This window comes from Nicotiana tomentosiformis, chromosome 1, assembly GCF_000390325.3.
Source record: "Nicotiana tomentosiformis chromosome 1, ASM39032v3, whole genome shotgun sequence".
NCBI classification, from domain to species: Eukaryota; Viridiplantae; Streptophyta; class Magnoliopsida; order Solanales; family Solanaceae; genus Nicotiana; species Nicotiana tomentosiformis.
Window position 1 is genome coordinate 56,085,800 of NC_090812.1, and position 72,089 is coordinate 56,157,888.

General features: G+C 37.7%; 2 protein-coding genes and 2 long non-coding RNA genes across 7 annotated transcripts; 2 read left to right on the top strand and 2 right to left on the bottom strand.

The window, feature by feature from the left end:
* The first annotated feature begins 26,931 nt into the window (after nt 1-26,931).
* LOC104095789 (uncharacterized) lies at nt 26,932-32,111 on the top strand. 4 transcript variants are annotated; one of them, XM_009601996.4, is made up of 6 exons: nt 26,932-27,474; nt 28,228-28,323; nt 28,497-28,691; nt 28,786-28,849; nt 29,052-29,173; nt 31,502-32,111. In XM_009601996.4, exons 1-6 carry the CDS (start codon nt 27,097-27,099, stop codon nt 31,571-31,573), a joined length of 927 nt encoding a protein of 308 aa, XP_009600291.1. In that variant the 5' UTR covers nt 26,932-27,096; the 3' UTR covers nt 31,574-32,111. The 4 variants fall into 4 exon arrangements, with proteins under 4 accessions (XP_009600291.1, XP_070039507.1, XP_009600292.1 ...); XM_070183406.1 differs by having other exon boundaries at nt 26,934-27,474; nt 29,049-29,173; XM_009601997.4 differs by having other exon boundaries at nt 26,934-27,474; nt 28,789-28,849.
* Nucleotides 29,885-30,870, bottom strand: LOC138897459 (uncharacterized). Its single transcript, XR_011410726.1, has 2 exons — nt 30,398-30,870; nt 29,885-30,319 (listed from the first exon to the last, which is right to left on the bottom strand). It is a non-coding gene; the product is annotated as an uncharacterized lncRNA (long non-coding RNA).
* An 818-nt stretch (nt 32,112-32,929) lies between the features above and the next one.
* LOC104095788 (vesicle-associated protein 1-2) lies at nt 32,930-47,777 on the bottom strand. Its single transcript, XM_009601993.4, has 8 exons — nt 47,475-47,777; nt 47,291-47,361; nt 47,138-47,219; nt 46,778-46,893; nt 40,082-40,231; nt 39,930-39,971; nt 37,271-37,348; nt 32,930-33,399 (listed from the first exon to the last, which is right to left on the bottom strand). Exons 1-8 carry the CDS (start codon nt 47,524-47,526, stop codon nt 33,289-33,291), a joined length of 702 nt encoding a protein of 233 aa, XP_009600288.1. The 5' UTR covers nt 47,527-47,777; the 3' UTR covers nt 32,930-33,288.
* Nucleotides 45,810-46,012, top strand: LOC117276670 (uncharacterized). Its single transcript, XR_004506940.2, has 2 exons — nt 45,810-45,862; nt 45,955-46,012. It is a non-coding gene; the product is annotated as an uncharacterized lncRNA (long non-coding RNA).
* Nucleotides 47,778-72,089: the final 24,312 nt, after the last annotated feature.

The following is a 72,089-nucleotide window of genomic DNA, read 5'->3' on the forward strand; positions in this document are numbered from 1 at the left end:
ATGAAAATGTTGAAGCAGCTATCATCCGGTGTAACCGCACCTACGAGGTTTTGGCCGCAGGTGCGGGCCGCAGAAGCGGCCCAGGGATCGCAGAAGCGGAGCAAGGCAGCCAGGGAAAGGACCACATGTGTGGAGTTTTGGCCGCATCTACGCAAGCACAGAAGCGAAGCGTTAGGCGCAGGAGCGGAATGGGGCTCGCACCTGCGATGTCGCAGAAGCGGGGAATGTTTCCGCAGGTGTGAGGCATCGTGTTTGGGTGATTTTACGCAGAAGAGGTGGCGTGGTCGCAGAAGCAACGCCGCAGGTACGGCTACTGCCCCGCAAGTGCGAAAAAATCGCTTGGTATAATCGTTTTAAAAGCGGGATTTGGCTCTTCTTCTCTTATTTTTTACTTGGTCGGGGCAATTTTGGAGAGCTTCAAGGAGAGATTTTCATCATCTATGTCAAGGTAAGTGATTCACACGTATTGTGAGTTAAATACAAGATTTATATATGAATCTAGACATGAAAATTTGTAGAAATTTGGGATTTTGTAGTAAAACCTAGAAATTTGTATTTTGGATTTTGACCACGAAATTGGACATGAAATTGGGAACAAATTATATATTTGAAAGTATTATGGGTAATGGTTATATTAGGAAATTTTTAAAATCCGGGCATGTGGGCCCGAGGGTGAGTTTATTAATTTTCCAAGCGGAGTTGAAAATTGTTACAAAATGATTTATTATGAGTATTAGAGTATATGTTCATGGAATTTCACATTTATTTACTAGTTTTGGAGCGATGGGTGTCGGTTTGAGTTGTTAGAAAAGCTTTGGAGCCGGTTATGGAATTTTGAAGCGAGGTAAGTCTCTTATCTAACCTTGTAAGAGGGAATTTACCCCATATGTGATTTAAATTAAATATTGCTATAATCTGTAGGGGCTACGTACGTACGAGGTGACGAGAGTCCGTGCGTAGCTACTAATTATGCTTATGTCTGGGTAGTTTTATGACCCAATGCATGAACTATTTGGATTTTTTGCACCATACTTGTTAATTTAAAATGCCTAAATTATATTAGGATTTATTAGAAAAATTGTGAAAGATCGATAATGAAATTCGTATTGTTTTAGTATAAATCCTTAATAAGGTTTAAGGCAAAATGTTTATAAAGTATCCTTCTCTTCTTGTGGAGCGAGCCGAATGCCTCGACAGTAGATAGATGTATCTATGGTTCGTGCCGCTCAACCCTCGGTAGTGTACATATTATTCCGGATCGGGTCGTACGACCTCGGCATAAATCGTGCTTAATAATAATACTTGATAGCTTGGTATTTTGTTGTGGCTCATAAGATTACAGCCTTTAAGAGGAATGACTTATTTGGAAATTATATAATTGTGAAAGAATTATTTGCTCCTGCTTGTTGAGGAGATTTGAATTTACTTACACACCTGGTATTTATTTAAGATTTTAACTCAATAATTATTGACCCATAGTGAGTGTCAAAGTCGACCTCTCGTCACTACTTCTTCGAGATTAGACTTGATACTTACTGGGTACACGTTGTTTATGTACTCATGCTACACTTGTTGCACTTTTGTGCATGTTCTGAAACAGGTGCATCAGGCGGTCCTACCGGTGTGCATCCCTGATATCCCGAGGCCTAGTAGTGAGCTGCTTTCTTGAGCCGTTCCGCAGCACCTAATGTCTCTCTTCGTATTCGTATTCGTATTCTGTCTATTTTATGTCCAGACAATATTTAGAATTTTGTATAATCTACTAGATGCTCGTACACTTGTGACACCAGGTCTTAGCATACACACTAGTAGAATTGTGGCTTTGAACTATTACTTGGTTTTATTTATTTAAACCTTTTATTTTCTTAAATCTTGCAAATAAGGAAAGTTTAATTACTCATAAACTTATTAAAAGAGGAATAACTTGTCTAATTCACTAATTGGCTTGCGTAGCGGTGATGATGGGCGCCATCACGACATATATATGAAGTCGGGTCCTAACATAAATAGTACTAAATATCTTTTCCTTTTGAAGAAACATTCTCTAGAATTTTGTATCTAATTACTAATTGATTTTTTTGTTAATGAATTGCTAGAGCTGTCACCGAGTTATATAAGAAAATAATATTAAATACCTTTTCCTTTTGAACATTCTCCATAATTGTGTATGTAATCTAATTAATAATTAAACAAACTTTATAAATTGCATATAGTGTTGTCACCGATTAATAGAAGAAAATATTACTAAATATCTTTTCCTTTTGAAGAAACATTCACTAGAATTTTTTCCTGATTAATAATTAAATACTTTTTATGAATGATATAGTAGAACTATGACTGATTATATAAGGAAATAATATTAACACCTTTTCCTTTTGAACATTCTCCAGAATTGTGTATCTACTTAATAATTGTTTTTTTTTTTATTAATTGCATATTAGAGATGTCGCTCATTTATCTAAGAAATTAGTATTAAATATTTTTTTCCTTTTGAAAATCCTCCAAAATTGTGTATCTACTTAATAATTAATTTGTTATATATTGCATATTAGAACTGGCATTGATCTATATAAGGAAATTGTAACGACCCGGCCGGTCGTTTCGGGAGTTATAACCCCGTTTTCCCCATTTCTGTTTCCTTTATGCTCTTAAGCTATATTATGATATACCGGGTTAGTTGGTTCAGGTCCAGAGTGGTTTCGGATTGGAAAGAGACACTCAGTCTCTTATTTAGAACCTTAAGTTGGAAAAGTCAACCAGATGTTGCCATATGCGTAAACGATCTCGGATTTGAATTCTGATGGTTCCGTTAGTTCTGTTAGCTCCGTTAGGTGATTTTTGGAGTTAGAAGTGCGTCCGGAATGTGATTTGGAAGTCTGTGGTAGAATTAGACTTGAATTGGCGAAATTGGAATTTGGCGATTTCGGTCGGCAGTGAAAAATTTGATATCGGGGTCGGAATGGAATTTCGGAAGTTGGAGTAGGTTCGTAGTGTCATTTGTGATGTGTGTGCAAAATTTGAGGTCATTCGGACGTGGTTTGGTTGATTTTGGCATCGGTTGCCGAATTTAGAAATTTAGAAGTTCTTAGGCTTGAATCCGAGGGTAATTTGATGATTTGATATTGTTTTGAGTGATTCGAAGGTTCGACTAAGTTTGTATGTTGATATATGACTTGTTGGTATTTTTGGTTGAGGTCTCGAGGGCCTCGGGGTGATTCCGGGTGGTTAACGGATTTGTCGAAGTTGGAAAATGCAGATGAAGTTGTTGTTACTGCTATTTTCGCACCTGCGGAAGAAAGAGTCGCTGGTGCGAGGCCGCTGGTGCGGGTTGGAGAATGCATCTGCGAGCCCGCAGGTGCGAACCCTGGGGTACAGATGCGAAAACGGATGCTGGACAGGCTTCGCAGAAGCGGAGTATGAGAGCGCAGGTGCGAGAATTTGCTGCGCAAATGCGAAAAATGTGAGGCCAAGGGTGGAGCGCAGACGCGAAGGATTTGGCCGCACCTGGAGCCAGCATGTGCGAGGCCTTGACCGCAAGTGCGGTCCCGCATGCGCGAAAAAAGAGCCCGCGGGTGCGAAAACCTGGACAGAAACCATAAATAGAACACTTTGCGAATTTTGGTACATTCTTCACCATTTCTATTTGATTTTAGAGCTTTCGGGAGAGATTTGAAGAGGGAATCAAGGGGGTTTTCATTGAGGTAAGTTACTTGAGCCATAATACTCGTATATATGGTGATTTCCCGTTGTTTAATCATGTAATTAGTGAAAATGAGGGGTTAGGGCTTGAGAATTTAAGAGTTTAATTTAAGGATTTGAAGAACCAAATGATGTCGGATTTTGATGAATTTGGTATGGTTAGACTTGTGAGTGAATGAGATTTCTAGTTTTGTAAATTTTGTCGGATTTCGAGACGTGGCACCGGGGGCCAGGTTTGAGCCAATTTCGGGTTTTGGTCTAATTTTATAGCTTTTCTTGTGAAATTCATTCTATTAGCGCGTATTGATTGTATTGTACTGATTGTGAATAGATTCGTAGTATTTGGAGGCCGAGTCCAGAGGCAAGAGCATTGCGGGATAGAGATTTGACTGGTTAGAGGTAAGTACCGATTGTAAAATTAGTCATGAGGGTACGAAACCCCGGATTTTGTATCATTCTACTATTTTTAGTGACGCACATGCTAGGTGACGGGCGTGTGGGCGTGCACTGTTGGGGATTATGACTTGATCCGTCCCGTAGCAACTGTAAAGTTGCATACTTTATTGAAACTATATGATACTTATATGTTTTAGAAAGAGTTTCTATAAATTGGGCTGAATGTCATGTTTGGGCCTTGTGCCAGTGTTGTTTGGACCCTTAAGGGCCTTTTTCTTACTACTCTCTCATTGTTTTCGATTGAAAATCTATACTCAGTCATGGTTATACTTATTTACTGCATAACTCAGTTTTATGACTCTATTTTGATACATATAAATGTTGTTTTGGGCTGAGCACCCTGTTTTACTGAAATGCCCGAGTGACTTGAGAGGTTTATGACTAAGTGATGCCGAGGGCCTGATTTGTGAGGATATTTATGGGATCGGGCTGCACGCCAAAGCATGTTGCATATTTATGGGATCGAGCTGCACGCCGCACGATTTGTGAGGATGAGTGTGGATCGAGGCTGCCCGCCTGCAGCATACTCTATTATTATAGCACGTGAGTTATCCGTGCAGATTATAGCGCTTGGGCTGAAGGAGCCCCTCCGAAGTCTGTACACCCCCCAGTGAGCGCAGGTTCCTACTGAGTGCGAGTGTCGAGTGCCAAGTGCTGAGTGACTGGGAGGCATGAGTGATTGTGAGGTATGCCCGAGTGGCAAGAGTGATTGTGAGGTATGCCCGAGTGGCACGAGTGACTGTGAAGTTTGCCCGAGGGGCTGTATATGAGTGATGTTTTGCCGGATGGGCTGTTTATGATTTCATCATTTTTGCTCACCTTTGCATTTTTCCTCTGTTGAAAACTGTTGAAAAATATCTTTAAATAATTTTTACTAGAACTGGGTTTAAACGAGATATTTTGATTCAAATCATGATTTTAAAAGCATGTGGTATTTTACTGAGATTTTCTGATATGAACGTTATATGCTTTATTGCTCATCACTACTGCTCAGTCTTTATTTATTGTTGTTACTTACTGAGTTGGCGTACTCACGTTACTTCCTGCACCTTGTGTGCAGAGGTGTAGCTGGACACAGTAGCGGTTATTGATTGTTCTGGTTACAGATTTTCTTGGAGATAGCAAGGTTGTTGTTTGGCGATCGCAGCCCCTGCTCTTCTCCCTCTTACCTTTCTCTAGTTGTATTTAGCTATTTTCCAGGCTGAGTTAGCCTTGATATCGTTAGACAGATTGTAGTAGATGCTCATGACTAGTGACACCCCGATGTCGGGCTTTTCCTTCCGCACTTTTGTTTTGATTTGAACTCCTTTGCGAAGGTTTTTATGTTAAATAACACTGAAATTATCTTTGAAATGAAAATATCAGTTTATTTTGGAAATGAGTCGGCTTGTCTAGTTCCACGATAGGCGCCATCACGCCAGGGTTTTTTTTGGGTCGTGACAGATTAGTATCAGAGCCTAAGTTACATAGGTCTCACGAGTCATGAGCGGGTTTAGTAGGGTTTTGTGGATCGGTATGGAGACGTCTGTACTTATCTTCAAGAGGCTGCATAACCCTTAGGAAAATTTTATTTTCTTGTATTCTATCATGCAAAATTGATTCAGCTTGAAATATAACTCTTTGAATTCCTTCCACGCATTCGTATGCGCACATGAGCGCTCGGTATCAGTTGTGCATCGCCGGCTTGTGATTCTATGAACGAGGTTCGAGGTGTGTATTATGTGTTTTGGTGATGAGTTAGTCTGGAGGACTTGAGGCCATATTTAAAACGTAATTTTGGCTCGGTAGCTTCAGTTGTAACCTGTACATTTAGACTCATATGACCGATAATGCTCCTACGAGTAGAATTTGTGGCTCGATGAGCGGTGGAATGGCTTTGTGATGAGTATGATGTAACTGCGGGATGTGTTAAGACGATTTGAATGTGACGAGAAGTGTTTCCTTGAAATGTAAAGGAAGACCATTGGGCGCTTGATTTTTGTTTTGATGTGACGTACGGTCTCGAGTGTGAATGTTTGAAGGATCTTTCACGTTGTTAAATTTTGGGGCAAATTAAATTCTCATGTCTTGTCAATGAGTTTGGACTCAAGAAGAGTAAGCGATTGTGTAGTAATTGTGGTTGCGAATGGGTATTTTTGATGTTGATGACTCGAGAAAGATGATATTCGAAGAGACTTAGAGTCGGTAACATTTTATTGGTTCAGGTACGATAGAGATACATTTCGATTTGATGCAGCAGTTGGGTAGCAAAGTATGAGAGAAGACATTACGGGAAGTGTTTCGCGGTGGTTGAAGTACTAGCAGGTCAAGTAGGAGAAGTAGAGGTTGAGAAGTTTCTTAAAGGAGATGATTTAACCCAAGTAAGAGTGGCAGATTAGCATATGAATTCACTAGTAGGGTAGTCGTGTGCCTTGAGAAAGTGTAGAATGGTTTGGAATCGTGTTAATATGTGAATCGGCCTGCAGACTCTATTTGGAGTGATGGTTAGTGTACAAAGAAAAAAATTGAATATGCCAGAAAGGAGTGTGTTTGAAATGAATATAGGCGTGAAGATCTAATTATCGTGTCAGGTGCAATATGACTTGAGTTCGGAAGGTATTGTTGACGTACAGTTGATGTCAATAGGGAAAGTGCAGACTTATACAAATGGCGGGCGAGCATGAACACAGGAGAATTTACGGATTTAGTGGTCGTTGCACTCAGTGCAGTGTCATTGGAAGATGTCGGTAAGGAATTCCACATGTGGGTTATCTCTTGTGTGCAGCTAGAGGTGGCGTGATATTGATGAAGCATTTGCGAGGAATATTACTCGCTACCCGGGTATGTTCACGGGAAAGTTACACAGTCATTTATTGGCTTTTGGAACAACTCTCGGCACGTTCGAGGAGGAACGTATGTTTAAGTGGGGGGGATGTAACACCCGATCGGTCATTTCGAGAGTTATAGCCCCGTTTTCCCCATTTCTATTTCCTTTATGCTCTTAAGCTATATTATGATATACCAGGTTAGTTGGTTCGGACCCAGAGTGGTTTCGGAGTAGAATGAGACACTTAGTCTCTTATTTAGAACCTTAAGTTGGAAAAGTCAACCGGATATTGACCTATGTATAAACGATCTCAGATTTGAATTCTGGTGGTTCTGTTAGCTCCGTTAGGTGGTTTTGGACTTAGGAGTGCGTCCGGAATGCGATTTGGAGGTCCGTGGTAGAATTAGACTTGAATTGGCGAAATTAGAATTTGGCGATTTCGGTCGGCAGTGGAAAATTTAATATCGGGGTCGGAATGGAATTCTGGAAGTTGGAGTAGGTTTGTAGTGTTATTTGTAATGTGTGTGCAAAATTTGAGGTCATTCGGACATGATTTGGTTGGTTTCGGCATCGATTGTCGAATTTGGAAATTTAGAAGTTATTAGGCTTGAATCCGAGGGTAATTTGATAATTTGATGTTGTTTTGAGTGATTCGAAGGTTCGACTAAGTTTGTATGTTGATATATGATTTTTTGGTATTTTTGGTTGAGGTCCCGAGGGTCTCGGGGTGATTCCGGGTGGTTAACGAATTTGTCAAAGTTGAAAAATGCAGCTGAAGCTGCTGCTACTGCTATTTTCGCACCTGCGGAAGAAAGAGTCGCAGGTGCGAGGCCGCTGGTGCGAGTTGGAGGTCGCATCTACGAGCCCGCAGATGCGAAAACGGATGCTGGGCAGGCTTCGCAGAAGCAGAGTATGAGAGCATAGGTGCGCTTGCACAGGCGCGAGAATTTGCTGCGCAGATGCGGAAAATGTGAGGCCAAGGCTGGAGCGCAGGTGCGAAGGATTTGGCCGCACCTGCGAGCCCGCATGTGCGAGGCCTGGAGCACAGGTGAGAAAGATAGGGAATTAAGTGGAGTTCGCGGATGCGGTGCCTTGACCGCATGTGCGGTCCCGCAGGCGCGGAAAAAGAGCCCGCAGGTGCGAAACCTGGACAGAAACCATAAATAGAATACTTCGCGAATTTTGGTGCATTCTTCACCATTTCTATTCGGTTTGGAGATTTTAGGAGAGATTTGAAGAGGGAATCAAGGGGGGTTTCATTGAGGTAAGTTACTTAAGCCCTAATACTCATATATATGATGATTTTCCGTTGTTTAATCATATAATTAGTGAAAATATGGGGTTAGGGCTTGAGATTTTAAGAGTTTAATTTAAGGATTTGAAGGACCAAACGATGTCGGATTTTGATGAATTTGGTATGGTTAGACTCGTGAGTGAATGAGCTTTCTAGTTTTATAAATTTTGTTGGATTTCTAGACGTGGGCCCGGGGGCGGGGTTTGAGCCAATTTCGGGTTTTGGTCTAATTTTATAGCTTTTCTTGTGGAATTCATTCCATTAGCGCGTATTGATGATATTGTACTGATTGTGAATAAATTCGGAGCATTTGGAGGCCGAGTACAGAGGCAAGAGCATTGCGGGATAGAGATTTGACTGGTTCGAGGTAAGTAACGATTGTAAATCTAGTCATGAGAGTACGAAACCTCGGATTTTGTATCATTCTACTATTTTTAGTGACACACATGCTAGGTGACGGGCGTGTGAGTGTGCACTGTTGGGGATTGTGACTTGGTCCGTCCCGTAGCAACTGTAAAATTGCATACTTTGTTGAAACTATATGATACTTATATGTTTTAGAAAGAGTTTCTGTAAATTGGGCTGAATGCCATGTTTGGGCCTTGTGCCAGTGTTGTTTGGACCCTTAGGGGCCTTTTTCTTACTATCATCTCATTGTTTTCGATTGAAAATCTATACTCAGTCATGGTTATGCTTGTTTACTGCATAACTCAGTTTTATGACTCTATTTTGATGCATATAAATATTGTTTTGGGCTGAGCACCCTGTTTTACTGAAATGCCCGAGTGGCTTGAGAAGTTTATGACTGAGTGAGGCCGAGGGCCTGATTTGTGAGGATATTTATGGGATCAGGCTGCACGCCGTAACATGTTATATATTTATGAGATCGGGCTGCACGCCGCAATATGTTTGATATCGGCCAAGGCCTGATTGTGAGGATGAGTGTGGATCGGGGCTGCCCGCCTGCAACATTCTCTATTATTATAGCACGTGAGTTATCCGTGCAGCATGTGAGTTGTCCATGCAGATTATAGCGCTTGGGCTGAAGGAGCCCCTCCGGAGTCCGTACACACCCCCAGTGAGCACAGGTACCTACTGAGTGCGAGTGTCGAGTGCTGAGTGACTAGGAGGCATGAGTTATTGTGAGGTATGTCCGAGTGGCAATAGTGATTGTGAGGTATGCCCGAGTGGCACGAGTGACTGTGAGGTTTGCCCGAGGGGCTGTATATGAGTGATGTTTTGCCCGAGGGGCTGTTTATGATTTCATTATTTTTGCTCACCTTTGCATTTTTCCTCTGTTAACAACTGTTGAAAAATATCTTTAAATGATTTTTACTGGAACTAGGTTTAAACGAGATATTTTAATTCAAATCATGATTTTAAAAGCATGTGGTTTTTTACTGAGATTTTCTGATATGAACGTTATATGCTTTATTGCTCGTCACTACTGCTCAGTCTTTATTTATTGTTGTTACTTACTGAGTTGGCTTACTCACGTTACTCCCTGCACCTTGTGTGCAGATTCAGGTGTAGCTAGACACGGTAGTGGTTATTGCTTGTTCTGGTTGCAGATTTTCTTGGAGATAGCAAGATAGTTGTTTGGCGATCGCAGCCCTTGCTCTTCTACCTCTTATCTTCCTCTAGTTGTATTTAGCTAATTTTCAGGCTGAGTTAGCCTTGATATCGTTAGACAGATTGTAGTAGATGATCATGACTAGTGACACCCTGATGTCGGGCTTTTTCTTCCGCACTTTTATTTTGATTTGAACTACTTTGCGAAGGTTTTTTATTAAATAGCACTAAAATTATCTTTGAAATGAAAATATCGGTTTGTTTTGGGAATGAGTCGGCTTGCCTAGTTCCACGATAGGCGCCATCACGACAGGGGTTTGTTTGGGTTATGACAGAAATACTATTAAGAATCTCTTTTAATTAGGGTTTTGCCGCTTATAGTTTTTAATATATTAATCATATGACCTACTACAAAATACCTTACGTACAATTCATTATAAACAAACCTACAATCAATTAGAAACTGTAAAATACGGTTGCAAAACATTAACTATATCAGTGAAAAATCGAGTATCAAAATGGGTTGGAATTGTTAGATATGGCACGCTCTAGATCGTGATAAATTAGACAGCCCTTTGAATTACTTATTCAGGATGAAAAGGTGCATACATTTTTAAGTGTTATTAATCTTTTCCATTACCAGGTAATGTGGATATTCGAATTGTTCTGTATTTTTTTCCACTTATGTGTATATTTAATCCATTTTAATTACGGTTTTGTTAGGGTCTAGATAGATATTTATTATGATTCCATTTACAATTTGAACTGGTGTTAGGCAATATAAATTTGTCATTGAAAATCTATTTTCCTTTATGATTTTATGTAAGAAATCTACATATGTGATTGAATATATAAACAACTCTAGATTTTAATTTACTGACAAGTTTTTTTGTATTTCTTTGCATATTCAATAAAATTTGTTGATTTTGTGAGTTTTTACTTTTATAGTTTGTCATTAAATATTGCTTTCTTATGTTAGTTTGTACAACTTTTACGCTTAATGCATAACAAATAAGGATTTTTTCTTCTTGGCATATTTTCAATTCAAACAGCTAAGCCATTAGTCAGAGAGTTATGATAAATTTTTGCCCATGCTGCCAAGATAAAAAAATCATTTCGTGTTGATGCATGTTTAGTAATACAATGTGTCATCCAGTTTATTATGATTATAAGCGATAGTTACTCGTGCCTACTGATGCATAAGTATGTTGTGGTTTTTTACCAACAAAATAATGAATAGTCTTTATATAACCATGACCTCCTACTAACTTAATTTTTTTTTATTTTTTTTTCATTTTTAGGGAGATCGAATTAATGCAACTGTTGGATGGTCCATTATACGTATCTTTAAAATAAAAATACAGAAAATGAGATTGCATGTTATGAAGAATTTTGTAGTAGGACCAAACGATATGAAATTTAAGATCAACAAGCATAAATTGAAACTGACGTTTTATCATAGGACGGGCGCGGTTGAAATCAATGTTCTGCAGTTTAGTTTGAAACTTTGAATATCATCAACTTTAGACCTTATGAGCATTTGATAAATCAACTTGATGTTGATAAGAATGATCTATTTGGTAATTGTTTTATCTTTCACTATTTCTTCTACCAGTGTTGATCCCACAAATGGCAGATGGAGCAGAATCGAAAATGAAGAAAATCAATCTTACTTTGCGTGATATACCGAATGGTCAGATCCAAACAAGTAATCTTTTTTCACTATAATTGTGCATACATAACTTACCTAAACTGATTATTGTTCATATACAATTCCCAGTCGAGATAGAAGAGGTTGTCTTTTAAGTATTGGTGTTAATGAAATGAGGATACAAAAGAATGTGATAAGCTCAAACATGTTAGTTAATACAATTGCATTAACAACATAGCAGCTATAAAATGGGGAAGGTAGATCCATAATTGCAAAGTGAATTTGCTCTCATTGATATGTATTTTAAATGTGGATAATTGAAGGAAGCTAAAATTTGTCTCAATAACTCCAAAAGAATAGTTGTAGCACCCCGAAAAATTTTGAAGTACTTAAACGCTATTAAAAAAATTGATGTATGCTAATTATATTATTTTGTGTGCAGATGAGGACTATTAATATGATGGATACTAATTGGATATAATAATAAGTGTACGAGTCATATTATAAGTGATGTGGGGTCTAAAGAGAGCCCTAAATCTAAGTCAAGTTGAAAATTACATGATAGGCTAAAGTTCCAAATGAGTACGCACAAGACCTAACTTTGGCCGAGCATATCTACATATATATATATATATATATATATATATATATATATATATATATATATATATATATATATAGTGTGTGTGTGTGTGTGTGTGATGGACAACATATCAAATGAAATATCTCCGAGTCTAGTTTCTAACGCTTCAAACCGTTTGTCATTTGGATACTCCTACAAGAAGTTAAGATCAAATTATCAAAGGCTGGCAGTGAAGTACTGCCATAGTATCCGGGTCCGCGTCCGAACTTCGAAGAAGAGTGAAGTGGGGATGCAAGGTATCCGGGGCCGCATCCAAAACCCAGAAATTTGGGTATATAAGTACAAGATCGGGTGATAGGGTATTTTGGAGCTAGAATTTTGTGCTTTCATGGTGGATTCGACCTTTGGGACAACTTAAGAATATAAGGTGTGTTTTTATGGATATTTTAAGTTAATAACATCCTATTAACACTAGTATTAATATTATTCAATCTTTGAAATCCCTAGAAATCTTTCAAGTTGTTCAAGAACACCAAATTTTCCAAACATTGGATTTTTTTAGGAAAAACTTCAAGAAGGTAATCCTAATGCTTCAAACTCATTTCTTATGGGTCGGTGAAAGTAGTTATAATATTGGTTTAAAGTTATTATGGTTGGATAATTGAATTCACAAACCCTAGATCATGGCATGAATAGTGTTTTTGAGAAAATGGAGAAGATGAAGAGTGTTCTTAGAAATGAAATTAAAGGATGCGATGAACCTATGGAATCATTTTCTAGCTAAATTGAAAGTGTTCAACTAAGTAATCACCAAATTGAATATTTTAGAAATGTTGGTTAATGAAGACGATGAGTAGTAATTTTACGGTATTGGAGAATTAATGTAGTATCATTGATGAATTCAAATGGGTATTAATTGATAAGAGTGGAGTTGAATATGCTAGTAAGTGAACCTATTCGGCGATTTAAGTTGCTGGAGGCTTGTAGTCAACTTATGAGCCATAAATAGATATTTGTAATGATCTGACCGGTCATTATGAGTATTTGCACTTCGCTCGGTAGTTTACGGGCATGAGTAGCTCTGTATGATGTACTATGACTTATGTAAATCGTCGGTTTTGATTTTCAGGTTATTCAGAATCGATTTGGAAGAATGAAGTTCATCGTTGAAGCTTTAAGTTGGAAGAGTTGACCAAGTTTGACTATTTTGTATTTGATCTCTAATTGGAGTTTTGAGGGTTCCATTAGGTTCGGATAGTGATTTTAGACTCGGGTGTATGTCCGGATTTGCACTTGGATGTTCCTACAAGGATTCGATACTAATTGGCGAAAGTTAGAAATTTGAAGAATTGAAAAGTTCATAAGTTTGACCGGAATTTGATTTCGATGGTATCGAATTCAGATTGTTGTTCCGGGAATTGGAATAGATTCGTTATGTCATTTGGGACTTGTGTGCATAATTTGAGTTCATTCCGGGTTGATTTGATATGTTTCGGCGCGAGTTTTGTAAGTTCAAAGTTCAAAGTTCATTTAAGTTTGATTTGAGGTGCGATTCATCATTTTGATATTGTTATGTGTGATTTTAGGCCTCGAGTAGGTCCGTTTTATGTTATGGGACTTGCTAGTATAGTCGGACGGGGTCCCGAGGGGCCCGAGTGAGTTTAGGACGAGGTTCGGATCATTTTCGTTTCATGTTGCATTGCTGAAGCATGTTGGTTCTGATTCTTCCGTATCTGCGGAAGAATGGATGAATATGTAAGTCCGCAGATGCGGACAGTTGGTCGCATAAGTGCAAAAGGACTTGGATGGAGAAGATCGCAGAAGCGGAAGAGTGGGGCGCATCTCCGCATCCGCAGAAGCATAAGTCCAGCCGCAGAAACGACAATTGACGCAAAAACGTGAGTTGGTTGTCGCACCTGCGTGTGCGTAGAAGCAGGAAAATTCCACATGTGAGAAAGGACTGGTCTTCTTAGGGATTCGCAGAAGCGAGATGTTTTTCGTAGAAGCGAAGGTCGCATATGCGACAATAGGACCGCATATGCGGAAATGCTGGGCAGAATGCTATAAATCGAGGTTTGGTTCTTTTATCATATTTTGAGATGTGAGACTCGGATTGAGGCGACTTTTGAAGTAATTTTCATCACAAGGATTGGGGTAAGTGTTCTACTCTTGGTTTTGATTTTATTTCATGAATCCATCTTCATTTTTGGCAATTGGTTGATGAATTTTAAAGACAAATTGGGGGTTTGGGGGGGTTTTGTCTAAAACTTCATAAAGCGAATTTTTGAGTTTTGAACGTCGATTCGGAGTCAGCTTTGAGCGAAACTAGTATGGATGGACTTGTAACTGAATGGGTTGTCAGATTTTATGAGTTTCATCGAGTTCCGAGGTACGGGACCGGGTTGGGCTTTTGGGTCGATTTTGGGCTTTTGATTAAAGATTCGACCTTTATCATTTGGAGTTGTTTCCTTAGGCATTAATTAATGTATTTGAGTTGCTTTTGGCTAGTTTCGAGTCGTTCAGAGGTCGGCACGCGGGGGATGTCATTTTTAGAGCATCGCTTGGCCTGCTCGGTATTCGATTTGGCTTGTTCTAGGTAAGTAACACTTCTAAACTTGGTGTTGAGGGTATGAAACCCCGAATTACGTGTTATGTGTTTGGTGTTGAGGTGACGCACATGCTAGGTGATGGGCGTGTGGACGTACACCATGTAAATTGTGACTCTATTACTTCTGTGATACTATGTAGTTACCTGATCTTATCTGTAACCATGAAATCTCTACGTACTAGTGTTGTTGAGTTGTGATCTATGTTAGAAACCATGTCTAGGATACATGTTTATTCTGTTGGGACCCACTGAAGTCATTCCTGATGTTGACTTATTTGTTTACATTGTAATTTCATACTCAGTCATATTCATTCATTTCATATCATATCCCAGTCTCTGTTGCTATATATTGACACATCATATCATCATTTTGGGCTAGTTTCATGGAATTGTGAGCCCGAGAAACTGGAGAGATTGATGATTGAGTGAGGCTGAGGGCCTGATTGTGAGTGATATTATGGGATCGGGCTGCACACCGCAGTATGTTATATTGATTTATGCCTGGATCTGGCTTATTATGGCGCTTGGGCTGAAGGAGCTCCGTTGGAGTCTGCACACACACCCAATGAGCACAGTTGATTTATATTGAGGGATGGACCTTCCCTAGACATGGATCTTGTCCGAATCTTTTATACCTGGGGATGGATCTTCCCCACGGGCTGGATTAGCCCTACCCAGTACTGAGTGACTGATTGTCAGTTGATGTATATATTCCGGGATGGATCTTCCCTGGGATAGATTGGCCATATACAATATTGAGTGATTGAGCATGATGAGTGGAAAATGTGATACAGTGAGATTGAGTACTCTGAGAGTGTGAGTAAGCGAGTTCATCTATAGGATACATTGCATTTGACATATAGGCATAGATATGTATTTTTTCTCATGATGTACGGCATTCATCCATGATTTCACCTGCATAGTGACATGTAGGCATAGAGATGTACTTTCCTCATGCTATCTGGAAAAAAATAAAACATCTTAAGTATTGTTGAAAAGTTTTGGGAAAAATCACAGTTTTACGAACCTACTCATATTTTGGTGATTTTGGTAAAGGATTTGAGTTTTACTATATACTTGAAAAGAAGCATTTATTTTTCGAAATTTTATACGAGCTGAGCATTTATTTATTGAGTTATTTCTTGCACCATATTTACTATATTGTTATGAACTATTGCTGGTTATTGGAGTTGGACCCTGATCCTTGTCCCACCTCGTCACTACTTTCAACCTAAGGTTAGGTTTGTTGCTTATTGAGTACAAGGTATCGGTTGTACTCATACTACACTTCTGCACCTTGCATGCATATGTTGGATGTTGATGTTGCTGTGATCGACGAGAGCTAGATTTGAAGACGTACATGCATTCCGGTTGTAGCTGTTTCTTGTTTATGGCAGCCTTAGATTTATAAAAATCTGTTTATGTACATTTTGGACGGATGATGTATTTATTTCATACTAACTTTGTAAATTCTAATCTTAAGCTCATGATTTGTACTACCAGTCCTTGGAAAATATATAAAATTCAGATATTTTCTTTTATTTATTTGTCTCATTAAATTTCATTGGAATTGGTTTATTGTCAGTTTGCTTACCTAGCGGGTTGGGTTAGGTACCATCACGACTAGTTGGATTTTGGGTCGTGACAAGGTGGTATCAGAGCTTTAGGTTCATAGGTTCTACAAGTCATAAGCAAGTGTCTAGTAGAGTCTTGCGGATCGATATGATGACGTCCATACCTATCTTTGAGAGGCTACATGGCATTTAGGATAAACTTGCCATCTTTCTTTCCTTATCGTGCGACATTGATTCATCTTGAAATGTAACTCTTTGAATTCCTTCCACATATTCGTATGCGCATGTGAGCGCTCGGTATCAACTGTACTGTACATCGACGACTTGTGATTCCATGGATGAGGTGTGAGACGTGATATTGGCGTGGTGATGATAGGCCAGTCTGGAGGACTTGAGGCTGAGTTATGACTGTAGCTTGAGCACGGTGATTTCGGTTGTGTGAGCACATACTTCTGGACTTATATATCCAGTAACGTCCCTATGAGTGGAATTTGTGACTCGATGAGTGGCTGGATAACTATATGATGAGCATGATGTGACTACGGGATGTGTTCAGATGGTTTGAATGTGATGAAAAGAGTTTACTTGAGATGTAAAAGGACTATTAGATGCTAGATTGTTGTCTTGACGTGACGTATAGTCTCGAGTTGAGTGTGTTGAAAGATTTTTTTCCATGTTGTCTAATTGTGGAACGGAGTAGATTTTCATGTCTTATGGTGAGTTCAGACTCCGGAAGATTGAGTGATGGTGTAGTAATCGCGGCTGCGAAAGGGTATAGCAAGATGCCAATTAAGGCTAAGCAAGTGGGTTATCTCTTGCGGAGTAATTTACGGAGGTGTGATCCTTATAATGTTGTATGGAGAGTTTTTTTCTACCAGCGGGGGATATGTGTTGAGATTTGAATTTGAATTTGGTTGAGAAAGTTGACCTAATCATCATGTGGATGTCTGTGAGCTTAGTAGATGATTTGAGGTACTATATAGTTTGTGTTATGCGAGCTTATGAAGGATTTAGTTGAACTTCAGTGCGGGATTATGGTAGTAATAGAGTATGGATATTATGAGTTATCGAGTGTTTTGTTCTATGGCTTTGAGCCAAGTGGGGGAGTCTGCTACCGACGATTAGATTGCTTGGTTATATGTTGTACTGGTTTCGGTTTGAGGTATATTTGTGAATCAGATATGACTTGCACATGTTGGTTTTGAGGATGACTTGAGTAAGGAATTTCGGGATGCGTGATGTATTGCACTTTATGGGTATATGAAAATCGTGGAATGATTTGAGTTTGCTATTTGTGACGGATGTAGTGTGCACGAAGTAGGGGTTCACTCGTTTGTTTAGAGGTATGAGTTACCTCTTTGGGTGTTATTGTGCTAATGAGGCACAAGTTGTTTGACCCATTTGGACGGTGCAATTGAGATTTGAGCAGGGTGGTTGACTCTCGAGAAAGTTCTAACGGATTCAAGATTTTTATGTAGCCCAACTGAGATTTTTCATGATTTGTATATGGCTAGGATATGAGATTTACATTGGATGGTGTCGAGACTCGTGGTAATTTTATATCATTATGGATTTTAAATTTCGGTATCAGAACGGTGAAGGAAACAACTTTAGATTCACAAAAGGTCTTTTCAGAGTGGGTGTCTCGGTGGTGGTACTCGTGAGGTGCTTAAGAGGGAATACAACGGCTTATGGGCCTTAGGGTAGTGTGGTTTTATTCTAGGATCTCGTGGGGTGAGTTTTGGTTAAGGATCGTGGTGTTCTAGCAAGGGAAGTGTCCATTTGAGGGTAATTCGGAAGGAACTCATGGAAATAGTACAACTTGGTAGTAGGTTGGATTAGTAAGGTAGTAGATATGATCGGTTCTTTGGATACTTATGATGTGGTGAGCCTTTACGGGTGTTTCATGGCAATGCTCTTGGGTTTTAGAGGCATGCGTGACCTGGTTGAGATAAAAGGATTCGGTTCCGATAGCTGGGTTATGTGCAAATGGATTTCAAAGTGCTCTCAATGGTTTCTACCACAGATCGAGGTGTATATTTTCTGTCGGCGTGAGGAGCATGTCGCGTATTGTAATTTTCTCCTGGATGGGATCAAACTGAAGGTTTCTGACTGATTGCGTATGTGTTCTACTGGTGACTTAGAGTTGATTATGAGATCTTCTTACTTTTCATATGATGGCATGAATGATGTGTTGTGTTGTGTGGGATTAAGATTTGCGTGTGCAAGGTCACGACTCAGTTTTGAAATGAAGGTTATGAATTCTTAGGCAACATGGACGGTTTCAGATAACTAGGGGAATGATATTACTATTTGGTATTACTTGAGAAGAGTGCACATTTCAGAAGGCGCACTGTGTTCAGACTTACAGGTGCTTCATTGGTATGGTGGTACTCGCTTAATTGATCGACTGCTGATATTCAGATTTTGCTATATGGCACAGAAGAATTATAGAAGTATTCCTCGGGGATGATTGTGTATGAGAGGTGTGTTAGACATTCGGACGATGGAGTTGGGATCAGATATGGTGATTCATGTGTTCTATGGACTTGGAGACCTGAAGTTCTCAGGAACGGATCATTTCGTGGTTGTAGAATATGAAGATGTGGCCAAATCTAGCCATGTGATATTATGTGTTATGGTTGGGTCATTGTGGACCTTTAGTGGGTTATTTATCTATTTGTGGATGACCAGAGTTGATTTGGGGCCCAATTGGTAGACTCAATGAGGATGTGTATTCTACACCGAGTCAGATTGGTTGACTCCGTACTGCTATTGTTGAAGGATGTGCCATTCGATGGAATTGGGCTTATTTGTGTTCTAATATGATCTATGTGCTACCCCTCTATGCTACGAGGGGTTGTGATTCGTTGGTTATATGCACACATGGTGATATTTGAGGTACAACTTGACGTATGCATGACTAAAGAAAATGCAGGCATGTATAATAGTGATATGGGAGCTATGTATAGTATCTATTATTGATATTGAATGGTATTCATATATGTTACAAGTTAAAAGTTTTAAAGATTTACATTTGATGCACTTATGGTATATGTACGGCCGAGTGGGGTCAATATAGTACATTATATTGTGTATTGTTGGTTGTTGAGCGATATTGTTATTGGTGCCCGTGTGGGGACTTGTTCTGGATAGGTTAAAGTTTTTGGATAGTCCTAGTTATAGGGAAAACTCTGCCGAATTTTTTAAGAATTTGTAAAGAAAGCCAAATTTTGAGGGTCATTAGTAAGTTGAGATTTTGCAAAGGAAGTGTAAGACCCATGTAGTCATAAGTGCCTATGTATAATGGTTGGAGATAAAAGGATGGTAACTCTATGCTTAGAAGTGACTTGTAAAACATTCGAGGACAAATTTTCTTAAGTGGGGGAGAATGTAGCACCCTGAAAAATTTCGAAGTACTTAAGCACTATTAAGAAAGTTAGTGTGTGCTAATTACATTATTTTGTGTGCAGACGAGGACTATTAATATGATGAATATTAATTGGATATGATAATAAGTGTACGAGGCATATTATAAGTTATGTGGGGTCTAAGGAGAGCCCTAATTCTAAGTCAAGTTGGAAATTGCATGATAGACTAAAGTTCCAAATGAGTACGCACAAGACCTAACATTGGACGAGTATATATACATATATAAGGATTTATGTGATGGACAACCTATCAAATGAAATATCTCCGAGTCTAGTTTCTAACGCTTCAAACCGTTTGTTATTTGGACACTCCTACAAGACGTTAAGATCAAATTACCAAAGGTTGGCAGTGGAGTACTACCATAGCGTCTGAGCTTCGAAGAGGAGTGAAGTAAGGATGCGAAGCATCCGGGGCTGCATTCGAAATCCAGAAATTTGGGCCTATAAGTACAAGGTCGGGTGAGAGGGTATTTTAGAGCTAGGATTTTGTGCTTTCATGGTGGATTCGACCTTTGGGACAGCTTAAGAATATAAGGTGAGTTTTTATGGATATTTTAAGTTAATAACATCCTATTAACACTAGTATTAATATTATTCAATCTTCGAAATCCCTATAAATCTTTCAAGTTGTTCAAGAACACCAAATTTTCCAAATATTGGATTTTGAGGAAATGCTTCAAGAAGGTAATCCTAATGCTTCAAACTCATTTCTTATGAGTCGGTGAGAGTAGTTATAATATTTGTTTAAAGTTGTTATGGTTGGATAATTGAATTCACAAACCCTAGTTCATGGCATGAATAGTGTTTTTGAGAAAATGGGGAAGATGAAGAGTGTTCTTAGAACTAAAATTAAAGGATGCGATGAACCTATGGAATTATTTTCTAGCTAAATTGAAAGTGTTCAACTAAGTAATCACCAAATTGAATATTTTGGATATGTTGGTTAATTAAGACGATTAGTAGTAATTTGGCGGTATTGGAGAATTAATGTAGTGTCAGTGATGACTTCAAATGGGTATTAATTGATAAGAGTAGAGTTGAATATGTTAGTAAGTGAACCTATTTGGTGATTTGAGTTGTTGGAGGTTTGTAGTCAACTTATGAGCCATAAATGGATATTGGTCAATATTTTAGGTTACATTTTTATGTAATTGGGATATCTAATTGTAGATATCAACTTGTTGGTGATGCTTGAGCATTTCAATCAAGGTTGGTGATGGTAGGCTATAATCTCGTATTTTAGTCGCTTCTTGCACTCTAATTTACTGAACTTTAATTGAGTTTGAGCTTTAATCACTAGTGTTTTGCACTTATTGTGTGTTTTATGCCGTGTAGGAGTGATTCTGAGTGATGTAGATGTTATGGAGCTAATTCGAGTGATTTGGAGCTTTGAAGTCTAAGTAAAAGCCCAAGGGATTAAGCCGGGATCGTGTTTGGGAGTCGAGAACTAAGCCTGGATGTCAAAATCTAAGCAAAATCCGTACTCTGAGAAATTTGCACTAATGCGACACAATGTGCGACGCGCTAGTGCAAATTCCTGCTCCTGTCAAAGTGCAAGCTCTCTGAAGTTTTCCATTGCTTCCCCGCCTGGTGCGTCGCCTCATGCGGTGCGCATGTACAAAGTTTACATAGTAATTGTCCTAATTCGCATAGGAAAAGGTGGTTTCGTTTGAGCGCGACCCTACTTAGTATAAATACATATAAAAACGTTATTTTTAGGACTTTTGACATATCTAAGACCTAAGGAGGATAATGAGGAGCCGGGCACTCTAAATTTTGATCAATCTTTATGTGATTCTGGTGCCTCAATTAATTTAATGCCTTTGTCTATTTACAGGAAGATGAAGAATGATATTGGAGAGATAAGGTCTACACCAATTTCCTTGCAGCTGGCCGACCAAACTACTTTGATACCTGAGGGGATAGTTGAAGACGTCTTAGTTCGGGTAGATAAGTTTGTTTTCCCTGTAGATTTCATTGTGGTAAAGATGGAAGAGAACAAAGAGGTCCCCTTATCTTAGGAAGGCCATTCTTAGCAACGAGCAGAGCAATATTAGACATACATGATAGAAAGCTCATGCTTAGAGTGGGTGAAAAGACGGTGACTTTTGAGATGAATGTGGAGATGCAGGTAAGAAAGGAGAAGCCAGCTGCGAGTGTAGAATAGAGAGTGAAAGGCTTGAAAGATAAGGTCCCGCTGATTGAGAAAGACAAGTGTGAGGTGTACCCCAATAAGGGTGAGAAGAATCTGTCTGCATGGATGTGTGCACTAGTTCGGGCGAGAAGAATGGACCCGACTTCGGCTCAGACCCCAACTAGAGATTCAGGAAAGTTTCCTCTACCTTATATTTTTTTAATTGTGTGTCATGAGGACATGCCACAACTTAAAGTGTGGGGTGGAGGATATTTGTATGTATGTATGTATGTATCTATGTATGTATGTATATTAGTCTTAGGTTTTGCTTGTTAGATTTAGTAGTTTGATAGAAGAAAAAAAACATAAAAATGTTAAATTTTTTGATTTTTTCCGACGATGGATATCATATCGACAGGTTTCTTGAGGGATTAAAATCGAAAGAAAAAGACAAAAAGATTTTCTTTTGTTGTTAGTGTAATAATTTCCCTTTGGTTTTTCTTTGTGCCGCAGTTCTTTTTCAAGGGTTTTATTTGAACCGGGTGTAGTTAGTTTTTATTTTGTAGAATAGTATGAAACCTTGTGCTATGATTGAATTAAAAGCAATATCTCTTGACTTTATTATGCCTTGAGAATAGTAAGTGCTTTAGTTGTGACGCTTAGGCTCAGTTTTTGACTCTTGCATAAGTACCTTAATTTGTATAAGTTTAACTTTGTTTAATTGCTTTGACTAGAGTATTTTCATAGTCTAATCTGGAGTGAGTTATGTGCCATGTGTGTGTAAGGTTTGTGTCGTTCTGTGCATTGCATTTGATGTCTAGAACTTGCCTCGTGTGTTTGCAAAGCGAAATAATAGTTTTGTTCAGTCTTGAAAGTGATATAGACATTTCTTTGTTGAGCGAGTTATATGCTATTACCCACCAAATTGTTATGTATCTTAGTTAATCCCTTTGAGCCTATAATCTTGGTTCTTTGGCAACCACATTACAAACCTTACCCATTTGTTTGAATTGACCATCTATTTGAACCTTTTACCTCTCATGAGCACTTAAAATTGTATGAACTTTGTAGAAGTTGAAGTTAGGGTGATTGGGTTGATTTTTGAGTGGAACTATTGAAATAAGGAGAAAGGTGCACGTTTTTTTAAAAAAAAGAGCCACTTGAATTGTAAAAGAAAAAAAATATAATTATATGGTTGTGAAAAATATTCCTTGATAGTAGTAACTCTTGATATAATTGTGCTTAAAGAAGTAGGGAGTTAATCTATATTGATGTGAAGGAGGAGTTATGGTTTGACATAAGCAGGTTTTGAAAGGTAAAGTGTATGTATTAAAGTGCTTAGGGAGGTGTAGTCACTCTTATATCTAAATGTATCCTATCCATCCCGCAACCTACATTACAGCCAATTAAAGTCTTACTTGATCCTTGACTGAATGAGCTCAATTAGTAGAGTGCAAGTATATGGTTCATCTTTTATGGCATATGAATGTTGTTTCTAAGAGTAAGTGACTTCTTTCTACCTTGAGTTCCAGATTGTTCGTAATTTTTATGGTGTGTGGAACTACTCTCTATTGTTGTGCGAGGGCACTTAATTCACGAAGAAAATGTAATGCTTGATCTCTATACTAGAGTAAGTGAGCGGGGTTATAAATAATGCGTGGTGCTTGTGGGTCAAATCTTGAGGCTAGGATGTTACGCTATTGTGCTTAGTCTATTTTAAATATTCTTGGTATGGTGAGTTATGAGAGTTGTGTAAAAAGGTCGTGTCTTTATAAAGTATAGTTTGATTGCTCGAGGATGAGCAATGGTTTAAGTGTGGGGTGTTGATAGTAGGCTATAATCTCGTATTTTAGTCGCTTGTTGCACTCTAATTTAATGCACTTTAATTGAGTTTGAGATTTAATCGCTAGTGTTTTGCACTTATTATGTGTTTTATGCCATGTAGGAGTGATTTCGAGTTATATAAATGTTATGGAGCTAATTCGAGTGATTTGGATCTTTGAAGTCTGAATAAAAGCCCAAGGTAGTAAGTCGGAATCGTGTTCGGGGGTCGAGGACCAAGTCTGGATGTCAAAATCAAAGCAAAATCCGTACTCTGAGAAATTTGCACTAATGCGACGCACAATGCGACACATTGTGCGACGCGTTAGTGCAAATTCCTGCTCCTGTCAAAGTTCAAGCTCCTTGAAGTTTTCCACTACTGCCCCGCCTGGCACGTTACCCCATGCGGCGCGCCTGTACAAAGTTTGCAGAGTAATTGTCCTAATTCGCGTAGGAAAAGGTACTTTCGTATGGGCCCGACCCTACTTGGTATAAATACATATAAAAACATTATTTTTAGAACTTTTGACACATCTAAGACCTAAGGAGGCTAAGGAGGAGTTTGAGAAGCAAAAGCACAAGGAATTCATCATTCAATCCTCACTCAAGACAAGAGTTTAAATCGTTTTATGTTTTTCTTTATATTTGTGATGAATTACTCCATATCTATGGAGTAGTTCTCTTTAGGGATTGATGAATTTGGTGTATTGATATTTGTTTGTGGATATTAACTCTAGTTTTTATGTATTGAATAGTTTTGGTTGATTTAATTGTTGCATATATATTCACATATTCATGTAATCGAGAGAGGCATAACTTGCAATATTTTTGCATTATCTTGTTGGTAGAGTTCATTAATTCTTATTAGTAATCGAAAGAGGCTAGTTGAGTCATTGATTAAACCTAGTTAGGAGGATAATCGAAAGAGGTTCTCCTAAAGACCAATCCATTACGAATTCTTGCATATCTTCTCCGATCTTAAATTGGTTCATATTGTGAGGTTGAGACTTAATCGAGAGAGGAGTTTCTACGAAACGTTTGAACTAATAATTGAGTGAATTCGAGAGACTCACTTGAACATTAGGAGTGAATTAACTAGAGTTAATCCCAGATAATTATCTTGCACCTATCCAATCAACCCCTATTTTCTCCCATTGATATCTTCCTTGCTTACTTTTGTTGCGATTGTCATAGTCAATTAGCTCTAGATTCTTAGTTAATTTTAGTTTTTAATCACATAATTCTCAAATGTTGATCATATTGGACAGAAATTAAACTAGAAGCTATGAAAACACTATTTAAATTCAATCCCTGTGGATACGATATTTTTATACTATATTCGACTAGCGAGCCTAAGTTTTATACACCAGTTTTGCGATCGTCAGTTGGAACGATGGAAGAGGATTGAAAGTTTGTGAATATTAATAAAGTAAAAGCGAGATAAGTTGATTAAAACTTACTTTTCTTGAAGGATTTTCTCTAACAACATGTTTCACGTTAATGATTAAGTTGTTTACAAATGTGCTTTCGTGCTTGTGGGGACAAACAAGTACGGATGTATCCATGAACTAAAATATTACGTTGCATATGTAGTGTCATGTTGTTTTATAAAAATTTATTTTAAATCGTGTTGGCAAAATGACACTCAAGGTAAATGTTATAAGTTTTTATCAAAACTTACGTATTGATAAGAATATACATATTTGGGTGCTAAAGATAAGTTTTCATGAAAAGTATTTCTTTTGAAAATTGATAAATAGAATAGCACTTGTGGTATCTTTCATATTAAATTGCTAGAGGTTTTAACATGTAAAAGTTGTTTATTTAAATTTTGTTCAAATGGCTTAGATTTTCTATTAATGCTATGATTTGATAAAAATAGATCTTTTGAGGCTACTATGCTATGAATTTATTTTTAAAGTATCAAATATTTTGGGAGTTACTTGTGTTCACCGAGATTGACTTCGGATATATTGTATTCGTCGTCATGAAACTACACGTGTCGGTGTAGGCGTAGATGGCCACTTTGTGGTATAGACTACGTCAGAGTGCTCTCCCTCGAGGGGTACTGTTTTGTGCTATTATTAGCATGGCTGAGTCGATTCGTACGACATTACGATAAGGCGACCTGAGCAATTAAGGTATATAATACTTGCCGCTAGGTACATGACCTAGTTGACCTTCTTATGTCGGTGATGGTATAGTACTCCCAGTTAAAGGTAATAATGATTTTCCTATGTTTAGGCCTAAGGAGCCGAAAGTGATTTCAATGACTTAAAGCAAATGAAATAATTCTGTATGATTTTATCCAAAATCTTGGGTTGATATAAATATTTTAAAAGTATATATTGTGGGCTATGTTTTACTTGTCTTTTATTTAAAATGATAAGGATCATGAATTGATAAAATTTCTTATCATTTTATATCAAATATTGATGCACTATTTTTATAAAGTTTGTCCCAAGAACATAAATTAGAGAGAGTATATGACACTTATTGAGTACTGTTATGGTGTACTCAGCCCTTAGCCCCCCTCCAGAGCCTCGCTTACTTTACATGTTTCAGGATGAGGTATGATACGTGGCATACGGTCAGGGCTAGGATGACTCTCTTCCTGAGGTATATGGTGAGGCACCACTTCTATTTCGTGGTAGCTATCATGTTGTTATCTTAATTTATGCTAGTCGGGTATTAGCCCAAGTGTTTAATTATATTCGTTGGTATAAATGCTTCATAGATAGTTGTGAAAGGTTGTAGTAACGGGGTTGTACGCGACATACATGAAAATATATTTATTTTACTCAGTCTCATTGTTATTATCATGAAAGGCGTCATGTGTGATTTCGAATTGGAAAATATTTTACCATTTAACTTAAAAATGTATATGATTTTTAAGGAGCTTCCGCAGTTAAATTAGTTTTCATGCATATGATTTGGGTACATCATATGATTTGGTTCGCTCGGATCGGGTAGTGTACCGGGTACCGATTGCGTGATTTTGGGTCGTGACAATAGTAACATACTGACATTTAGTTAATTACTCATATATCTCAAAATATGAGATATACAATTTTCATATCAAGAAAATTATATAGTATAATTATTTTTCATGGAATATTTATTAGGGCGGCAGAACAAAAGTTTTACTGAAGTCTCAAAATATGTTTAATGTTTGGTTATAAATATGATATCAACACTAACAAATTAAAATATACAGTGTAGATTATTCTTTTTAATTCTCTAATACTAGTAAAAAATAAAAAATAAATGCGTATTCTAGGATAAGATATTGAGCACTTGTTTTTCTCTCTGTTGTCTCTATACTTCACACGGAAACAAAGATCGCGGGCTCGCCACTGTTACCACCAACAAAACTCCCGCGTTTTACAAGGCAGCAAACCTTGTGCAATTCCCTTAAAAAAAACCTCTGAATCTAATCAAAACCCCAATTTCCAGTGTCCCCAGAAATGGCAAAACGGAATCTTTCAGACTCAGAAACAGAAGAGAGAAACTCAGGCTCAAGCTCGGACTCAGGGGACTCCCCGGTGGAAATGGAACCCCAAAGTACCGGGAAAATCACAGAGTATGAGAAACAAAGAATGAAGAGAATTCAAGAAAACAAAGCAAGAATGGAGGCAATGGGTCTCCACAATATGGCCACCTCTTTGATGGGGTTTTCCCAAAAACCCCAGAAAAAAGGCAAGGACAAAAAGGGAAAAAAGAAAGTGGTTGATGAAGATGAAGATTATGAGCCAGCTCAAAGTGAGGACCTTTTAAGTGCTTCAGGCGAAGAAGATGAACAACATGATGTGGATTATGAAGTTTCAAAGTCCCAATTGAAAAAGGTACAACCTTTTTACTTTTTCTGTTGGTTAACTAAGTCCGATAAGGTAATTTGTTATTGCATCGAACAGATTTTAGCTTTTTTGGGAAAGATTGTAAATTTTGTGAAAGGTACAATTTTTCAGGTGCAGAAGCACAGTATGGAGCAAGAAATTTGTTATGCTCTATCTTTTACTTCTTTATGTTATTTTGTGTGCATTGATTGTATTTTGTAATTTTGTTTTTATGCTTATGATTAGTATAAAAATGAGTTACACCATTTTCATAAGAAAAGTAAAGGAAGCAACAATGTCATACCTTTCCTTTTATACTGCCTAGTAGAAACTCTTAACTAAGAAATCTAACCTCTTAGAAGAATTATGTTTGTGGTTTTTGTTAAATGTGTGAATTCTACACTGATGATGTCAAAAAACAACTACAATCAAAGGAGTCTATTATGTGCATCCTGAGCTCTGAAACTTTTCATGAAGACAGGCTGCATACCTTGTGTTATCGTGTGTTGAGCATCAGAAAACTGATGTTCCTGAATATTGTTAGCTGGGAAAAACAACACATGAATGACATGCGTACTACAACTACTTTCAATTAAGGTATCTAAGTACATCTGAATTCTTAGATGTGGAGCTGTCTGTGAGGGAAGGCTGCCATCATAATTCGCATGCCCTGCATTTAGCCTTTTATTTGCTTCCGCAGTTGGAGAGACGAAATATTCTAGTTTGTTATCATGTTAATTTTCCTTGGATCTCTTGTTGCAGTCAAAGAAAAAAACTCAAACTCCTAAGAAGAGAGTTTCTAACACAACGGTACCAACTGACACGGATTTTGTGGACGACGATGACGCCTTAATGCAGGTGAAATAGATTACTATTATTCAGTCTTATTAACACACATATACATATATTAAAATGGAAAGATACATCCGCCTTACTCTTATGTTGGAGGCTGAGTAAAACATTGCCTTGCCAATATGTCTGCAGCTTTCCATCAGGTTTCCAACAACAAGTATTTATTTATCTATATGCAGGCTATTGCCTTGTCACTACAAGATTCTTCAGGTTTCTTGAATCTTGCAAATGAAGTACCTAGGCAAGTCACTGATGCAGATTCCGCGCATAAGGCCAGCAATGAAAAAGCTTCTTCCAAAAAGGCCAGTAACAAAAAAGAAGTAGGTTCCTGCAATCAGGGAGATACTACTTGGAAGAGGAAGAGAAAACAACAGGTATGCTCTATTATTTACTTTACTAAATCAGTGAAAATTCTGAAACTTTCTCATATTCCTTCCTTATGCTTGGGTACTTTACAATTGTTTTTAGCAGACAAGAAATCGAGTGCAGATGACTGAGGATGACTTGATTATGCATTTCTTTCAGTTCGATGGTAATGCTGACTCTGCATTTTAAGATTTAGCATCTTGTACATATGGAAGTGATAAGTTATAGTACAATTTTTGGTCCACAATATTGAAATTTTTTCTGATTTCACATGTACTTCTTGCACGTTCTAGCATGATATTTCTTTGCTTTCTGTTCTAGATTGATTGTATAGTCCCATTAATTAGTTGGTATCTTTTTCATAGAAGCTGGAAAAGAGAGTATAAGTCTCAGAGATTTACGGAGGGTGGCAACTTCCCATGATTTTACATGGTCAGATGAGGAGCTGGCAAAGATGATACATTGCTTTGATTCCAATGGAGATGGAAAGGTACTTGTTCCCTTTAAATCTTATATTTTCTTAATCTTTTTTGGTTTACAAAAGTATTCCCTATTCAGTGAAGACCTAAGTTTTGGATAAGATTCAATGAGGAAGAGATCCTGGAGGACAAGTGCTATTAGTATTAAATCTTTATTGCTTTCATGCTTGGGTCGAATGTAGACAAGTCAAAGCAATAAATCATAAGCTAGCCATTGAGGCACACTCGTCAGGCGCTTAGTAACTAAGTTATACTAGATATTAATTGCATAAATTATTTTAAACAGAAAAGGGCCTAAAATGCCCCTTTACAATATGAAATAGGACATGCTAGCCCTTCGTTAAAAGTTAGTCTCTATTATGCCCTCGCCGTCAACAAATGGGCTAGTATATGCCCTCCATCACTAACGGGAGACTCATAAAGCCACGTGGAATATATGTGAGGGCAAGTTAGACCTAGTTCGAATTGTACGAGGCATATATGATTCAGTTATAATAGTCATTTCCCAAACACTTCACAACTCCATATCAGTTTACTTAGACACCTATTTGACAACACCAAACTAATTATCACAGCAAATAAACCAAGTCATAGACACAAACATTCAAATGAATGGCAATGACTTCATTAAATCCTAGTAGCTCAAAGGGGTCGAATCATAACAAAAGACAACAAAAGACAATGTCGGAATGTTCTAGTAGCTCAAAGGGGTCGAACATAGACACAACAAATGAATGGCAATGACTTCATTAAATCCGTGTACAAAAACATAATGCTTCATTACATAATAAAAGACAACAATTAAGTCACAATAACACTAACATTACATATCATTTCCCACTGATCCAAAGAACATAACAAAACATCCCAATATCACAGACATGAAAAGCCACATCTTCTTCCGAAATTTAGCATCAAGCACAACTGAGTACTCTAAATCGGTCACTTTCTTCATTAGAACATTTCTTTCCAATTCCAAGGCTTCTATTCCTCCATGATCGACGAGCATCATTACATTCTCAAGATCAAATTTTCCTTTGGAGAGCATTTCTTTCACGGATTAGAGCTTCCTTTTCCTTCTTTAAACTGCATATAAGATTTGAAACTCTAGGAGGAAGCTCTTCATCTTGCCATTCCCAATAGGAATATTTTTCATCCTAAAAATCCAAAATAAATAAAACAAATTTACAAGCAAATCGGAATAATTAAAAGAACCCATCAAAAAATTTATTTACCTCATGCTTCGGGCACTTGAAAAACCTTCTCCCAGCATTTAAAGGAGTCCATGCCATGAAATAATTGGCAGCAAGTCCGCAATGACACCTCCTATTCGATCCCTTTGAGCTACTAGAACATTCCAACATTGTCTTTTGTTATGATTCGACCCCTTTGAGCTATTAGGATTTAATGAAGTCATTGTCGTTCATTTGAATGTTTGTGTCTATGACTTAGTTTATTTGCTGTGATAATTAGTTTGGTGTTGTCAAATAGGTGTCTAAGTAATCTGATATGGAGTTGTGAAGTGTTTGAGATATGACTATTATAACTGACTCATATATGTCCCTGTACAATTCGAACTAGGTCTAACTTGCCCTCACATATATTCCACGTGGCTTTATGAGTCTTCCGTTAATGATGGAGGGCATATACAAGCCCATTTGTTGACGGCAAGGGCAGAATAGAAACCAACTTTTAACGAAGGGCTAGCCTGTCCTATTTCATATAGTAAAGGGCATTTTTGGCCCTTTTCCGTATTTTAAATAAAATAATATATAATATAATACACCTATGATTAAAGAATGAATCTAAAATGATAAATTAATACCATAAGTTGGGAAGTTAAAAACTTTTTTTTTAGAAGGGAAGTTAGAATATGTAACCGCCTCGGTTTCTGTTCCTTGGGCACCAAACAAGGACGTCACTCTAAGGTGTTTGGGTTTTATAGATTAGTTACTTAGAAAGATTTAGTTAGTTATATGGAGGTAGGTTATGAATCATCTGCAACTGAAAAGGGAAAAAGTGGCTAATCCTGTTGTTGTTTTCTTCTGCTAGGCTTTTGATAAAATCTTTTCTATGACCTTCCACTGGCAAAAACTAACTAAAAACCTGAACAGTTGTTCCTACCATCAAATTTTTTATTTTTGGTTCTTTTGGTGTAGCTGTCGTAAATGATGTGTACTAAGAGAAACAAAATTGATGGCAATAATGAGTTGATCCACGTGTATCTGTCCTAAAATGTATGTTCTAAAATATATGTTTTGAAGCTGTATACTTCTAAGTTCGTCAATCTTTCTTGTTTTTTCTAATTCCTATCTACCCCGTTGTAACGGCGTATGCAGTTGAGCCTGGATGATTTTCGCAAGATTGTGGTCAAATGCAATATGATAAAAGGTTCTGAAGATGCTGCTTGATGATGTATTCAAAGAGTACTCGAATCTTACTAAAGAAATAGAGGACTTTAAGTGCTATTGGACGTGACTGGCTTAGACTTTACGCCACTACACTATCTACCCTTTGTTAGGGGGGAAATTTTATAGCTAAAAAGTTGACAACTAGAAACAAAAAAAAGGTTCTCAGTATCTCAGCGCAAGATAAACTGACAATTGCAACGGGTTTCAAATGATGGCTTTCAAGTAATAGAATGATTTTTGCTTATAATGGAAAGGAAAGAAGGGTTATTTTAACCTTAGATATTAGTACAATCAATAGTATCTTCTCTTTTTGCTTTCATTCTGAACTCTTCCAGCCAACATGTTGTAAGTTCTTCAAGAAGATGGCGATTGAATGTTGGAACGCAATGACCTCACATTAACTATCTGGTTTATCCTCCATTAACTTTAACCAGTTATTGTTGCTTTAAGAGAGGAACTTTGCTCATTCTTGTATATGCATTACTGTGTTAACATATCAAAGCCCTTTCAAATTTGATGGAATTGTTAGTTTATAGCAGCTTACTATAATCCTATGTTAGTCTGCCAGCCAAGTTTACGCTCCTATAGCTCAAGTTATCAGAAACAATCCAGCTTGGGATTAGTTTGTTACTATAAATGCTGATAATGATAGTCCCTATTGAATTACTGTGTATTTCTCAAAGAAAATAGAGTTTTGCAACGAAAATCACTAAATGAGTGAATTTTTTGTTATTACTGCTAGATTCCTAAATGAGTTTTGCATCGAAAATCACAAAGCTGATCAATATCAAATCAGTTACGTATGTATTCAAGAGTAATGTCATAACCCAAGAGTCCAAGTTATTATGCTAGATTTTTGTTATTCATTGTTCCGCTAGGTTGCAGCTTTTTTCTCTCAATCAATTACTGAACTATATCTCAATCTCAAATTAGTTGGATCAGCTGTTTTGAATCCTCTATCCGTTCTGCACTTCTGCTCAACTAAAAACCATTCAACTCCAATATTGCTTACCTCTAATGATAATTTTGAAGTTTACAAACTTTAAGCAAAAATTGGTTGAATTCTTTAAAGTCTTGCTGGTGACTTCAAAGTTCGAGAATAACAGTCCTACCAGAATGAGCTAATAATAATCCTTACATAGCAGCACTATACCAGAAATCTTATTTGTGCAACTTCAGTTTTCCAAATAGCTAGCCATCCTACACAGTTTTCAAGTTTGCCTGCTGGTAGGGTTCGAATGAGATTCAACTTCTTAACAACATATGTTTATAACTAGAAAATTGCATGGTATAAGGTATTCGAGGACGAAATCTCAAGAAATAAGGTTATAACTGTAAATGTAAAACTATTCTAAGTAAATCAAAACCGTTCGTAATATGCATTGGTGAACCAATAAGATCACGTCAACTCTGATAACTATTGGTGAACAGACAAACTAGCTGCAGCCACAAGGCCCATAATCAGGAGGTATGCTTAATTGGCAAACTAAAATGTCTCCTCCACATGTTGGCAAAGGAAGTCAAAAGCAGTTAATCACACGATGATGCTCTTGAGCTCACATTACAGAAACAGATTAAAACCTGTCTTGGTACATTTCAGTCAACCAGACAACTAATGATACAAAGCTTTACTGGATTAGTCACCTTTTTCTTCAAGGTTCTATAATTTTTTAAACACTTGGTGCACTGACGATATAGCAGCAACCTCTTAGTGATCATGTCTTCTTGAGAAGATAGCCAAGAAAGATGCCAAGCAGTCCAACAATAACAACATACATAAATGGGATTCCACCACGACTTCTGCTGCTTTCACGCTTCAAGAACTCCTGCACCCAACAAGGTTCATGAAGTTTAAGGATAACATTCAGAAGGCCACAATAAATTTCTTCCAGTGCTAGCATGGGAAAAGATGCGTTCTGTGTCAAATACTTTGACTACAATTTCAATTCAAGAGTCAGTGACTTCAAAATGCAGTAGCCTGACACTTAGTTCTCTTACACGGCCAGCAACAAATATAGCAATTAGCTAATCATACAGTCACCAAAAAGCAAGCAAGAGCTCATGATTAATCAATTCATTACCAAAATAATGAAAATGCCACACACTAGCCCGCCCTTAAAGGTAGCCCATGCAAACATGAACTGACAACGAGGTTCTCTAATTGTTGCCTTTTTTGAGGTCCACTGCACAGCTTATCAAGCTATATCGTCATTTGCCATAATAAAAGATTTCATCTTATGTTCACACGAATTAAAGAAAGAATGTGCTTTCATCCATGTGATCAAGAAAAAGGCAGTGCTTCATCCATGTGATTAAGAAAAAGGCAATGCTTTCCTATAACAGCGGAAGGGATGCAGTTATCAAAACAAAGGGAACAAACAAAGGATGCTTGCCTCATCAATGCAGAAAGGTTATACAATGGCTTGACCAACTAACAGAATGCTCGTTCTATGCTTGACCTACTAACAGAATGCCTGTCTATGCAGCATGTCCAGACCTCAAAATCCACTGACGTAGTTAACATATCAGACCATGTAATTGAAAAATCTTATTTCTCTCAATCACCCTCTGTCGTTACCTAAATACATAAATACCATCGCCTTTACACTCAATGACTTAAACCCTACTTCCAGTAGTGGAGCAGCCCGGTGCACCGTGCACAAGCATTAGTGGCTGCTTCCACGACTTGAATCCGTGACCTATAGGTCACATGAAGACAACTTTACCGTTGCTCCAAGTACGATCTTTAGCCCTCTCTAATCAGCTATTAAATGAAGCTCAATTCTTTTCTTCTGAGCTCTTCAATATCTTTAAACAACAGCAAACCCAGTAGTTTCCTACAAGTGGGGTCTGGGGAGGGTAAGATGTACGCAGCCTTACCCTTGGAAGGGCAGAGAGGTTGTTTCCGATAGACCCTCGGCTAGAGAACGATTGAAAAAGAAAAGGTGATTGCAACAAGTAGGAATAACAACAAGATAAAATAAGATCGAAACCAAAAATGCAGTCAAACTCTAGGAGTAATAGCCATGTATGAATAAAAGATATCATACTAACACTAACGCTAGCGAACTGAGTAAGACAAAGAGAAACGCTCGACTACCTACGAACCTTCTACCATAATCTTTGACCTCCACACCCTCCTGTCTAGGGCCATGTCCTCAGTCAGCTCCAGCTGCGCCATGTCCCGCCTAATAACCTCCCTCCAAGACTTCTTAAGCCTACCTCTACCCCTCCTGCTGCCCACCGAGGCTAACCGCTCGCACCTTCTAACCGGGGTTTCTCTACTTCTCCTCTTAACATGTTCGAACCATCTCAACCTCGCCTCCCGCATCTTATACTCCACGGGGGCCACTCTCACCTTTTCCCGAATAACTTCATTCCTAATCTTATCCAACCGGGTATGCCCACACATCTACTTCAACATTCTCATCTCAGCTACTTTTAGCTTCTGAGTATAAGAGTTCTTGACCGGCCAACATTCTGCTCCATAAAACATAGACGGTCTAACTACAACCTTGTAGAACTTACCTTTTAAGTCTCAGCGGCACATTCTTATCACACAAGACACCGGAAGCGAGCCTCCACTACATCTATCCTGCTCCGATACGATGTGTGACATCTTCATCAATCTCTCCGTTACCTTGTATTATAGATCCAAGATACTTGAAACTACCTCTCTTGGGGATGACTTGCGTATCAAGCCTCACCTCCATATCCCTTTCCTGGGTATCGTTGTTGAACTTGCACTCCATGTATTCCGTCTTGGTCCTGCTCAACTTGAAACCCTTAGACTCTAGGGTCTGCCTCCAAACCTCCAGCCTCTCGTTAACACCACCCCGCGTCTCGTCAATTAAAACTATGTCATCCGCAAATAACATACACCATGGCGCCTCACCTTGAATGTGTCTCGTCAATGCGTCCATTGCCAAGGAAAATAGGAATGGACTAAGAATTGATCCCTGGTGCAACCCTATCATAACCGGAATGTGTTCTGAGTCTCCTCCCGCTGCCCTAACCCGAGTCTTAGCTTCATCATACATGTCCTTAATCACCCTAATGTAGGCTACTTGGACCCCTTTAGCCTCCAAGCATCGCCAGAGCACCTCTCGGGACTTTGCCATATGCTTTCTCTAAGTCAATGAACACCATGTGCAAGTCCTTCTTCATCTCCCTATACAGAACCACCAATCTCCTCACAATGTGAATGGCTTCCATAGTCGAACACCCTGGCATGAAACCGAACTGGTTCTCAGAAATGGACACACTGGTCCTCACCCTCACTTCAACCACCCTCTCCCAAACTTTCATAGTATGGCTTAGCAGCTTAATTTCCCTATAATTATTGCAACTTTGGATATCGCCCTTGTTTTTATACAGAGGAATCATCGTACTCCAGCTCCATTCATCGGGCATCTTATTCGTCCCAAAAATGACATTGAACAACTTAGTGAGCTACTCCAAACCTGCCCTACCCACATTCTTCCAAAATTTCACAGGTATTTCATCTGGCCCGGTAGCTCTACCCCTGTGCATACGCATAGCCCAATCGATCTCCTCTACTCTTATGCGCCTACAATACCCGAAATCTCGACGCATCTCGGAGTGCTCCAAGTCGCCCAACGCAATGTCCCTATCACCCTCTTCGTTCAGGAGTCTATGGAAATATGTCTGCCATTTTCGTCTAATCTGAGCCTCTTCCATCAAAACTCTACCTTCCTCATCTTTGATACACTTAACTTGATCCAGATCACGGGCCTTTCTCTCTCACACCTTGGTTAGCATGTATAGCTTCTTGTCCCCGCCTTTGCCCCCAAGCTCTTCATACAAACGCCGCAGTCTTAGCCGCAGTAACCGCTAACTTCGCCTCCTTCTTAGCCCTTCTATACCCCTCCTTGTTCATCCTCTTCGCCTCCTCGTCAATGCTCTCTATAAGTGTCAAGTACGTCGCTTGCTTGGCTTCCACTTTCTCTTGTACCTCCTCACTCCACCACCAGTCACCTTTGTGGCCGCCAGAGAAACCCTTTGAGACCCCTAACACTTCTCTCGCAGCTACTCTAATACACTCCGCTGTCGTGGTCCACATACAGCTCGCGTCCCCACTACTCCTCCCGGCTCCCATAGCCAACAACTTCCCCCCAACTCTTGCGCTCTGTCACTAGTCAAAGCACCCCACGTGATCCTTATACACGGCCCTCTTCCTCACGATCTCTAAGTCCATCACCAATAATCTATGCTGAGTCGTGAGATTCTCGCTGGTATAACCTTGCAATCCATGCACACTCCTATCGCACTTCCGGAGGAGTAGATAATCAATTTGAGTCTTGGCCAATGAACTCCGGAATGTAACCAAGTGCTCCACCCTTTTCGAAAAACACGAGTTGGCAATCACCAAATCAAAGGCTTTAGCACAGTCCAACAACGCAGACTCCAAAGCCAAAGCTGCCATGCACACCGCCATACCCCCCAGATGTCGCCCCAATGTGACCATTGAAGTCACCTCCTGGCTCCTATGAATAACTTCTCGGTGAGCGGAATGCCACGTACCAAAGCAAAAAAGAAAGAAAAAGAAAACAGAAAGATTAATTCTGAAATTGCTGATACATCCTGTAAGAAATAGTGAGAAGTTGCAAGAATTCTGATAAGACAGACAAAAAACTAGTAAAATACATTTCTAATTTTCTATATTAAAGCCCTTACCAGTTCTTGCTGAAGCTTGTTACTTTGCTGCATTGCAGAATTTTTCTCCTCTGTCAGCTTCAAAATTAGTGCTTTTGCCTGCAAATAAAACAAAAAGAATCCTCAATCTTTTGTTTCCTTAAAAAGTTACTCTGCATCTTTTCTTCTCCAAAGCGAAGAACAGTGTACAGTAATCCAGGTTTAGTTATAACGACAAACTTTACAGACTGTAACATCCACCTAATATGAAACAAGTATTCATTTGAACGAGCGGAAAGAAAATTTTAAACAGTACATTTGCTGAAGCCAAAAAATGCAGGGCCTAGGCAGTCATTAGCTACACTTGTAATTTACAAAAGCCTAAAAACGACTAGAGCTACAAAATAAATGTTTTACAAGCTAATAACATATGCAAGAAAATGACTGTCTTATACCATCATAGAACCAAATGATTCCACTCGAACTTCAGAGAGAGATTTTAGACTGACAGGTTTTCTCCTACTAATCTTGAATTCTTCTAGCATCACTGTTCGTGGTCCAAGTTAAAATCTTAAGCCAGGAGAACATAGTAGTACCAGCTCTTGCATACCAAAGGATCAAATACACAGATATATGAAATTTCTTAAAAGATGATTGCATGTCCAATATAGCATTGATCATGAGAATAAACCACTTCAAAAAAGGAAAGGGTATCCAAAACACAAAAGGCAATACATAGTTAAACACACTTAAAACTACTGTGATGAAATGATAAAATGATCTGTAACTAGTCAAACTGATAAATGCTATTCAAAGCAGAGATTCACTTTTTCAAGAACATAATGAAAAGTTGATCGGAATCAAATTGTAGAAGCCAAATAACAATGCATCATTAAAATAAAACTGCCCACAGTAGGTGACCAACACAACAAGAAAAGGAATATGACTTTGTAATTCTTCTGGAATAAAGGATGTTTTCACCAAGCAAAAGTTTGATCCACGACAACCTAGCAAAACTTTTAACACGATAAAGCTCCATTATGAGTTGTCTATATTAGATTAAATTTCCTAGTAATTTTTTTCTTCTGTAAGCAATAGTTTACTTCTCTCGTAAAGTAGCTATCTCGGATGCATGTATAACAACATTTTGGGCCAAAATGACAAAGAAAAGTACCATCTATATTACAGGTAAAAAGATGGAAGCTGGGTCAGAAATAATGAGGAACTATACATGAGATTTATAACAGCTTTTGATACATAGCTCAAATCACTAGCTTTGCAGGGAGTTGTCCTTTTTGACAGAATGGGTGCATGGTGGAGGTAAGAGTACAGGGAACATGCTATGAGCTTACAAAACTTCAAGTCGAGAAAGCTCAATTAGAAAATTTGTTTATAAGAATTAAAAAGATATGCCTATTGGCTCTCCTGAGGGAAGCTTGATACTTTCAGCTATCCTTCAACAAGTGAAGTGGTTTGCCATTCTTCCTCAAATTACAGGTGTTCTATAGCTCAACCTCTGTAGCAAAGATCAGTTGATATGCCTGATCCAGACTGAGTTTTTAACCACAATCAGGAGGTAAGCAGGTATTCGAGTGGCTAAGAAATCAGAATTTAATACATTCTTGTTTATTTCATTGAGTGATACTGGCAATTACGATATTGGGGCAATATTTTCTATTCATTTGCAAATGAGGAAAAAAGAAGTATACAATGAAAACAATGATACTCAACAGAATGCAAAGGGTATTGCATATCCAAAGTACCTTTCCCATTAGTCAGTTATCATTCTGACTAGACAATCAAGGAACACTATATTCCATACCACGTGGTAATACCTTGTGCTAAAAAAAGGGACCTTGAACCTAACTCAACCTCGAAGTGCAGCTCGTGAGTTAAGGATTGTCCAAGACCATATAAAAGATTAATGTCCATTTCATCAAACAAAAAAGGAAAAAAGAAAAGGAGACAACTGCCCATACCCTCGACAAGTGTAAGACTCTAACATCCTGGCATGCCCAGGACTGAACATCTGGAGAGTGAACAAGGCCCACGCCCACATCGGGCCAACATCAGGGATGCGTTTGACTCTATTATAATATCATATTAAGAAAAATAGACATTGGCCGTAGTCAACGCAAGAGTTAGCTCGTAAAGTGAGGATCATACAACACCATATAAAGAGACTATGGTTGATCCCTCAACCAATGTGGGGCTAACACCTTGCAATTAGAAAACACTAATAAATTCAAATTTAAAACAACAGTATTCCACTGTATAAGAGCAAAACACTGGAAAGGCGGAAAAAAGATAGACACAAACCAAACAATTCTCAATGCTCAAATACAAAGGCCCTAGAAAGATTGCCATGTTTAATATACCTTTTGCTATAATGCTCAAATGCAATGTGGGGCTAACACCTTGCAATTAGAAAACACAATAATAAATTCAAATTTAAAACAACAGTATTCCACTGTATAAGAGCAAAACACTGGAAAGGCAGAAAAAAGATAGAGACACAAACCAAACAATTCTCAATGCAAAGGCCCTAAAAAGATTGCCATGTTTAATATACCTTTTGCTATAATCCCCCCCTTTCCAAATAAGATGCATCTAGAAACTTAGTTGTTCCTGTTGACGACACAAATCAAGTAACTTATCAGTCACCAGAGAAACATCATAAATTCTGGAAAATGAAAACTACCTCTGATGAGTTGTCCTGTGGCTCAGCATATGTCCTTGAAGCCTGCACAACAACCGGATATCTCATTTTCCATTTGAACCCTGCTAGCTTTTTACCCCAAAAAAGAAATCTTTAATCTTCAAAAAATAAGGGCAAGACACCTAAAAACTCACATTGTGGAACTCAGCTCCATTTTCAGATATAGAAGCCCTAGGTGAGGAACCTTCCTCAGACCCCTCCTGCACAGGTGATGGTGGTTGAGGTGGAACATAAGCCACTCTCAACTTGCACTCGTCAACATGATTCCCCGACTCCTTGTTGAACTAAAAAAAAAACAAAATACCCACAGATAAACCATGCTACTTCTCATCAATTAGCAGAACAGAAACAATAACCAATATATCAAATCAATTAACACTTCAAACAACAAAACTTTAATAATCTTTACCATTTACAACAACAACGACCCAATAAATCCCACAAGTGGGGTCTGGGAAGGATAGTGTGTACGCAGACCTTACTAGGGGGGTCTGGGGAGAATAGTGTGTACGCAGACCTTACTAGGGGTGGGCATTCGGTTTATCAATTGTGTATACCAAAGTATTTCGGTACGGTTTAATACATATTCATGTGTCACGTACTGCTAAGAGCCTAAGCAAGCAGAAACAACCACTAACGAGTAAACAATCTGCCTAACAAAAGGCAGCAGAGCACTAAATAAACAATCTGCCACTCTACCTAATAAAAGGCGTGTAAGAAACATTCAAATCAGCCTAACAACATGCAGCAGCACACCTGATTATCACATTCACAGCAAGTACTTGAGAGGGAAAAGAGGTAAATAAATATCACAGCAAGCTAAGATAGTAACAACCACTAACGAGTAGCAGCAGAATTAAACACAGTGCAACAAAAACAGAGAGGGCATAAACCTGCCAAACATAATTCAAGTTTACACTAATAGTCTCGAATCAAATTAGTCTTAATTCTTAAATACGAATTTCAGGAAGACGCTCAAGACAACGCCTAATATGCTTCCTTAAACAATATGTGCTATCCCTCTTTAGATGAACATTATAGACTCGACCACAATGCTTGCACTCTACTTTGCGAACTTCTCCGTTATCTTCTATCACCTCAAAGTGTTCCCAAATATGAGAGCGTACTTTAGGAGCACGAGGCATGATTGCACTTGAACCTAAAAAAAGATAAATCATAGGTTAGAATATTATTTTTTGATGATAATAGAACAAAACTACATCACTAAACAAATAGAGTATTAAACTTACCACTCAAGTTGCAACTATACATCAAACAATGCTAGTAGTGCTTCCATATCTAAAGATAATTCGACCAAATATGTCATACAAATAAACAACTATGATATATTATTTTGAACAAAAATACTCACAAAATATTAAAGCTTACCAAGCTCGAGTTCCTCAAGATACTCACAGTCTTCTTCAACACTAATAGGATTTTTTTCTAAGCCAATCTTGAACACATTTAGGAGTCAATGAACTCCTAAATGAATCAAAAGTACGGCCACCGGTGCTAAACGCACATTTCGACGCCACACTAGAAATTGGAATGGCCAACATATCACGAGCCAACTCTGAAAGAATAGGAAATCTAGGAGCATGTGTTTTCCACCAACTTAAGATATCAAATTCTTCACTAAAAGACTCTTGTTCTTCACTAATGTATTTATCCAACTCCGATTTAGCACCCCCACTTCCATTGTTTCTTCAAGTGAAACTTCGTCCTTATTAATGATGCAGTTATAACACTCTCACTAGATGAAGTAGAACTAGATGGAGATTGAGGACAAGATCCAGTTGAATACTTTTCAAACAAAGAATTCATATAAGCATACACCTCAACATTTATTTTCTTACCTTTATCCTCCCCAAAAAGTTCTTCAAGTGCAAGGCTAACATTCAAATTTGTTACGTGGATCCAAGACGGAAGCAATAAAAATCATCTTTTCAGGCTCACCCCAATACTTATTGAACTTTTCTTGCATCCGCTCAGCCATTTCTCAAATGTTCATCTTCACTAATTAAACACATTTTCAAATGACAATAAAGTTTAGATACATCCTCAAAATGAGAATTACAAGTGACATAACGTGAACCTGAAGCTTTTTTGGTGAGCTCGTAAAATCTTGCAAGAAACTTTATCACATTCCCCAATCATCAGATTCAAGAGGCCCTGCACTACTACCAACTTCACAAAGATGAGAACATAGATAAGCAAAAAATCCATCATCAAAAAGATAAAACTTGTCAAAGGCCTTTTCAAAGTTTTGTGCCGTATTCAACATCAAATAGGTGGAATTCTACCTAGTAGGAACATCCAAACACAATGTTTTGGTACATTCTATCTTTACATGTGCACAACACTGTTTAAACTTTAAGGTCCTTGCAGGCGACGATCTCACAATATTTCTAACACGTGCGACAGAAGCATCAATTTCTTTCAAACCATCTTGCACAATTAGATTTAGTATATGAGCCATGCATCTCACATGAAGATGTTTACCACTCATCATATTAGTTTTCCACATATCTAACTTTTTAGACAATTCTTTGACTGTGACATCATTTGAAGAAGCACTATCCACGGTAATAGTGAACACCTTGTCTAATTTCCATTCAAGCAAACAATTACAAATAGCCATCTCTTCACCCTTATGACTAGTGATAGGGCAAAAAATTAGTATTCTTTTATGCAAGCTGTCAAACACATATAATTTATTCTTTGCAATGAAGTCCATGTGTCTGTTGTGAGGCAAATTTTTGGTTGTGCTTCTCTAAAAGACCTTCTTAGATTTTGCTTCAATTCACCATAAACTTCGTAACAATCCCTTGTTATTGTTCTACGAGAAAGAAGACGAAATAGTGGTTGAGTTATTCTCATAAACTTCATAAAGCCTTCATTTTCTACAAAGCTAAATAGTAGTTCATCAATAACTATCATCTCAATTAAAGCCCTCCTAATCACTTCTTGATCGAATTTCCAAAGCGATCCTCCATCATTTTGGCAAGATTGAAAGTTTATCCTTGTCTGAGTATTATCAATATTAGGTGGGTATTCTTTGCATCTATTCAAATGACTTCTCAATCCTGTTGTTCCATTCTTAGATGAATTAGCAGCATAAACTTGCTTACAATATTTACACCTTGCTTTACTGACCCCATGTTCCTGAAATTTATCAAAATGTTTCCAAACTTTGGATCTAGGTTCTATAACTTTTCTTAGAATCTTGAGTATCAATTGTGTTGGCATTGCTATCATCAGTAATAGGTAAGCTTTCAGTTGAACCAACATCACTTATTCTACTTCATCCGCCATCTATACAAAATTAAAACAAATATAAACACAAATTGTTAAAACCAAAACACTAAATAGAACACTACAAGGGCGAATGGTCGTGTAATGAGCAGAGAACAGCCTAGTACAAGAGCATATCACACACCATAAGGAAAAACTATTCTCCATCTAGTTAGTTTGTCATTCCTGGAAATAAATAAATTAATCATACTAGAAGTAGAAAATGACCACTTTATTTATTTCCAGGAATGACAAACTAACTAGATGTGGAATAGCTTTTCCTTATGGTGTGTGATCTGCTTTGGTACTAGGCTGTTCTCTGCTCATTACACGACCATTCGCCCTTGTAGTGTTTTGCTTGTAGTGTTCTATTTAGAGTTTTGGTTTTAACAATTTGTGTTTATATTTGTTTTAATTTTGTATAGAAGGCGGATGAAAGTAGAGTAAGTGATGTTGGTTCAACTGAAAGCTTACATATTACTGTTGATAGCAATGCCAACACAATTGATAATCAAGATTCTAAGAAAAGAAAAGCCATAGAACCTAGATTCGAAGTTTGGAAACATTTTGATAAATTTTAGGAAAATGGGATCGGTAAAGCAAGGTGTAAATATTGTAAGCAAGCTTATGCTGCTAATTCATCTAAGAATGGAACAACAGGATTGAAAAGTCATTTGAATAGATGCAAAGAATACCCACCTAACATTGATAAAGATAATACTCAGACAAGGATAAACTTTCAATCTTGCCAAAATGATGGAGGATCACTTTGGAAATTCAATCAAGAAGTGATTAGGAGGGCTTTAATTGAGATGATAGTTATTGATGAACTACCATTTAGCTTTGTAGAAAAGGAAAGCTTTATGAAATTTATGAGAATAACTCAACCACTATTTCGTCTTCCTTCTCGTAGAACAATAACAATGGATTGTTATGAAGTTTATGGTGAATTGAAGCAAAATCAAAGAAGGTCTTTTAGAGAAGCACAACCAAAAATTTGCCTCAGAACAGACACACAGACTTCATTGCAAAGAATAAATTATATGTGTTTGACAGCTCACTTCATTGATAGAGATTGGAAGTTGCATAAAAAAATACTAAATTTTTGCCTTATCACTAGTCATAAGGGTGGAGAGATGGCTAAAGCTATTTGTAATTGTTTGCTTGAATGGAAATTAGACAAGGTGTTCACTATTACCGTGGACAATGCTTCTTCAAATGATGTCACAGTCAAAGAATTGTCTAAAAAGTTAGATATGTGAAAAACTAATATGATGAGTGGTAAACATCTTTATGTGAGATGCATGGCTCATATACTAAATTTAAATGTGCAAGATGGTTTGAAAGAAATTGATGCTTCTGTCACACGTGTTAGAAATATTGTGAGATCGTCGCCTGCAAGGACCTTAAAGTTTAAATAGTGTTGTGCACATGTAAAGGTAGAATGTACCAAAACATTGTGTTTGGATGTTCTTACTAGGTGGAATTTCACCTATTTGATGTTGGATATGGCACAAAACTTTGAAAAGGCCTTTGACAAGTTTTATCTTTTTGATGATGGATTTTCTGCTTATCTATATTCTCATCTTTGTGAAGATGGTAGTAGTGCAGGGCCTCTTGAATATGATGATTGGGTGAATGTGATAAAGTTTCTTGCAAGATTTCATGAGCTCACCAAAAAAGTTTTAGGTTCACGTTATGTCACTTGTAATTCTCATTTTGAGGATGTATCTAAACTTTATTGTCATTTGAAAATGTGTTTAATTAGTGAGGATGAGCATTTGAGAAAAATGGCTGAGCGGATGCAAGAAAAGTTCAAGAAGTATTGGGGTGAGCCTGAAAAGATGAATAAAATGATTTTCATTGCTTCTGCCATGGATCCACTTAACAAATTTGAATATGTTAGCCTTGCACTTGAAGAACTTTTTGGGGAGGATAAAGGGAAGAAAATAAATGGTGAGGTGTATGCTTATATGAATTCTTTGTTTGAAGAGTATCTAAAAAAGTATTCAACTGAATCTTGTCCTCAATCTCCATGTAGTTCTACTTCATCTAATAATAAATCTTGTGAGAGTGTTATAACTGCATCATTAATAAGGACGAAGCTTCACTTGAAAAAACAAAAGGAAGACAATGGAAGTGGGGGTGCTAAATCGGAGTTGGATAAATACATTAGTGAAGAACAAGAGCCTTTTAGTGAAGAATTTGATATCTTAAGTTGGTGGAAAACACATGCTCCTAGATTTCCTATTCTTTCAGAGTTGGGTTGGGATGTGTAGGCCATTCCAATTTCTAGTGTGGCGTCGAAATGTGCGTTTAGCACCGGTGGCCGTACTCTTGATTCATTTAGGAGTTCCTTGACTCCTAAATGTGTGCAAGCTCTTGCTTGTGTTCAAGATTGGCTTAGAGAAAAGAAGAATCCTATTAGTGTTGAAGAAGACTGGGAGTATCTTGAGGAACTCGAGCTTGGTAAGCTTTAATATTTTGTGTGTATTTTAGTTCAAAATAATATATAATAGTTTTTTATTTGTATGATATATTTGGTCGAATTATCTTTAGATATGAAAAATAATGGAAGCACTACTAGCAATGTTTGATGTATAGTTGCAACTTGAGTGGTAAGTTTAATACTCCATTTGTTTGGTGATGTAGTTTTGTTCTATTATCATCAAAAAATAATATTCTAGCCTATGATTTATCTTTTTTTTAGGTTCAAGTGCAATCATGCCCCGTGCTCCTAAAGTACGCTCTCATATTTGGGAACACTTTGAGGTGATAGAAGATAACGGAGAAGTTCGCAAAGTAGAGTGCAAGCATTGTGGTCGAGTCTATAATGTTCATCCAAAGAGGAATAGCACATATTGTTTAAGGAAGCATATTAGGCGTTGTCTTGAACGTCTTCCTTAAATCCGTATTTAAGAATTAAGACTAAGTTGATTCGAGACTATTAGTGTAAACTTGAATTCTGTTTGGCAGGTTTATGCCCTCTCTGTTTTTGTTGTACCGTCTTTAATTCTGCTGCTACTCGTTAGTGGTTGTTACTATCTTAGCTTGCTCTGATATTTATTTACTTCTTTTTCTCTTTCAAGTACTTGCTGTGAATGTGATAATCAGGTGTGCATCTGCCATGTATGTGTTGCTGCATGTTGTTACGCAGATTTGAATGTTTCTTACACGCCTTTTGTTAGGCAGAATGGCAGATTGTTTACTCGTTAGTGGTTGTTTCTGCTTGCTTAATGCTTCGGCTCCTAGCACTTAGCAGTACGTGACACATGAATATGTATTAAACCGAAAACGTACCGAACCAAAATAAGAAATACCGAAATACTTTGGTACGGTATTTGGTATACACAATTGATAAACCGAATACCGAAATACCGAACCGAAGTACCGAATGCCCACCCCTAATAACAACATCATCATAAAGACCAGAAAATTGATGGAACGTAAAAGCGAGAGCCCCTAAAAAGACCCTGCACTGTGAAAAACGAAAGATTAGTGAGACACAACATTAACCACTAGTAGGAACTTACCATTTCTGGAGTAATATCCTTAGGCGTAGTTCCAGGGCCTGCCACGACACTTTGAAGCAGGAACTTATCCTTGCATTGCATGTCTGGTGGTGCCTCTTTTTGTGCTTGCATTGTAACTGAACCCATAAATTGTACAAACAAATGCAAAAAAAAAAAAAAAAAAAAACATCAATATCAACTATTACTACATCTGATTCCCAAACTACTAGTAACTATAACAACAATTACTAGTAAAAAGATATTTAGCAAACTCAAAAGAACATACAGCGGCATACGTATAAGGAGAACTCTGTGTGTGTGTGTGTGTGTGTGTGTGTGTGTGTATGTGTGTGTGTGAGAGAGAGAGAGAGAGAGAGAGACCTGTGACATCACAGGTAGAGTGAGGCATCACAATTCCAGTGTTAGGCCTTACACAGTACTTCTTTGGATTCGTCGTCTTCACCTAAATTCCAAAAACAAAATGTAATCACAACAAAATAAAAAAAAAATAAGTACAGTAAATTTGCATGATACCTTGAAGGCAACATAGTTATCGGATTTGTTGGTCAATTGCAAGGAGCATGCGATCTGCTTCTTCAATTCGACTAATCAACATAAGAAGAAAAAAACAAAATCAAAACAAGAGAACAACAGACGGATCTAACAAGTTCAAACAAGGTAGAAAATGTTCTAGAAGTTTCTAATAGAGTGACTTTACAGGGAAACTGAAGCTCAATAGGTTCGATTTGAAGTAGCTCTCCGTTACTCATTTCGACAGCGATCTTCTCTATATAATTTTTTAGGTATCTGCCGGAGATTCTATTTTAAGGTCGGATTCGGACGGTTTCCGGCGACGGCGGTGGGAATTGGAAGTTGTTTAGCGGCGAGAATCTCGAGGTGAAGAGAAATGATTGGGTTTTTACAAAAATTGGGAATTTTATTTAGGATTATGGAGAGAGACAGAGAAAAAGAGAGAGTGGGGAGAGTGATGCCAAGTAAGAAAGAAACGTGGGACAGTGTCTTTTGTCTGACTTCTACCCATGCTGGCTAAGCTGGCGCATGTTTAAATTCGGTAAGCGGCTTTTGTCCTTGTTAGGTGATACTCTGCACCGTTTTAATAAGCACAAAATTCAAGAAAAAATTAAATAATTTTTAAAATTATATTTAAAATAAGTCTTTAGATATAAAAATATGATACTTATTTGTATTTGTACATACTAAAAAGAAAAGATATTGTTATTGTTGACTCCTAATCGAGAACAAAGTTAAACGAAATATTTATGAGCAAATTTGGACCTTTTGCCTTTCTCTTTTATTGTTGTCTCCAATGAAGAATTAAATTATATATAATTGGCAATATAACAAAAATTCCTGCATTACATGCTCAGTACGTAATTTACTACCTTTTGTGAGCAAAGTTAATTTTAATAATTTGATACAAAAATAATATTTATAATATCTGCAATATAACAATAACAACAATAATCCAATAAAATCTCACAAGTGGATCTAGGGAGAATAATATGAATGACGTTACTTCTACCTTGTGTCTGAACCCTTCCTTCTAGCTCTCAAAACACCTAATTTTTGACTATATTTATATTTTTATCATTTTCTACTATGCAAATATTTTCAGAAATTTAATATGTATATTTTAGCTTTGTTATACTTTTTTTATATATAGGGTAAAATTAATAATAATTTAAAATATCAATTATTACTATTAGTATAATTTTTATTTTTATATTTATCTTTATTTTAAAATAAAATAAATTAAAAAACCAAAAAAAAATTTAAAAAAATCGGATGGGAATAAAAAAAATAGGAAAAGTAGAAATATATAATTAAAAAGTAAAAGTGAAAGTAGGTGGAAATTGTTTAATAAAAAAGTAAAAGAAAGTGAAATTTTTTTTTTTTTAAAAAAAAGTAAAAGAATGTAAAAATTTAAAAAATAAAAAGTAAAAGAAAGTTGGAATTAAAAAAATAAAAGTAAAGGTAGATTAAAATTTAAAAAAATAAATAAAAGTAAGTGGAAATTTTAAAAAAAAAGTAAAAAAAGTGGGAATTTAAGTATAATAAAAGTAAAAATATGAGAAATTAAAAAATAAAAGTAAAGGAAGGTGGGGAATTATTTTTTTTCATAAAAAGAAGAAAAATGAAAAGTGAAATTTTTTTTAATTAAAAAATAATAATAAAATAAAAAATAAAATAATAAATTCTGAAAAATTCTGAAATTTTTTCTATAAATAGGAGAGAAAGGAAAAAATAAAGGGGAGAAAGAAGGAGAAAAAAATAGAGAGGAGGGAATGGAGAGAAATTTTTTTTCTTCTTCTACGCTAAGGGAATTTCTACTCGTGTCATTCTTTCTTCCTCTTTCTTTCGCAAAATCCAGCAATTTATCACCCTATTTAAGACTCCAAAATACCCCAAAATCTAGCTTCAAAGTACCCACAATCAACCCTAAAAAATACCGTCAAAAGCCAAAGCCGAAGTGAAGTCACGTTAGAGCTCCGTCGTTTGAGGTTCTAGTTAAGCGTTATTGTTTTTGGATTTTTGATGTTTTGGATCTTCTCTTTCACTGTACCTGCTGGAAATTTTAGCAATAAAGGTTCATCCTCTCTTTAAACTTCTCTTTGAATTTATCATGTTGGATGTTTATTTGTTAGAATAGAGTCTGGTAGATTACATAGATATAAATGCTCATAAGTTTGATTGTTTGCATAATCTCTTAGATTAGTTGTTTGAGGTTTATTAGGTAGTATTCTGTTTTAGTTTAGTTTGGTTAGTTTATAATTAATTACTAAGTGGGTCATATGATTTATTTGTAAATTAATTTTAGGCATCATTAGTGAGTAATATTAAATGACCAACGTTTTGGACCCAAGGCAAGACGAATAATTAATTTATTTTCGTGTTCCCAATAAACATGTAAGCTAGCTCTCCTTTATAAATTAATATAACTTCAAATGACTTCCATATTACCTACGACATTCACAATAACCTCTGCAATTCAATAGCTTCACAAATAATCTCAAAGTAGTTTAGCAAAATTAATTCATGAACATCGTAGCTTGCTTTAGGCACGATTAATTTTAAATTATCGTGACTATGGGTACGACTCCCGTGGCATAGTCATGATATATAATCTCAAATTCTAGTGCGCGTTTCACGTGACTCGACCTTACAACTTCAAATCAATTAATAATAATAAACATGTTGCAAATCACGGATACGTTTCACGTGACGCGGTTTGAAATGTGTACGAAAACAACGAGTGCGCAACATCGCGGCTTGTTCAAATAAATTTCATAAATATTAAAAGCTGTTAAAAAGTTAAAAAAAAATGCACAATATGTTTTAAATGTGTAATAAATCAGAAAATTAGGCCAATTATTAATAGTTAAGCGACCGTGCTAAAATCACAAAATTCGGGAGTGCCTCACACCTTCTCCCGGATTAAAAAATTTTTTTACCCGGTCTTCTGTATTCGCGGACCGTAAAATAGAGTCAATTTTCTCGATTTGAGATTTTAAAATAAACCGGTGACTTGGAACACCATAATAAATATTTCAAGTGGCGACTCTGAATTAAATAAATAATCTCATTTTGATTAATGTCACTTTAATTGGAAAAACTCCCCTATCCCCCAGGAAAAAGGAGGTGTGACAACTTTGGCGACTTTGCTGGAGAAACGAACCCAGAACTTCTGGTTTAGGATTCAAAATTCGAGCTTAGATGACTTTTATACTTGGCTTTGTTTATTATCTGATTTTACGTGTTTGAGCCTAATGTGCTAATTGCCGCTCTTTACCGCTTTGATATTACCGTGAACGGTATATAAACTGTTACGAAAACCCTTCTTCTCTCTGAGTCTTCTAAATCTTTTGGGAAGTGTCCACTTTGCGTGGCTTCTTTTCTGTTAGAGTCATACACTAATTTTAGAACGAGGATCGGACAAGTTGCAAAGCCGGTGAAGCTTCTGTATTCCTGGTACGCTGCCCCCTCGGCTCGAGTTATCCGCTCGGGTAAGCCAGGTCTAGAATAATACACCCAAGATTCAAACTTAGAACGACATAGCTTCATGCCGGATCCCTAGTAGGAATATTTGATTGCATCACGTGCATCTGACTTTGGAGACTCAACACACGGGTTGGATCCGTCTAGGACAGGTGTACCCAAATATAAAAGACTGTCCTGATGCATTTTACGTTCTGCCTGTGCATGTTTGTTTCGGCTTGCATGTTGACCGGTTTATAGAGTAGGAAAAAATCCAAAAAAAAAAAGAGTGAGGTAGGAGAAAGAAAATAGACCCGGTTCCTGAAAATCCTGGTACTTGAAAAAATAACTCATGAAACTCTGCCAAAAATTTGAAAAAAAATAAAGAAGAAATAGGAAAGTCATTTCAAAATGAGTCCAAATTTTTAAAATAAAAAAAAAGACATTTTCCCCCGGTCCTGAAAAATTGACCGAACTACGCGAGTCTGATTCTCACCGGATGTGAGATACGTAGGCAAACCTCATTGATTTCGGCCCCAATTTTCAAAAAATTCAAAAATATTTTTTCTTTCCTTAATTCCATCTTTAGAATTCTTTTCTTAGAAAATCCAAAAAAAAAAATCCTAAATCCAAAAATATTTTTCTTCTTTAACAAAGTCTTTCAATCGAAAAAAAAATCAAATCAAAATCCAAAATATTTTCTTCCTTCTTTAGAATTCCTTCTTTATAAAAAAATAAATTCAAAATTGCATTAAAAAAACTTAAAAAATAAATATTTAAAAGTCTTTATAAAAAAAGATAAAAGAAAAGAAAAATGAGCTTGTCTATTCCCGATCTCCCCGAACTACGCAAGATCTGATTCATGCGGTGTCATGATACGTAGGCAATCCACATCGGATTCGATCATAGCCTTTAAATAAATCGAGTGGGAAAAAAAGAAGAAAGAAAAAGAAATAAAGGAGTGACAAGAAAAACAAAGAGCGAAAAACAACCAAAAAAAGAAAAAGAAAAAAGCAAGAGTGAAAAAAATCCAAAAGAGAACGCTTTGTCCAATTTGAAAACGAAAATCGCGGAAAGTTTTCGTGAATATGCTGTGAAATGCCACGAGCAAGCCGCCAGGGTAAATCCTCCAATGGACGAAGCAGAAATGGTTACGGTTTTCCTACAGGCCCAAGAGGCGGGCTACTTTGAGAACATAATGTCTGCTATGGGTAGACCGTTCGCCGGGGCTATCAAAATTGGGGAGATGGTCGAAAATAGTTTTAAAACAAGCCGAATCTTGAGTCATGTTGTCTTTAAGGCCACATTATAGGCCGTTCAGAGTGGTTCAGGAGGTTCGATGAACAGAAATTGGAGAGATGAGGAATTTGATCCGGCACTGAAAGTCATTGCAGCCATTGCCGAGACAGAAGAAAAGCCGAAAAACGGTCGCCAAGCCTGAAAGTTTCCCATCATACGGGAGTTTCGGTAGCCAGTCTTGCTTTCCTTTCTGCGTCCGGATTATCTCAGGGTGTGATCCGGATGTTTTACTTTATTGTCTTACTTTCCGATGTAAACCCTTCTAATCTTTAAAATTAAAAAAATTGAATGAAATTAATATTTCATTGTCCAAGAATGTCTCTTTTCTTAATTTTGTCACTTTTTCTGATTCACTTTTCAGTTTTGTTAATGCATCTTTTAATAACATGACATGCTTGCGGACTTCATGCCCAGATTCTAAAACGATGTCAGACCTCAAAATAATGAATCAAGAAGCAGAATATTTTGAAGACAAGGCTTGTAAGAAAATAAATAAAAAATTGGAATGAAGTTGAGATTCCCTCTCTTCGCATCATTGTTGAAGTCGTGATTGAGGATAAAGATTGGGTCTAGATTGACACTGATTAATGAAACTCGTTCTGAGACGTATTCTCCCGCATCATGAAGAAGCCAAAGGAAAATTTGCTCCTAATTGGAAAGGTCCATACATTATAAGAAGAGTGTTGCTGAAGGGAGCACTGTATTTGGGAGACATCGAAGGAAATGATCATGAGACAACTGTCAATGCAGATGCGGTCAAAAGGTATTACGTTTGACTACTTTCACAGCTTTAACATGCTCCGATTGGGATGACGAAGACTTGCTTTCTCACTATCCAAATACTAACAATCCTTTGCAAAACCTTTGAGTCGGTTCCCTTTCTTTGATTACCCTCTTTGGAACCTGAAAGTGTTATAAAAATAAAAAGCAAAATAAAAATTGAAAAAAGAAAAGAAAAAAAGAAAAGAAAGGATAAACAAAAGAAAATCAGAAACAAAGTTTCTTGAACCATGTTCGGCTTGATTCCGAAAGGATACGTAGGCAGTCTCTCTCTGGAGTTCAGTCACACCAAAACAAAAATTCACATTCCTCCTAAATTTGAAACTAGGGGCAGATATTATAATGGTTCGGCAATGGTTTTCGCTTGAAAGGTTCCAAAATTGTAAGTCAGTCCAAATTATTTTTACCCAAATCCTTCTCAAGTTCTTCTGATCAATCAACGAGAATGTTCAAGAATTGGAACATACAATCGCTTGGATCTGATACAATCAAAATAAGAGAAATAAAATGAGAGAGTCTTATTGGTAAAAACCCTCACGGGCACCGTAAGGCGATGGTGAGTAGAGAAATTCAAAAATGAGAGTCTTTTTAGTGAAAACCCACAAAGGGCACTATAAGGTGATGGTGAGAAGAGAAATGAGAGAGGTCAACTAGTGAAAACACGTAAAGGGCGCCATTGATTGAAAAGAGGATCTTCACAGCCACTGGTATTGACAGTCTTGGGCAAGGTTTCTCGGCTTCGAGGCAAAAGTTGTAATGAATTTATGAGATTCAGACGGTTTACACAGGTCAGGCATCCAGTCCAAAAGGCATGTCATGTTCATTGAAGTCCGCATGTACTTCAGATAAGTCCTTCTTTTCCTTTCCCCGAAAAGGATACCTTTTGTTTCAAACTCACTCTTCATTCCATTTTTTGTTTTTATTTGAATCCCTTTCGGTCTAACTCTGTTCCAAAACTAAGGCAAATAAGGGATGGCACGATTAATTTACAGGGCTCTCGTTTGATGCAAGATAATATGTAAAAAAGGGCACCTAACCTCGGAAGGGGCATCAAGTCGACCCCGACTGGCTATGGCGCGGCCGATGCTACAAAAACTGGAAGAAGGGAATCAAATTAAAATGCCTACAAAGGCAACATGAAGTTGAAAAGGTTAAGCTCCAAGTGGCTAACCGTCTAGGAAAAGTTTGAAGAGCCAAAGGTTCCCCAATGCTCTGAAGTTAAAAAATTGGAAGAAAGAAGTCAAATGCCCATGTAGGCAAAATAAAGTTGAAAAATGTTAAGTCCCACGCGACCAACCGTCATGGTAAAATTTTGGAAAAGCCAAAGGTTCGTCGGGGCCATAAATGCAATCGGTATCGAGGAAACTATCAGTCACAGTTGAAATTATCATCAAAGAAGCCGGCCAAGATCAAATGACTGAAACACTCAAGGCCGCAAAACCAACCACCAATTCAAACTGACAAATTGTTCTTTGTTTGAACCATAGGAAACAGGTGCAATCCAAAGCAACCTTGTAAGAAGCAGGTGCAACCAAAAGAAAACGCACGGAGACTAAAATAGCTCTGCAGCAACAATAACCCCAAAAGGGAAGTTTTCTCCAAATTCTTTCCGCATTTTACTCATTCTCTAAAAAAAATTTAAAAGAAGAAAAGAAAAAAAAAGTTCCACATCATGGTAGTATAGGGTCTCCAATCCCTAACTGTATTTTCCAACATAGGGTCTTCACTCCCTAGTTAAAATTATTTTAGACATAGGGTTTCTACTCCTTAGTCTCTTTTCCAACACAGGGTCTCCACTCCCTAGTTGATTTTATTTTAGACATAAGGTCTCCACTGCCTAGTCTCTTTTCCAACATATGGTCTACACTCTCTAGTTGATTTTATTTCAGACATAGGGTCTCCACTCCCTAGTCGTTTTTTCCAACATAGGGTCTCCACTCCCTAGTTGATTTTTATCTTAGATACAGGGTCTCCACTCCCTAGTCTCTTTTCTAACATAAGGTCTCCACTCCCTACTTGATGATATTTTAGATATAGGATGTCCACTCCCTAGTCGCTTTTTCAACACAGGATCTCCACTCCCTAGTTGATTTTATTTAGACATAGGGTGTCCACTCCCTAGTCATTTTTCCAACATAGGGTCTCCATTCCCTAGTTAAAATTATTTTAGACATAGGGTCTCCACTAACTAGTCTCTTTTCCAACATAGGGTCTCCACTCCCTAGTTGATTTTATTTTTAGACATAGATTCTCCACTCCCTAATCTCCTTTCCAACATAGGGTCTCCACTCCCTAGTTGATGTTATTTTAGACATAGGGTCTCCACTCCCTAGTCTCTTTTCCAACATAGGGTCTCCACTCCCTAGTTGATGTTATTTTAGACACAGGGTCTCCACTCTCTATTCTCTTTTCAACATAGGGTCTCCACTCTCTAGTTGATTTTATTTTTAGACATATGGTCTCCATTCCCTAGTCTCTTTTCCAACATAGGGTCTTCACTCCCTAGTTGATTTTATTTTAGACATAGGGTCTCCACTCCCTAGTCTCCTTTCCAACATAGAGACTACACTCCCTAGTTGATATTATTTTAGACATATGGTCTCCACTCCCTAGTCTCTTTTCCAACATACAGTCTTCACTCCCTAGTTGATTTTATTTTAGACATAGAGTCTCCACTCTCTAGTATCCTTTCCAACATAGGGTCTTCACCCCCTAGTTGATATTATTTTAGACATAGGGTCTCCACTCCCTAGTTGATATTATTTTAGACATAGGGTCTCCACTATCTAGTCTCTTTTCCAACATAGGGTCTCCACTCCCTAGTTGAAATTACTTTAGACATAGGGTCTCCATTTCCTTGTTGCCCTTTCCAACACAGGGTCTCCACTCCTAGTTGATTTTATTTTAGACATAGGGTCTCCACTACATAGTCTCTTTTCCAACATAGGGTCTCCACTCCCTAGTTGATTTTATTTTAGATATAGGGTCTCCACTCCCTAGTCTCCTTTCCAACATAGGGTCTCCACTCCCTAGTCTATTTTCCAACATAGGGTCTTGATAGTAGGCTATAATTATGTAGTTTGGCCACTATTTGCACTCTAAATTGGCTGCACTTTATTGATGTTTGAGCGTTAAATGATAATAAATTGCTCCGATTGAGAACTTTATGCTTTGCAGGAGCAATTCCGGGCTATGATGAAATTAAGGAGCGTTTTAGAGCTAATATGGAGCATTGAAGGCCAGAAACTGGCCAAAGTGCGCGGTCAGATGCGCGGCCGCGCACGTCCCTCCGAGAAAAACATATTCCAAGACTAAAATTATAATTTCATAGGCAACTATCCTTGACCTATATGAAGCTCAGCTCGCCCAAAAAGATGGTATCTGGGTTTTTAGAAGAACTTTGAAGACAAGAACAGGCAAGGAGCGAGACGGAAGATTCGAAAACGAGTTTTTATCTTTCTTTCTCCCTTTTTAACATTGATGATGAATTATTATGTTGTGATTGTAAAAACAATTATGAGTAGCTAAACTCTTTATTCTAGGGTTTATGGAACCTCTTGGAGGATGCATCTTTGTTGTGTTTAATATAAATTCGCCATTGAATTTTCTCTACTTGTTCAACTACGTGATTATTGTGGTTGATTGAAGGGCCCTCAATCGGCTATGCCTATTTAGTGTGTATTACTTGGAAAAGGGTATATATTTAGGTAGTTGTTGAACAACATCATTCCTAACGTATAAGAGGGATCAATACGGAGGGTTTAAAGGTGGGTTTAGGAATAACGAAACCTTGATGCGACTGTAGTGAGCGGTCGAATAGTGCTAGCTAGCGTAATTTGGAAGAATACGTTTAGTAAATTGTTGTAGTTACTCGGAAGGGAATTACGACACCTAAAGTGCTCACAATCAGTAAAAAATATCTAGGCGGATTTGTAAAAGACGTAGCAGGGAGGATTCCGATAAGAGGAAAAACAATAACTCTAGATCTTCCTAGGGGTGGACATCGGTCGGTTCAGTTCGGTTATGTAGAATTTTGGTTCGGTTAATTTGATTTTCGGTTTATGATTTTAATAACCAAAACCGAACCATAATAACTTCGATTCGATTCGGCTTATTCATGTTCGATTCAGTTTAATCGGTTCGGTTTTGGTTTCAAGCCATAGAAAAAAATTTATTTATTTTTAACGACAAGCGTTTATCATCATAATTGTTTCGATATATTTACGACGACAAGTTTCAAAAGTTTATAGTTACACAAATATTATAGTAATATATTTAAGACTACAAACTTAAAAAATATTTATGTATTTCTTAAATTTCAAGATTAATCAAACATAATTATATAAAATAAAACGAACAAACTACTTTGCTACAACAAACAAACTAGATTTTGAGTAAAAAATGGAGCATGCACACTAACATAGGATCTCCTGTTTGTGTGGATCTAAATGTGCTTATCCAAAGTTAATTTAGAACCCAAAAAAAAATAATCAAAATTTAATGATGCAAATGAAGAATAAAGTGCAAGCTTTGATGCCAATGATTTCATAGAGCATGAAGTATGGAAAGCTTCAAAAGGTAGCTAAAGAGAATATATGTGGGGATAAAGCTAGCTAGCTAGGCATTCATAAATATTACAAGGCATACTTTATTTTCACTTATCACTTCAAAGCTTCCAAAAGAAAACAAATGAAACAGTAAATTATATATGCATTATCAATGTCTTGATTCACTTTCTTTCCCTACACAATGATGCCTCGCAGTGGACAAAGCCTACCGGCCACCTCTGCCGAAATACAATTTTTTATTTTTTCGGTTAAACCGAACACCGAAATTTTTAAAACTAGAAATCGCAAACCGACCGAATAAATCGAATAAATCGAAATTTTTGGTTCGGCCGATTTTTTCGGTTCGGTCGGTATTATGCCCACCCCTAGATCTTCCTAATCTTGTCTACACAGTTGCTTTGTTAGTAATAAAATTATAGCTTTTTTATTACCTTGTTATTTGTTAATAAACACTCAAGTCATTATTCTATCTTGTTGGAAGTTGATTATTTGGATTCTTGCTGAACTAAAAGTAGTGATTAGTACGTTAATTCCCTGTGGGATTCGACTCCGAACTTGTAAACCGTATTATATATGCAACGATCGCTTAGTCCTTTTTATAAGGCATAGTTGGGCGTGATCAAACTTTGGCGCCGTTGCTGGGTAATTAACGGTGTTTTTAATTGCAGCAAAAGAAGAGCTAGAATTCTTAGTGTAGTCAATTTTCTTCATCTTAAACTAAATACATTGAATTTCTAACGTTTATAGTCTTGGGTGTTACAGGTGCATGCTTAAAAACTCCTCAAGAACTGGTGAATTGCTCGACGTATTAACAGATCCTGAGAAAGTTTTCAAGGCATTGAATCGTGCGAACAAGAAAGACAAACAACAACAAAATTCAAAAGAACAAATCGAACCAGAAATGGATAACGGAATAGAAAATCCAAACAACAACAAAAACAATGCGAATGAACCAAACAATCAGGGTGTGGTGCCTCTTGTACCAGAAGCAACCTTCTATGATTGGGCACAACCCATCACCGAAAATCTGGCAACATCAATTGCAGTCCCTCAGATACAAGCAGAATCATTCCAAATCACAAAAAACATGCTACATTTGTTGCAGAACAAGGGACTGTTCTCAGGGTCTTACATTGAAGATCCTCAGCAGCATCTGAAAAATTTCCTGTCGATTTATGTCGCGCAAAGGCAACCAAATGTGACACCAGAAGCAATAAGGTTGTTGTTGTTTCTATTCTCGGTGATGGGAGAGGCTCAGACTTGGCTCAATTCACTCCCCATAAATTCCATCACTACTTGGGAGGAATTAGTCAAGCAATTTTTGAACAAGTTTTACCCACCTAATAAGACTGCCAAACAAGTTGACGAGATATTGAGCTTCAGGCAGAGACCAACAGATACACTACAAGAAACGTGGGAGAGGTTCAAAGGTATGCTAGTTAAGTGTCCTCATCATGGCATTCCAGATCAGATGTTGGGGCAAAGGTTCTACATGGGATTGGTAGACAACTTGAAGGCCAATGTTGATGCTTCAACAATAGGAGCATTTTTGAGCAAATCATTCAGAGAATGCAAGATTTTACTCAATAAAATGGCTCAAAACTCAGGATGGATGACAAGAGACTCTACGACCACTCATGTTGTTCACTTAGTGGCTTTGGATCCAAATAACTCCATAGCTGAAAATATGGCCACTCTGATGACGCAAATGAGTATTCTCACCAAAACGATTGATAAATCAGGCCAAAAACAGTAGGTACACATAGTTGATGCGACTAATGGGGGTTTATGTACACCATGCATCAACCAAACTTATGTATGCTCGTGGAGTGCGGAAAGTGACAATCAGAAGCATCAAGAAAATATGAACTATGTGGCCAACTATGGCAAGGTAGTCAGAACTGGGGAGAGAAGAATCAACAGTATAGACCAAGACAACATCAGTACAATAATGGTAACAATCCTGGAGCCATAAGACCACATGGTCAAGTTGTGTCGTACCAAAGACAACATGGCTACAATCAGCAAAATCAGCAGTTAGCTTATCAACAGCCTCAACAACAATAGATTGTGAGACAAGATGATGGGTTTGCTGAATTTAAATGAATGCTGGACAACAACAACAGAATGTTGCAACAACTGATTGGGTCCACTGGAAAAATGCAAGAGAGAGTGGACTCACATGAATAAGCAATAAATGGTATTGAGATTCAGTTAGGGCAGGTCTCTATGGCTCTAAACAATCGTCCCCAAGGGATGCTACCTGCAGACACACAAGTCAATCCAAAAGAACATAGCTCGAAGCAGCTTATGGTGGTGAGTTTAAGAAATGGTAGAGAATTTGATCTAGAGCAAGAAATTGCTCGCGAAAGCCGACCAACTGAAACACTTGTGCCAGTACCAATCGATATAGATGATTCAATAGGGTTAAAAGAGGTGAGGGTACAACATGCACCAACTGAATCTAGCAAAGAAAAAGAGATTGCGAAGGAAACTGAGTTAGTGAAAGAAAAGGCAGTCGAAACAGAGCCCGAACAAGTTCAAACTCAAACCACAGAAAAGAAGCGGCCTCCAACACCCTTCCCCCAAAGATTGGCCAAATATTAGAAAAATGAGCAGTATAAGAAATTCATGGAGATATTGAAGCAAATCCAGGTGAACATCCCATTGATTGACGCCTTGAAGGAAATGCCTAGTTATGCTAAAATGATCAAGGACTTGATGTCTCATAAGTTCAACTTTCAAGACTTGGCCACGATTACACGGACTCAAACATGTAGTGCTGTTATGACGAGACCCATAGCTGAGAAGTTGTCTAACCTAGGGAGTTTTACAATTCCATGTACAATAGGCAACTATGCTTTTGTTAAGGCACTTTGTGATTTGGGGGCGAGCATAAACCTGATGCCCTTGGCTATTTATAAGAGGCTAGGCATTGGAAGAGCAAGACCCACATCCATGTTACTACAACTAGCCGAATGAACGGTGAAGAAGCCCTCGGGTATATTTGATGATGTGCTGGTGCAGGTTGGAAAGTTCGTGTTTCCGGCAGATTTTGTCATTCTGGAAGGCCGAGTAGACGAGGAGATTTTCATAATTTTGGGGAGGCCATTCTTGGCCACTGGGAGAGCTCTAATTGATTGTGAAACTAGGGAGCTAAAGATGAGACTGAATGATGAAGAGATAACGTTCAATGTGCAGAAATCTATGCGGCGACCCAGTGAGTTTGCTAACTGCTCTATGATAGAGGATGTAGATATGATTTTGGAAGAGGAAGATGAGACTCTGAACGCAAAAGACCCTCTAGCAGCATGCCTCAAGAACCTAGAAGAAATGTATGGTGAGGACTTGGCAGAGTGGGTTTTGGCCCTTGAAGGGCGAGGGTACTGGAAAAGAGAGCTCGAATTCGAGCCCTTACACTTAGAAGAAAGAAAAATACCTCTAGCTAAGCCATCAATTGAAGAGCCACCACAATTGGAGCTAAAGCTGTTACCGTCTCACTTTAGGTATGCCTTCTTGGGACCTAAATACATTTTACCTGTTATTATCTCATCTAGTTTGTTAGATGTGCAGGCAGAACAACTTTTGCAGGTGTTAATGGAATGCACGACTGCAATTGGTTGGACCATTGCAGATATTAAGGGGATCAACTCGGCATTTTGTATGCATAAGATTCTACTGGAAGATAGGCACAAACCTTCTAGAGAACATAAAAGAAGGTTGGACCCTAACATGAAAGAAGTGGTGAAGAAAGAAGTGATCAAGTGATTATATGCGGGAATCATCTTCCCCATCTCTGACAGTAACTGGGTCAGCCCAGTTCAGTGTGTACCAAAGAAGGGTGGAATGACTGTAGTGCAAATGAGAATAATGAGTTGATCTCGACTAGTACAGTCACGAGTTGGCAAATTTGCATGGATTATAGAAAATCGAATACGGCCACCCCGAAAGACCATTTTCCATTGCCATTCATTGACCAAATGTTGGATAGATTGGCAGGGATGTCTCATTTCTCTTTTTAGATGGATATTCGGGGTACAATCAGATTTCAATGGCTCATGAGGATAGAGAGAAAACGTCATTTACTTGTCAGTATGGCATCTTTGCCTTTCGAAGAATGCCGTTTGCCCTATGCAATGTACCGGCCACCTTTCAGAGGTGTATGCTAGCCATTTTCACTGATATGGTTATAGATATTATGGAAGTCTTTATGGATGATTTCTCAGTGGTGGGGGATTCATTCAAAGACTGTCTTCACAATTTAAGAAGAGTGTTGAAAAGGTGTGTGGAAACAAATTTAGTGCTGAACTGGGAGAAGTGCTATTTTATAGTACAAGAAGGTATAGTGTTGGGGCATCAAGTGTCCAGTAAGGGTATTGAGGTTGACCATGCTAAGGTTGACGTGAATGAGAAGTTGCCACCGCCCACTTCGGTCAAGGCAGTAAGAAGTTTCCTTGGGCATACCGGTTTCTACCGGCGATTTATAAAGGATTTCTCTAAAATTGCTAACCCCTTATGTAAACTCCTTGAAAAGGATCATTCATTTGTGTTTTCTGATGACTGCAAATTAGCATTTGAGGAGCTGAAGAAGAGACTAGTGACTGCACCAATCATCGTTGCACCCAACTGGGAGCAACCGTTTGAGCTCATGTGTGATGCGAGTGACTATGTTATATGAGCAGTTCTGAGGCAGCGAAAGGACAAACTGGTGCACCCAATTTACTACGCAAGCAGAACACTAAGCGGTGCACAACTCAATTATACTGTGACTGAGAAAGAGATGTTGGTTGTGGTGTTTTCATTCGACAAATTCAGGTCTTATTTGATTGGTTCAAAAGTGATTGTTTATACTGACCATGCTACATTTAGGTACCTGATAACAAAGAAGGAGTCAAAGCCACGCTTGATCCGTTGGGTTCTTTTGCTACAAGAATTCTATTTGGAGATCCGCGATAGGAAAGGGGCAGAGAACCAAGTGGCCGACCACCTTTCAAGGTTGGAGGGAGCTGAAAAGAAAGTAGAGGTAGAAGATATAACTGAGACATCCCCGGATGAACAATTGCTAGCAGTGGCAATGGAGGAGGCGCCATGGTATGCAGACATTGCAAACTACCTGGCGAGCGGTATTGTCCCATATGACCTTTCTTCTGTCCAGAAGAAAAAGTTCTTTCGTGACTATCGCATGTATTATTGGGATGAGCCTTATCTGTTCAAGATTTTTGTATTTATAATATGATCCGGAGATGTATTCCCGAGATAGACCAATCTTCTATTTTGTAGGCTTGCCACGCGTCACCATATGGTGGCCATTTCGGGGGAGTACGGATAGCTGCGAAAGTGCTGGAGTCGGGCTTCTACAGGCCAACATTGTTCAAAGATGCACACTTATGGGTGAAGGGGTGTGATGAATGCCAACGAACCGAGAATATTTCCCGCCGACATGAGATGCCTAAGAACCTAATTCAGGAGGTAGAAGTGTTTGACGTATGGGGAATCGATTTCATGGGGCCTTTCATCAACTCATATGGCAACAAGTACATACTCGTAGTAGTGGACTACATGTAAAAATGGGTGGAGGCTCCAGCACTCCCTACAAATAATGCAAAGGGGGTAATTGGTTTTCTGAGAAAGAATATATTCACCCGATTTGGCACCCCTAAGGGCAATAATCAGTGATTCAGGCACTCACTTCTGTAATCACGCCTTCGCCAAGTTGTTATAAAAGTATGGTGTACACCACAAGGTTGCCACCCCATATCATCCCTAAACGAGTGGGCAAGTGGAAGTTTCAGACAGAGAAATAAAGAGCGTTTTGACAAAGACTGAATGCCACAAGAATAGATTGGGCGAGAAGTTAGATGATGCCCTCTGGGCTTATCGTACCGCTTTCAAAACTCCGATTGGCATGTCATCTTACAAATTGGTATTTGGGAATGCGTGTCACTTACCAATGGAGTTGGAGCATAGAGCCTTGTGGGCATTGAGGTAGTTGAATCTCGACATAGAAGAGGCGGGTATAAGTAGAGTCACTGAGTTGCACCAGCTTGATGAGTTTCGCTACCCGGCTTTTGAGAGCACAAGACTATATAAGGAGAGAATGAAGATGATGCAGGAAAAGAATATTATTGAGCGGAACTTTAAACCCAGAGATATGGTATTGCTGTACAACTCAAGATTGAGGTTGTTTCCAGGCAAGTTGAAGTCAAGATGGTTGGGACCATTTCGTGTGGTAGAGACGCATCCAACTGGAGCCGTCGAGATTACTGCGGAAGATGGCTCCCGCAAGTTCAAAATTAATGGACAAAGGCTAAAACATTACCATGGCATGGTTGAGGAAGATAAAATAATCTCGACCGTGTACTTGAAAGATCCTTGATAAGGGATAACCCGAGTCGTACTGCGACGTTAAATCAGGCGCTTCTTGGGAGGCAACCCAATAATTTTTGTGTTTTCGTTATTTTTCGTGTTTGATTTTGAACTGTGGAAGTATTTACAGGTTTATCAATGTGTATGGATGAATTTGTGCGCGCTGGAATGACTCGGGGTAAAGAAATCAATCCGAAGAGGGGCTAAAAGTGGCTCAAGTGGAAAAATTAAAAAAACAAACGTGCGCAGCCGTGCACCAACCGCGCATATGCCGCGTATTTTTAGACCCCCACTGTCACACATGCGTGGCCGCGCACTGACCGCGCATGTGGTCGCGCATTTTTGGACCTTCACTGCCACACGTGCGCGGCCGCGCACCGACCGCGCACTGGCGTCAGTATTTAATTAGTTTAATTTTATCTTTTTTTCTTTTCTTTTCTTTTTTATTTATTTATTTTTCTTTTATTAATACCCGACCCCCACCCATTCGCCTCTCCTAAATCTGAAACCCCCCTCTCTACACACAAAAAACAAATGCCCAAACCCTCCATTCTCCCCAATTTCAAAATAAAAACCTACACCCTTCCCCTTATCTCTCCCACTCAATCACTTCCCAACCCAAATCCTTACAAGTTCCCTCAGGTAAGTGCCATGGTTTCTGTTTCCCTCTTAATTTAGTTAGTTTTCTTTTTATTTTTTCATTTCTTTTCTTTTCTTTGTAATGTAGTAGAATTCATTATTATTCTTTTCTTTTCTTTGTATTGCTAGTATACTTTTTGTATGTGAAGTGATAGTTGCTATCATATTATTGGGCTGGATTAGACGTTGGTATATTTGTGGTGGAATTGAGGTTATAATTGGGTGTTTGGGGAGTTTGGGTGCACTTGCACATCAAGTATTTGTATGAATGCCACAGTGAGTTCGTGAATGTAATTTTGTGACCAATTGTGCTGGTGAAGTCTGAGTAACCACTCTTGGTTCACACATCGTGCCTTTTACTGATAGTGGTATTTGTTTCAGGTAGTATGAAGCTTTCCAAGAAGCGACGAACCACATATGCTTCTTCTAGTGGTCACGCAGGCTCATCCCGAGCGCGGGCCTCGACCAATGCGCCTCAGTTTGACAGCACAAGGTTCGTATCTAGCTCAGCCGAGGAACGTTTTAGTCAGAAAGCCCCTAAGAAACCCATATCGGAACGGGGAATTGATATGGGGTCCCTCCAGAATGATTGTCCCAATATGTATCGGGAATTGGTTCGGTGCGGGCTGAGTATTTTTTTTGAAGAACCTGATGATGCCAATTTAATGGTTGTGCGGGAGTTCTACGTGAACTGCTCGAAACATGTGGACCATATCTGCACGGTACGATAGAAAAATGTGGATGCATCTATCGACGCCATTAGGAGGGTTTACCAGTTGCCAGTATTTGATGGGGCTGAGGACTATTATGATACCTATAGCAGAGAACCAACCTCCTCTAATTTATTTTTTTAGAACAATCTGTGTGTCAAACAAAGACATAGTGTGAATTACGCAAGGGTGAAAGTTTCACTCGGCTTCACTCACTTTGAAGGGAAGTGTTGGCTTTATATCATCAATAGCTGCCCGCTGCCTTCTTCTAACACCACTGAGGTGAATGGTCCCCGAGCTGCACTGATCTGGTGCATTATCAATGGCCACGATTTTGATGTGGCTAAGGTTATTCACGACGAAATGTTCATAAGTTGTCCAGTGTAGAGGTATAGGTTCTTCTTTCCTTCCCTAATAACTAGATTATGCTGGGCAGTACGTGTATCGGAGAACAAGAACTTGGATGGAAAAATTTAAAAAGAACAGAAGTTTCGGGCTGATAATGTGACTATTGGGAAGGATCATGTGGTACCTGTCAAAGCAAATAGTAATGAGTCTGATGCGCCAGATAAGGGATACGAAGGGCAGGATGAGGCTGTGGTTGCATCACCCCCGCACGAGCAGGTTGCTGAGGCTGAGGGAACAACTGTGGTCAGATGGGACACGAGGATGATGACCTTAGAGCATGAAATGGCAGGGCTATAGATCCTGTGGTACCCAAAATGCAAAATCTGATAGGAAGGTCATGGCATGGCTGCGTGCACTTGGTAGGGCTTGCCATCTCGACCCCAACACTGTCTCCGACCAGGACTGACGTTACCAGGGAAGTTTCATTTACCTTGCAATTTTTTCTTTGTGTGGCATGGGGACATGCCACCATTTAAAGTGTGGGATGGGAATATTTTGTATGTATATAGTAATGTAGAGTAGAGTTAGTTTCGTTAGTTAATTTAATATATATATATATATATATATATATATATATATATATATATATATATATATATATATATATATATATATATAAAGATTTTCTTTTGTTAGGAGTGTATCAAATCTCCCTTGGGTTTTCTTTGGGCCACAGTTCTTTTCCAAGGGTTTCGTTTGAACCAAGAGTAGTTAGTTTTTATTTTTTTAGAAGTAGGAACCCGTGGGCTATGGGATGAAATGGAAACAGGGTCTCTTAACCTCGTTATGCCTTGAAGATAGTGGGTGTTGTAGTATGATGCTTAGGCTCAGTTGTTGACTCTTGTAGAAGTGCCTTAAATTGTATGTTCTTAACTTGGCTTAAGTACTTTGACTAGAGTGTTCTGATGATCCAATCTTGAGTGAGTCATGTGCCATATGTGTGTGAGGTTTATTGTGTTCTGTGCATTGCAGGTGATGCCTAAAACTTACCCCGTGTGTTTGCAAAGCGAAATAGTAGTTTTATTCAGTCTTGGAAGTGATATAGGCGTTTCTTTGTTGAGCAGATATGTATATTTTACCCACCTAATTGTTATGTATCGTAGTTAACCCTTTTGAGCCGCAATCCTGTTTCTTTGGCAACCACATTACAAGCCTTACCCTTTTGTTTGAATTAGCCATCTATTTGAACCCTTTAACGTCGCATGAGCACTTGAATAGTTATGAACTTGGTAAAAGTTAAAGTGTGGGGTGGTTGGTTTGGCGTTTGAGTGGAACTAATGAAATAAGGAGAAAGATGCACTATTTTGAAAAAGTAAGAGTCACTATATATATATATATATATTCTTTGATAAGTGGTGATTCTTGATGTGAGTGTGCTTAAATAATTAGGAGTTAATGTATATTGATTTGAAGGTGGAGTATGGTTTGACATAAGTGTGGGGTTCTGACTGCTCAAGTGTATGTAGCAAAGTGCTTAGGGAGGTTGAATCACTCTTTTATACAAATGTATCCTACCGTCCCGCAACCTATATTACAACCAGTTAAAAGTCCTACTTGATCCTTGACTGAATGAACTCGATTAGTAGAGTAGTACACTACATGCAAGCCTATGGAGCATCTTTTGTGGCACATGAATATCGTTTCTGAGAATGAGTGAATTCTGTCTATTTTGAAGTTCCTCATTGTTCGTGAATTTTATTAATTGTGGGACGAGTCTCTTTTGTTGTGAGCAGACACTTGATTCATGAAGGAAGATAATTCGTGACCTCTGTGTTAGAGTAAGTGAGTAAGTTGGGAATAATACGTGGTGCTTGTCAGTCAACTCTTGAGGTGAAGATGTTACATTATTGTGCTTAATCTATGTGAAATATTCTTGGTGTGATGAGTTAGAAAAGCCGCTTAGTGAAGTTGTGTCTATGTAAAGTGTGGTTTAATTACTCGGGGACGAGTAATGGTTTAAGTGTGAGGTATTGATAGTAGGCTATAATTATGTAGTTTGGCCACTATTTGCACTCCAAATTGGTTGCACTTTATTGATGTTTGAGTGTTAAATGATAATAAATTGCTCCGATTGAGAGCTTTATGCTTTGCAGGAGCAATTTCGGGCTATGATGAAATTAAGGAGCGTTTTGGAGCTAATATGGAGCATTGAAGGCCAAGTAAAAGCTTATGGAATAAATTGGGATCCCATTTGAGGATCGAAGGAGGTTAGCGCACTTAAAAAGAAGAATGAAGAAGAGTGCATGAAGTTGCCTAGGTGCGCGGCCGCGCAAGTCAGGCAGAAATTGGCCAAAGTGCGCGGCCAGATGCGCGGTCACCTGCCCAGGTGCGCGGCCGCACACGTCCCTCCGAGAAAAACATATTCCAAGGCTAAAATTATAATTCTAGAGGCGACCATCCTTGACCTATATGAAGCACAGCTCGCCCAAAAAGATGGTATCTGGGTTTTTAGAAGAACTTTGAAGGCAAAAACAGGCAAGGAGCGAGACGGAAGATTCGGAAACGAGTTTTTATCTTTCTTTCTCCCTTTTTTATCATTGATGATGAATTCTTATGTTGTGATTGTAAAAAAAATTATGAGTAGCTAAACTCTTTGTTCTAGGGTTTGATGAAACCTCTTAGAGGATGAATCTTTGTTGTGTTTAATATAAATTCGCTATTGAATTTTTTCCACTTGTTCAACTACGTAATTATTGTGGTTGATTGAAGGGCCCTCAATCGGCTATGCCTATTTAGTGTGTATTACTTGGAAAAGGGTATATGTTTAGGTAATTGTTGAACAACATCACTCGTAACGTATAAGAGAGATCAATACAGAGGGTTTAAAGGTGGGTTTAGGAATAACAAAACCTTGATGCGATTGTAGTGAGCGGTCAAATAGTACTAGCTAGCGTAATTCGGAAGAATACATTTAGTAAATTATTGTAGTTACTCGGAAAGGAATTGCGACACCTAAAGTGATCACAATCGGTAGAGAATATCTAGGTGGATTTGTAGCAGACGTAGCAGGGAGGATTCCGATAAGAGGGAAAATCGTAACTCTAGATCTTCCTAATCTTGTCTACAATAGTTGCTTTGTTAGTAATAAAATTATAGCCTTTTATTACCTTGTTATTAGTTAATAAACACTCAAGTCATTATTCTATCTTATTGGAAGTTGATTATTTGGATTCTTGCTAAACTAAAAATTATGATTAGTACGTTAATTCCCTGTGGGATTCGACTCCGGACTTGTAAACCAGATTATATTTGCAACAACCGCTTAGTCCTTTTTATAAGGCATAGTTGGGCGTGATCAGGTCTCCACTCCCTAGTTGATTTTATTTTAGACATAGGGTCTCCACTCCCTAGTCTCATTTCCAACATAGGGTCTACACTCCCTACAACAACAACAACAATAACAACCCAGTATAATCCCACTAGTGGGGTCTGGGGAGGGTAGTGTGTACGCAGATCTTACCCCTACCATAAGGTAGAGAGGCTGTTTCCAATAGACCCTCGGCATCCTTCCCTCCAAGAACTCCCCACCTTGCTCTTGGGGTGACTCGAGCTCACAACCTCTTGGTTGGAAGTGGAGGTTGCTTACCATCAGAGCAACCCCTCTTGTCTACACTCCCTAGTTGATGTTATTTTAGATATAGGGTATCCGCTCCCTAGTCTCCTTTCCAACATAGGGTCTCCACTCACTAGTTGATTTTTATTTTTTAGACATAAGGTCTCCACTTCCTAGTCGCCTTTTCCAACAAAGGGTCTCTACTCCCTAGTTGATTTTTATTTTTTTAGACATAAGGTCTCCACTCCCTAGTCTCTTTTCCAACATAGGGTCTTCACTCCCTAGTTGATGTTATTTTAGACATAAGGTCTCCACTCCCTAGTTGATGTTATTTTAGACATAGGATCTCTACTCCCTAGTATCCTTTCTAACATAGGGTATCCATTCCTTAGTTGATTTGATCTTAAATGCAGGGTACACCACTCCCTGATATCTTGCCAATATAAGGTATCCTATTCCCTGGCCATATTTTCCCAACATAAGGTACACCAATCCTTAGTTGAGACATACTTTTGACAATAAAAGAACACCATCCAAAAAAAAAAAAGCATGACTTTTTCGGGGTACACCACTCCCGACCTTTTATTGCTTTCAATAAAGAAGTAGTTTAGAATTTTGTTACAATAACTCACGAAATTTTTCTAGTATAAAATGGGGAAGAAAAATTTTGTTCGTTTGTTTGTTTTGGTGTCTGAGTAGGTTTTATCTCGAGGCACAGGGTTCGAGATGACCAAAAGAAGAAGTCTCAATTCAGAATAAAATAAAAGAAAAAAATAAGTGAATCCAAAATGCAAAAGCAATTGAAAAGATGTGGAATGCTCAAGACATGACTGAAGCCACGAGCATTGGAGTCCCGTTTTGATTAGAAGAAATTATAGAACAATGAACTAGAACCTACAACTAGCGAGCATCAAGGTTTAGAACAGAGTCCGCATGAAGAACCAGTCAAGACTCAAGATCAAGTTTCAGAAGACTTATAGATATGAATCTCGTAACTCATAATAATAGGCTTGTTTAGTTTCTTTTTTATTTTGATATAATAGCAGGACAATGGACCGGAGCCTCGACGGAACCTCACCCGACTCCTCAACTCATCATTCTACTATTCTCTTTGAACCACACGCGACCTGATTCACATATAATTCGGGATATGTAGGCTGTCCAAAACCAGGACTCGGTTGCACCCTATCTTTTATTTCTTTTCCTGTTGAATAATGGTTCGGTCAAAAATTAGTCACATGGCTCACCAAGTCTTTGCCTGAAAACTGTTCATGTTTCAAAGCAAAGAGAGGCAGTTGTGAGCACTTAATTTTTGACTAAATTTGAATTTTTATCACCTTCTACTATGTAAATATTTTTAGAAATTTAATATATATATTTTTTTAAGTTTTGTTATACTTTTTTTTATATATAGGGTAAAATTAATAATAATTTCAAAGGTCAATTTTTACTATTAGTATTATTTTTATTTTTATTTTTATCTTTATTTTAAAATAAAATAAAATAAAATATCGAAAAAAATTAAATAAATAAATATATATATATATATATATATATATATATATATATATAATGGGAATAAAATAAATAGGAAAAGTATAAATATATAATTAAAAAAGTAAAAGTAAAAGTAAGTGGAAATTTAAAAAAATAAAAGTAAAAGAATGTGGAAATTTAAAAAATAAAAAGTAAAAAAAAATTGGAATTAAAAAATAAAAGTAAAGGTAGCTGAAATTTTTTAAGAAAAAAAGTAAAAGTAAGTGGAAATTTTAAAAAAAGAAAAGTAAAATAAGTGAGAAATAAAAAAAGAAAAGTAAAAAAGTGGGTATTTAAATATAATAAAAGTAAAAAATATAAATTAAAAAATTAAAGTAAAGGAAAGTGGAGAATTATTTTTTTTAAAAGAAGAAAAATGGGAAGTGGAAATTCTTTTTAATTAAAAAATAAAAATAAAAATAAAAATAAAAAATAAAAAATGAAAAATTCCAAAATATTTTCTATAAATAGGAGAGAAAGGAAAAAAGAAAGGGAAGAAAGAAGGAGAAAAAAAATAGAGAGGAGGGAATGAAGAGAATTTATTTTCTTCTTCTACGCTAAGAAAATTCTTACTCGTGTCATTCTTTCTTCCTTGTTCTTTCGAAAAATCCAGCAATTCATCACCTTGTTTAAGACTCCAAAATACTCCCAAATCCAGCTTCAAAGTACCCAAAATCAGCCCCAAAAAATACCGTCAAAAGCCAACGCCGAAGTGAAGTCGTGTTAGAGCTCCGTCGTTTGAGGTTCTAGTTAAGTGCTTGTTTTTTTTTTTTTTTTGGATTTTTGCTATTTTGGAGCTTCTCTTTTACTGTACATGCTGGAAATTTTAGCAATAAAGGTTCATCCTCTCTTTAAACTTCTCTTTGAATTTATCATGTTGGATATTTATTTGTTAGAATAGAGTCTGCTAGATTACATTGATATAAATGCTTATAAGTTTGATTATTTGCATAATATCTCTGATTAGTTATTTGAGATTTATTAGGTAGTATTCTGTTTTAGTTTAGTTTGGTTAGTTTATAATTAATTGCTAAGTGGGTCATATAATTTGTTTGCAAATTAATTTTAGGCATAATTAGTGAGTAATGTTAAATGACCAACGTTTTGGGCCCAAGGCAAGAAGAATAATTAATTTGTTTTCGTGTTCCCAATAAACATGTAAGCTAGCTCTCCTTTATAAATTAATATAACTTCAAATGACTTTCATAATACCTACGACATTCACAATAACCTCCGCAATTCAATAGCTTCACAAATAATCTCAAAGTAGTTTAGCAAAATTAATTTATGAACATCGTAGCTTGCTTTAGGAACGATTAATTTTAAATTATCGTGACTATGGATACGGCTCCCGTGACATAGTCATGATATATAACCTCAAATTCGAGTGCGCGTTTCACGTGACTCGACCTTACAACTTCAAATCAAATTAATAATAATAAACATGTTGCAAATCACGGGTACGTTTCACGTGACGC

What these genes read in the sequence shown, in the direction of transcription:
- LOC104095789 (XM_070183406.1), top strand. Translation starts at nt 27,097, where the DNA reads ATGGCAAAACGGAATCTTTCAGACTCAGAAACAGAAGAGAGAAACTCA. An exon ending in AGAGGAAGAGAAAACAACAG is followed by an intron (nt 28,692 to 28,785) that starts GTATGCTCTATT and finishes AATTGTTTTTAG; the next exon opens with CAGACAAGAAATCGAGTGCA. An exon ending in ATTCCAATGGAGATGGAAAG is followed by an intron (nt 29,174 to 31,501) that starts GTACTTGTTCCC and finishes CGGCGTATGCAG; the next exon opens with TTGAGCCTGGATGATTTTCG.
- LOC104095788 (XM_009601993.4), bottom strand. Translation starts at nt 47,526, where the DNA reads ATGAGTAACGGAGAGCTACTTCAAATCGAACCTATTGAGCTTCAGTTT. An exon ending in AGGATATTACTCCAGAAATG is followed by an intron (nt 40,232 to 46,777) that starts GTAAGTTCCTAC and finishes TTTTTTTTTTAG; the next exon opens with TTCAACAAGGAGTCGGGGAA. An exon ending in ATGGAGCTGAGTTCCACAAT is followed by an intron (nt 39,972 to 40,081) that starts GTGAGTTTTTAG and finishes GTTGTTGTGCAG; the next exon opens with GCTTCAAGGACATATGCTGA.